The 72,089-nt window shown below is 36.0% G+C and overlaps 1 protein-coding gene across 1 annotated transcript; it reads left to right on the forward strand.

Annotated features, from left to right (window-relative positions):
- The first annotated feature begins 20,350 nt into the window (after positions 1-20,350).
- Positions 20,351-25,756, forward strand: LOC131060130 (U-box domain-containing protein 4). Its single transcript, XM_057993240.2, has 2 exons — positions 20,351-20,756; positions 24,273-25,756. The coding sequence occupies exons 1-2, from the start codon at positions 20,473-20,475 to the stop codon at positions 25,144-25,146; spliced, it is 1,158 nt and encodes a 385-aa protein (XP_057849223.1). The 5' UTR covers positions 20,351-20,472; the 3' UTR covers positions 25,147-25,756.
- Positions 25,757-72,089: the final 46,333 nt, after the last annotated feature.

Raw genomic sequence — 72,089 nt, forward strand, 5'->3', positions numbered from 1 at the left:
ACTTAAAAATGCCGGTGCAACTTATCAACGAGCGATGACCCTTATCTTTCATGATTATATGCATAAGATTTTAGAGGATTATGTTGATGACATTTTAGCCAAATCCTTTCTTCGCATGGATCATATTAAAATCCTTCGTCAAATCTTTGAAAGGATTCGTAAATATCACATGCGCTTGAATCCCCAAAAATGTGTTTTTGGTGTGGATAGTGGAAAACTATTAGGATTCATAGTTTCGCATCGTGGGATTGAGGTGGACACTAAGAAAATAGATGCTATTGTCAACATGCCACCTCCTAGAAATGTGTCTCAACTTAAAAGCTTACAAGGAAAGATTCAAGCTATTCGTAGGTTTGTATCTCAACTTGCGGATCGTACTTTTCCTTTCACTCAACTTCTCAAAAAGAATATCACTTTTCAATGGAATGAGGATTGTCAGCAAGCATTTGAAGATTTAAAAATGTATTTAGCTAATCCTCCTATCCTTCAACCGGCTGAACCTTCTAAACCTTTCCTTCTTTATACAGCTGCATCCTCTCATGCTCTTGCAGCATTATTGGCACAACATGATAAAGATGGTAAAGAATGTCCGGTTTATTACATAAGTCGTACCTTACTCGATTATGAGACCCGATATTCTACGATAGAAAGACAATGCTTGGCCTTGGTGTTTGCGACTCAGAAATTGAGACATTATCTCTTAAACTCAGAAGTCCACGTCATGGTAAAGTTTGATCCGTTGAAGCATCTTTTCTCTAAAACTGATTTATCAGGACGCCTAGCTAAGTGGGTTATGATGTTAACTGAATTTGACCTTAAATTTGTTTCACAAAGAGCAATTAAAGGGCAAGCGTTGACCGATCACCTAGCTAAGGCCCCTTCACCTTTCTCCTTCCCTAACCCTGAGTCTTTTCCTGACGACTTCATTCTTTCTATAGAGAAAGATGAAACTTGGGAGTTATACTTTGATGGCTCTAAGTGTCGTACGGGATCGGGGGCAGGTGTTGTTCTGATTTCTCCTACAAAGAAACCCATTCCCTTATCCTATCGTCTAAATTTCCTGTGTACCAATAACATTGCTGAGTATGAGGCTCTTATAGCGGGAATAAAAGCAGCCTTAGCTCTGAACATAAAACACATACATATCTATGGAGATTCGCAATTGATTATAAGACAAGTAACAGGAATATATCAAGCAAAACAAGACAAATTATCACAATATAAAGACCTTGCCATCTCTTTATTACAAAAATTTGATTCTTATACCATGGAACCTGTTCCTCGAAAAGATAATCGACATGCGGATGCAATGGCATGTGTGGCTTCTCTTGTATCTTTAGAGGACCCTGTGGTTGATCTTAAATTTGTTATTCACAACCTTATTTCTCCAGCTATTGTAGACGATCCTAGTCTGATAACATGTTGTGACTTTATAGACTCAGATGAATGGTACTCACATGTCGTAAGATATTTGACCGATGGTACCTTTCCTGATTCCGCTAATAGAAACACTAGGGCTAGAATCCGCAAGCTATCTGCTAGATATATCATTCTTTCTAATGTCCTTTACCGAAGGGGTTATGATGGTCTTCTCCTTCGCTGTCTTAACAAATCAGAAATCCCCGTTGCTCTTGAAGAGGCGCATTCAGGTGCCTGTGGGGGGCATTTTGGAGGCAAATCCTTGGTTCATAGATTGCTTCGTATGGGATACTATTGGCAAACTATGCAGAAAGATTCTTTTTCATTTGTTAAGAAATGTCATCAATGTCAACAACATAATAATCTGATTCATGCTCCTGCCCAAGAACTCTGTTCTCAAGTAGCTTCTTGGCCTTTTTCCGCATGGGGTTTGGATCTTATTGGTAAAATCTCTCCTCCTTCATCTCAAGGACACACCTTCATTATAACCACAACAGATTACTTTACGAAGTGGGTAGAAGCTATTCCCCTTCGCTCTACCACTGCTGAAGTGATTTGTCAATTTCTTCTAGAAAACATCATTTCTCGATTCGGGATACCTTCTACTATAATCTCAGATAATGGGACATCATTTAAGAACAAGGACATGAAGAAATTCCTCGAGAAGTATCATATCAAACATCGATTTTCTACACCATACTATCCTCAGTCAAATGGTCAAGCCGAATCATCCAATAAAATAATCGAACAAATTCTTCGCAAAACCGTGAATAAGCATGGTAAGGATTGGAGTAACCAGCTAATCTATGCTCTTTGGGCCTACTGAACGAGTGTGCGAATTGCTACGGGAACTTCTCCTTATAATCTTGTTTATGGTGCTGATGCTATTATGCCTTTAGAGCTAGAGATTCCATCACTTAGGGTTTCTCTCAAAGGTATAGTAGATGGTGACTCTTATAGAGAACAACGACTTCAACAGCTGGAGATGCTTGATGAACAGCGTATAAACGCTCTTGAGCATATTCAAGCGTATCACAAAACTCTACAACGAAGCTATAATGATAAGGTTATTCAACGTTCCTTCTCAGTAGGTGACTTAGTCCTTTATGAGAATCAGCGCAATGTGATTGCCTTACCTGCAGAAAAAGGAAAATTTAGTCCTAATTGGCTTGGACCATATATCGTTATTGAGGATTATGGATCAGGTGCTTACAAAATAGCGGATGTAGACGGTACGCCTCTTAAAGAACCTATAAATGCTATGCACTTGCGTAGATATTATGCTTAATTCTTCATTCCTTATTTATCTTCTTTTCAGTTCTTCAACATTGGGTAATATGTTAGTATCTCCTAATTAGAGCAAAATAGAATTAAATGTTATGATGTTTAATCTATATTGCTTCATTCTTGACAAACGTGTTTCCTTACTTCATAGTTTGTCTTGAATTCATTTATGTAAGTTGTAAAAGATTTACATTTCCATTATGCTAGCATATTATACAGTGTCTTTATGTGTTAAGTAGAATCGTATCATGTTGTGTTTAAGTTCAAAATTAAATCACGTTAGTTATATGATTCTTAGACTTAATGCATATTTCTTCCCTATCATCAATGTAGTACTTGATTAAATATTTAATTAAGTCACACATGTATCAATTTAATCATGGTGCATTGAGAAATCAATCATATGGAATTTAAATTCTGAACATACATGTACATTTACCAAATGTATTAGATTTAATCAAAGCAAATATACATTGTTTTAAGCATTAAAGATAACACATTTGAGACAAAAGAGAAGCATGTATATATACATATATATATGTGGATCGTATACAAATATGGGTCACTATACATCCAAAATGTGACCTCTCCTACATCATAAAATCATCTCCTATCCTTAGGACTAGTGGCTGGAGAGTGTCGACTGGACGCTCCCTCCTGATCTGGCCGTGAAGGTGGACCCATGGGTGTGTAGCGTGATACAGACCGTGAGTGACTCCGAGAGGAACTCCTACGATCCCTATCCATAAGGATCGCGCGATAGGTGGTAGCCTCGGCCTGAGCTGCTGCTAGATCTCGCCGCGCCCGCTGAAGGTCCTCTGATAGGACTCTCTCTCTCTCCCTCCATATGTCTACCTGAACTCGGAATGGGGAAAACAAATCATCATGCCGACTCGCGTTCCCCTGAGGCCTATAGGCAATCTGTGAGGAATTGGGGATCTGTGCTATCGTGGAAATGTCTGTCACTGCCTGCTGAATCAGGGAACGCCACTCCTGCACATTAGCTGTGGCAGTAGAATAGATTTTTGTATTAGTACCATTCTATATCATCAAAACATTAATAATCAATTTAAACCTACTATACCTGGGTCTCCCTCACTCTAGTAGGGATCATGATACGGTAGCATCTGTGATTGGGATCTACTAGGCTCCCCTCGCTCGACTAATCTGTGCACGATGGGTGTAGGCTGGATGGTACTAGGAATAGGTCTCCGTATCGCCTCGTGTTCCCCCTGTTGGGGAATAAGAGGAGGATCCAGAGCTATGGTATCATCCCCTGAATGGTGAGGAGCTGCATCTGACTCCTCCTCATCATCTCTATCCTCATCTGCATCCTCATCCTCATCTGCATCCTCGTTCTCCTCATCATCAGTTCTCTCCTCCTCGTCCTCATCCCTATCTGTGTCCTCCTCCTCCTCGGCGCTGGGCTGATCGCCTGTAGGTGGATCAGGATCTCCCACCTCCTCATGACCCTCTCCCTCCTCTGGCTCCTCTGACCAGGATCCCTGGTCCTCATCTCGGTCTCCATGTCTCCATGGGCCTGGATGGCCTGTCGGGTGATCCGGTGGAAAGATAGGACCTGGATATGATCTCATAAACCATGAGACATACCTGCGCTGTGCTCTAGGCTCTGCAGAATAATCAATGACTACATCCTGATCAGATCCCTCTATATCTGTAGTCTCGATGTCATCTATCGTCGGTCTCGCTACTGCTCTAGGTCTGGGAAGGACCCGTGAGTGTCGAGTATAGATGGGCACATCGGCTGGAACACACTGCTCTAGCCCGAACTGCCTCCGTACTCGGTCAAAGTAGAAAGGGACTATGATGTGTGAATATCGTCCCTGCAGTAGGCGGTTCCTCTATAAGCATGCTAACTGTCTCTCCATCCCATCCCATCTGTGCATCCGCAGGTAAGGTCTCCACACTGTCACCTCGGTTGTCAGTCTATCAAAAATCACTCTCCAATATAACAGATCTCCAAATCTCCACTCGCTGGTAAGTGGATAAGCAAACACCCTAGGTCGCTCGCTAGCCGTACTCAGCGGAAAGCCAACAGGCCTGGTGCATGTGAAGTGCTCTAAAATCCATACCTGCAGAAGTGTGCATGTCATCAAACTGCGACCCTGTCCAAATACATACTCCTCAAGGTCGTGATAGAGATGTGCAAGAATACTCCGACCCCAAGCATACACTCTCCTGTGTCTCTCCATCACTCTGATGCACCATGTGAGACCCCCATGCATGTGCGTGCCTCGCCCATTAGGGCAGACGGCTAGTGCTATGATGGCGATCATAAGGCGTCTCAAAAGGGGTACCTCCCCTGTAGGATGTAAGAGCCAGCTGACCATGATGTGACCTCTCGTCTCGCTCGGCATGACTCTCCCTATGCAATATACCTGCTCCCTCTGATGATCCTCTGCTGACTGATCGGTCGCGTATGTAACAGTCACTCCTCTGATAGGAAGACGAAGTATACGGTACACATCCTCGAGTGTAACCGTCAGCTCCCCTACTGGAAGATGAAATGTGCATGTGTCAGGATCCCATCGCTCCATCAATGCCATCAGTATTGCAGGATGGAACCGAATGGCTGGCATAAGGATCACATACCATAATCGCACGATCGATAATGTGTCTCTCTCTGCCTGAGTCAGCCGCGGAATCTGATCTCGCAAACTGCGAAGAATATGTCCCGATGTATGCTCTCTCATGTACGGAAGGCCCTGCAACACAAAAACATAATCGTAATCAGTACTCGATCATCAAAATCGCTCATGCAAACTGTCGAACATTGTATGCCAAGCCCTGATTGGGACCATGGCGCCCTATCAGGGACCATGGCGCCCTGTCAGGGACCATGGCGCCCTGAGGGGACCATGGCGCCCTGGGAGGACCAGGGCGCCCCACAGGGACCATGGCGCCCTGGGTGGGGCCCGGGTCAGCCTTCAAGGCCCGCAAACGATCACAGAAAAGTCAAAATGCAGAAAATCAAAAGTCAAAGTTTAGTCAACTCACCTCGTCCAGTGGCTCGTCGTCGATCACGACCTGTCGCATGATCTCAATCCTTGTGGGACGCTCCGGTCATCGTGAAGGCATGATGATGGCTATGTGGGCTCCGCTGCAATGAACAGTATTCAGAAAACAACAAAGTGACAAATGCAAATGTCTCTTTCAAGGTATATACTTTCATTTCTTTATCCTTACCTTTCAAACCCTAATTTTCCTCTGTCACTCATTTCATCATAACTTGAGTTTGGGAGATGCGATTTTCGAACCATTCATTGCATAGGAATCATATTTTCATTCCCCTACTCTCGGGATGTTCCAAAAAGTTCTCTGATGAAGCCTATTTAGTGAACTTCCCTCATCAATGCTCTCTTATACAATTTGTCGCAAGTAAACGTGCTACCCTATTTCACCTCCCTGATAAGCAAGTCGAAACAGGGGGGGGCATACATCTACTCACAAATTTCATCACTTTCTTTAGTAAGCATTAGGTGATTTTGTGATCTAACGTGTGTTTTGTAGGGTGCGGTTCCTAACTGTGTACTGCAGATACCGCTGGGGGCTTCGTCCGACAACTTATGGATATATCCTTTTTCAAATGATGTTTACTTTTCTGTACTTTAGCTTGCATATGCACGTAGTACTCATATGACCGCTAAAGTGGGGGCTAAATGTAACGTCATAAATTGTACGCACTTGCTAAAGCGGTACAATTTAACACCTAGTTTAGCACCCGCCTTGGCGCAGTTGCATTTTGCATTTCATTTCCCCTTTAGCACTTAATTAATCAAATTAATTAGGTCTAAAGGTTCTATTTCATCATCTTCCACATCACAAAGTCGGGCCCTTTCATTAAAGCGTGCCCCTTTCATTTTATTCCTCCAATGCATCATCTAATCGAAAACCCTAATTAAGTCCTATTTCGAACTTGGGGGCTTGATTTCGGGGGTCAAAACATCTCAAAATCACCTGTAACTTCGGGATTCTCTCTAAAATCATCATATCTGACGGCCCTGAAAATTTGGTGAAAAGTTGTCGGGACCGTGGCGCCCGGAGTGCACACGGTCCCGGACATTTTTCCCGAAATTTTAGGAGCGCGATCCAATCATAAAATAAAGCTTAACCCCAAGAAATTGGTGGGATATTCGATCTCTAGGTCGGCCAAAAGACGAAATTGCGACCTAGGGTTTCATACATAAGAGCTCTCTTTCTTCATTTGGAAGGGATCGGATTTTTGTTTCCAGGAACCTCATATGCAGCGAAAGAGCAGATCTTTGAAGACTTCAACATCTTACAACATCCCTCTATCAAGCATTTATCAATTCCATTCATCCATTTAGGGCTTGGAAGACATTGAAGAATAATAGGAGATTACCGACTGAAGATTGGCTTGTACCTCTCCCTTGAGGGTTGGGTATGATTTCATGTTGTTTTCATGTCTTTGCATAAAGCTTCAATATCTCATTTATTCATGCTTTAGATCACTTTGCATCTTGATTTAGAGCATTTACATTATCATTTACAAGCAATTAGGGTTTATTTTCTAGGTTGCTCTAGTTTGCTTTCTTGCATTTTAGGACCTTGCACACACACTAGGTCTACACACACAATACATTTTACAAAACAACTTGGCTATTCGTGGAGGTGGAAATCACCGAAGCGGGGGTTTGACTAAGGTAAAACCCTATATAGCCGCCCATACACCCTTTTTCAGATATAAGTGCAGGTTTCGGGACTCGAACGACGCCGCAGGATACAGATCCAGAGAGAACAGGTCGAGACAACACTTTGCATCAAATTGCAGAGCAAAAGACTGGGATAGGAGCGCTGGGCACCCTGGTCCTGCCAGGACAGGGGCGCTGGGTGCCCTGGTCCCTGGGACAGAGGCGCTGGGCGCCCTGGTCCTCCGGACAGACAACACTTTCGACAGTTTCCGACAGTGTTCCAGAGTGCAAAACAACAGTTTCCGGTGCAGTTTCAGGTGCAGAATCAGGACAGTGGCGCCCGCGCCCCCATCCCGAACATTTTTAGTCCGATTTTGACTCCGGGTACGCATTTTCATTCTTGTTTTATCCTTGTGTTTACAGCTTTCTATTGTCTAAGTTCAATTCTGCAATCTTGTTGTTAGTTCATACTTACATTTTAGGGTTTAGGAATTGGACTTGCATAATCTTACCTTTCAATTACAACAAAGGAATAGAAACCCTAATAGGTAGCCATGGCTCTCTCTTTCACAAAAAGAAGTAGCCAATTGTGTGATACCTCTAGGCTCTTTCGTATTCCGTAATGTGTGATAAGAGGTAGGATTAGGGCATGATAACCTAGTCTTGCTTTTTCCCCCACACAAACCCATTCATCCTTCTTTTCAATTTTTGCAGCTAAAGATTTTTCCTCGATATGTGTTGTTTCAATGACAGATTCCAGAGAATCATCCTCGATAGCAATAAAGACCCAATCTTTGTCGGATTAGGCACAATTACCAGATCCACTCATAGGTTCATCATCATCATCAGAAATACCATCATTATGACCAGCATAATAACATGATTTATCCTTATTTCTTCTGAATCTAGGTTTTCTTTGATATTCAGGATTAGGCTTATAATTCCTCACAAATCTTTCATGATTCCTAGTAGCTCTTTCAGGACATCAAGATGCAAAATGACCAATCTTATTGCATCAAAAACATTTAAAAGGGACTTTTCCTTCATACTTACTTCGAGTTGGTCCTTTATGAATTCTTCTAGCAATCAGGGCTTCCAGCTCTTCAAGCTCTCTTTCTTCTTTCTCAATTTCCTCCATATCTTTAGCATACATCGCTTTCCAATCTATCTTCTGCTTACTGGAGGCAAATGCTCTAAATGCAGTCTCAGTTTTAGCAGCACATTGATCTCCAGGCTCTTCAAGTTCAAAAGAAGCCAATTTCCCAAGTAGTGTATCTCTGGTCACAAGGGTACTTGACATTATCCGGAGTTCATTGATATCAGTAGCTTTCATTTTGTAAGCGAGAGGTAGAACTCTTAGAAAATTTGACATTATCTCATCCTCACTAACATATTCGCCACAACATTTGATACCCATGACAATCTCATTAACTCTATCCATGAAATAACTTATCTTCTCATCTTCTTCCATCTTTAAAGTTTCATATCTTACCCGAAAACCTTCAAGTTTAGCAATCTTCAGAGCCTAGTCACCTTCATAAAGAGTTTCAAGCTTTGTCTAGATCAACTTAGCATTCTCCAACTCTATGACATTCAATAGCTTTTCATCAGATAGGGCGCTCAACAATGCTTCTTTTTCTCTAACATCATTTTTAGCTCTCTTCTGTTCATCAGCAGGTGCCGATGTTCTAGAATTAGGATCATGAGGTATATACCCTTTCTCCACTATCTCTCAATCTTCAGCTCCAAGACATCTGAGATGAATCTTCATTCACTCCTTCCATATTTTGTAATTTGTACCATCAAATCTGGGACTCTCCTTCCAGTAAGGATTGAATGTAGAACTAGATGCAATTTCCATCGGATCTCCTCAAGTGGTTAAGCTTCTGCAGAGATGACCTTGCTCTAATACCAATTGTTGGAATGCACTGATACCGATAGTAAACTAAGAGTGGGGGGGGGATGAATCAGTTTACTAACAATAACAACAATTAATTCAATTATAAACCTTATACCGGATCACAACTCAATGAAGAATATAACATCAAAGCACAACACACATAATACCAATATTTTGACGTGGAAAACCCGGAAAGGGAAAAACCACAGTGGGAAACCCTACCCACAATCAAATGACTACTCTGTAGTAGTATTGTGAATAATTACAATGGGGTCTGCACATGCAGAAAGGCCAATAGCCTAGAGCGCATTGCTCATCACAAAGGGAAGTCTCATTGACTTACAAAATCATCGGACTACAATCCGGAAAGCAATGAACTGTGAAAGTAGCATCTACTAATGTCTGATACAGTTCCAGTCAAGCACTAATGTCTGCTCTGCAATACAAAACCTTTCCAACCTTCTCCTGAATGATATGAATTTATTCGCACATAATCATTTCTCTGATAATGCAGTCTTAACCAGCCATAACCATCGATATATAAATTACATGAACAAGTCACCTATAAATACAGATCATCAACCTTATTGACAAGGTCGGCTAAACCCTAAATGCATAAACCCATAATTACAAAAACTACATCACATGATATCACCATACCAATATTATGATTTACATTACATAGCATGGACCAAATCAAGTATCCAAACAATTATATCTATCGGGGATTCTGCTAAGATCAAAATCCAACATGCTTCACTTGCTGATAGAAACCCTCAGTGAAAGTTTAACCGGATCCAAATAGGACCACCATAAAAGCATGCCATCCAATGCAAAGTCACCAAATGCTCGGGATATGATCAAGAAAAACCTCGGCATGAAAGAAACTGATTCCATAAGCCAAACCCAAAATCCACTAACCAAGTCACCAAAACAACATACCGGGAACGCCAGAAACCGATAAAGCCAAAAGCTAGCCGGGAAAACCAAGAACAAGCCAATAAAGGCAAATAAAAAAAGCGATAACCAAATTATGAAACCACCACAATATAGAAAGAATATAACCACTAGAATAAGCATCCAAAACCGATTCTAGAGATTTGATCATACCGGATCAGAATCACAGCTAAAACCAAAAATGATCACCAAGACTAACCGGGATAGTCTCCAACCGGGATACAGTGTTGAAATCAATGACAACACTTAACCAAATCCAACATATTGCCAACATAAAGAAAATTAAATGTTTGAAGACTGATAATGGCGGTGAATTTTTCTCTAATGATTTTGATAGATTATGTAAAGACTATGGCATTAACAGACACAAGACAACTCTGTATTCTCCACAATAGAATGGAGTTGCAGAAAGAATGAACATGACACTGATGGAGAAGGCTAGGAGTATGGTGAGTAGTGCTGGTCTAGAACAAAAGTTTTGGGATGAAGTTGTTGCCACTTCTTGCTACCTAATTAATAGGTCTCCTACATCAACCCTTGTTGATAAAACGCCTATGGAAGCATGGTCGGGTCACAAGCCTTCATTGAGATATCTTAGAGTTTTTGGTTGCAAGGCATATGTACATGTGCCAAAGGAGAAGCAAACAAAGTTGGAGAACAAGACTATGAAATGTATCTTCATCGGGTATAGTTATGGTGTGAAAGGATACAAGCTTTGGGACCCTGTTGCACAAAAGGTAATTCATAATAGAAGTGTTATTTTTAGAGAAATTAAGTCTCCTTCTATTACATTGCAGCCATAATAGACTAAAAAGGAAGATGTGATTCAATTTCCTTTTACACCTGAAAGAGTTGAATCGAGACCCCTAGATAGGCAAGAAGTTGAGGAGAGCTCCTCTAGCTCTGAATCTTCAGAAGAGGAGGAAGAACCTCCAACTCAACTTGTCTGAAGGTCTACAAGACATAGACAACCGCCTGAAAGGTATTCATCTAATGATTGGAGATGTATTTTTGCTTTGAATACTAATGTGGATGAACCGAAATCTGTAGAAGAGGCATTAGGTATGAATGATGAAGAATCTTGGAAGATTGCTATAGAAGAAGAAATGATATCTTTGAAAAAGAATGATACTTGGGATCTTGTACCATTGCTTGAAGGACGAAAGCATGTTGGTTGCAAATGGGTTTTCAAGAAAAAGATTGGTTCATATGGAAGCATCGAGAAGTATAAAGCAAGGTTGGTTGCAAAAGGCTACTCTCAGGTTGAGGGTGTTGATTATGGTGAGATATTTTCCCTTGTTGCCAAAATGACATCCATTAGATTTTTGCCTTCTATTGCTCCTGCTTATGATTTAGAGGTTGAGAAAATGGATGTGCAAACTACTTCCTTCATGGTGATTTGGAGGAGGATATTTATATGACACAGCCAGAGCACTATGTGATGAAAGGTAAAAGTAATTTGGTAAATGTAAATTAAAGAAATCCCTGTATGGCCTCAAACAAAGTCCTAGGATGTGGTACCAGAAATTTGATACATATGTGTTGAGTTTGGGATTTGAGAGTTCTAAATTAGATCATTGTGTTTATTATAAAACTGATGGTGATCATTTCCTATACATTGCATTATATGTTGATGATATGTTATTCATTGGTAAAGGGAAAGGTATGATTTCAGAACGAAAGTCTCAGCTCGCTGCTAAATTTGAAATGAAAGATCTTGGTGCAGCGAAACACATTCTTGGGATGGAAATTAGAAGAGATAGAGTGAACAGAAAGCTATGGCTAGGCCAGAGTAAGTAGGTGAATTCGGTGTTACAGAGTTTCAACATGCAAGATTGTAGACCATTGTGTGTTCCTTTTATAGTTGGAACAAAATTATCTGCTGCAAATTGTCCTACATCCCCATTGGAGATGGAAGACATGAGCAAAGTTCCTTACCAAAATGCAGTTGGAAGTTTGATGTATGCTATGGTCTGTACTAGACCAGACAATGCCCAAGCAGTGAGAGTTATGTCCAGATATATGTCTAATCTTGGTAGAGTTCATTGGGGTGTAGTCAAAAGAGTCTTCAAATATTTGAAGGGTACCTTAGAGTATTCTTTGTGTTATCATGGTAATTCAGTTGGAGACGTGATTTCCCTTGATATTCATGGTTATGTGGATTCAGACTGGGCAGGTGATATTGATAGCAGAAGATCCACCAGTACTTATATGTTTACTTTATTTGGTGGTGCAATTAGTTGGATGAGTAAGCGACAGACTGTGGTTGCTTTGTCCACTATTGAAGTAGAGTATATGGCAGCTACTCGTGCTTGTAAAGAGGCCATTTGGCTTAAGAGACTGTGTTCATATATTGTAATAAAACAAGGAGCCGTGACAGTTTATTGTGACAGTCAGAGTGCGATCTACCTAGCTAAGAACTCGACATTTTATGCTCGGACCAAGCACACTGATGTTCAATATCATTTTGTCATAGATATGGTCGAAGATGGTAGGGTGAAGTTGGTTAAGGTAGAAAATTTGATGCATTTTGCAGATTCTTTAACTAAGGCTGTGAGCACAGAGAAGTTCAGATGGTGCTCGGAGTCTATGGGCCTCATGGCCCCTAGCAATTGAGTCATTGTGTTGATACTCCCTTTTCTCTTGCAAGGTGTTCAACAAGTAGGAGATTTGTTGGGAAAATGGTGTCTCAACCTTGCATTTACATGAGGTTACTATTTATAGTAGGTTTTTATTTGGGCACGAAATGGTGTGAAATTCTCCCTGAAGCTTCTGATTGGCTAGATAAGCATTCCAATAAAGTTACGTCACAAGATCACAACTAGTTTTGAAGATATCAAATTTTTCATTTTGAAGGGGTCCAATGAAAGGTTTAAATTTGATTTTGAGGACTTTAGAGGCCCCGAACACCCTGAAAAGTGGGTGTAAATGACATAGATATTTACAAGGCAATAGAGAACTTCACGAGCTTTCCGACGCTTCAAATGATTCATCAATAGGATACATGGTTTTGAAGTTATGGCCTTCGAAAGTTTGTACTCCTGAAATAGGAAATATAAAATGCGTCAGACACATAAATGAGCTGTAAAAAGGGAGGGGCATGCCATAGGGCATCTAGAAGGGAGATAAGGTCAGCTACACCTTATTGGGTGGTTTTAGCCCATGGTTTTGTAATACCGCTTGACGGTTTCTTATGTTGAATCTCCTATATATGAGGTGCGTGAGATAGAGGTTGTGTGTAAGAGCCTTATGGCTATTGAGTTACCTCTAAATCTCGGATTAGTGATACTCCCGCGAAGAGATTCCTCTACAATTATATTGTAATCTATTTTTAATTGCGTAATAATATATTGGGCGGCTTTTGGAGTGTGGGGTTTTTCTCTCGAAAGGGTTTTCCCCACGTAAATCACTGTGTTATGGTTTGAATGTTATTATATCTATTTCTATTTTCTATAACTGTTGTGATGATTTGTAAAAGTTTTTTCATTACCCTCCTCTCAAGGTTAGTGTAGGAAGTTGTCTTGCTACTTAACTTCCTTACATTTGGAAGGCAAGTTATAATGTGAGTGTGTTATAACACACTCATGTTATGTAGAAAATTAAAAATAGTCTAAAATCATGAATTTTTTGGCTTCCATGAAAAACTAAATACGAGCTCATTATAACATGCTTGTGGTATATGCATAAGAGAACAAAACATAGTTTTGACCATATTTTGGTACCCCATTTTTGTGCACATGCTCATATGAACATATAACATTAAAATGAAATTGTACTAAAATGTTCCACGAAATCAAACCTAAATTTGAAACATGTGCACAAAGCATAAAATTGAGTCCATAGATAAAATTAATATCTAATGAACTCAAGAGATACTCATTAAATTTAGAGAAAATAAATAAAATTTCATGCTTCTCTAAAAGCTCAAACTTATTCATCTAGACCTAGTTACAACTAACCTTGACATCTAAAGCTCAATACATCCTTTAGTCCACAAGTTTAGTTGGTTAACATGCTCCCTCTACAATTTAACATTTATCAATGTATTTGATCAAATGAGATTCAAGAAATCATAAAGTGTCACTTGACTAATCCAAATAATTAAATAGTAGCCAAGTGCCACTTATTTAATGATAATAGCTTACATTGATTCAAGTAACACTTGACCAGGTGCAACACTCATGCGACCCAGTTGTCACTTTCTTGTCATGAAGATCATCATTGTCTCAAGTAATTTACCTTAGAATTAGTGTGTACACCAATATATGGTTCCATAAATATTTCAAAAGTCTATAGATCATCATCACATTTCCTTAGCCAAATAAAGTATTATTGCTTTTTTTTTTTATATGTAGAATTCTCTTGCTTTACTCATTTCTTACTTTCCCTATTTCCTATATGGTTAAGAAAGCTCCCAATTTTCTTTTGTGAGACATAAGCTACCCATTGCATATTTTTCTCTATTTTGTATGTTCCCCATGGAGAGTGCATGCCAAATGATGATGCTATTGTTTCATTCTTCAGGGTCCATTACTACATATGTGTTGGATTATTGGGGAGACTGTTAGATTTGGTTGATCATTGCTGCTTCTAGGATATGTTGTTGTCATTGATGTCAACATATTCCTGTGAGTTATTCTGGTGGTTTTGGGAAGAGTTTTTGATCTAGTTTTGTAGTTTGGTTTTGCTGATCACTATTTTGCAGAATCTGGTATTTCCTCCGGTATATTCCGGTGTGATCAGATCTTGTGCTGAGACTTTGGATTATTGTTTGGGATGATCTTATGTATCTTCATTTTAGATGGTTTGTGATTTGGTGCTCCACAAGTTATCTTTCTTCGTGACAATTACTAATTGGTTGTGTTCTTGAGCTTTGCGACGTTGACTGATGAAGATTTGAAAAGAGGTGTTGGTGCAACTGTCCTGGATGATTCTAACATGCTTGCTGGTGTTTCCTAGTTGTGTTCTATTTGTTTTGGTGATCTGCATTGATCGTTGTGCGAGTGTGGTGATTTATCAATCGATGATGATTTGCGTGTTATGCAGTATTTCTGGTGGTGTAGCAAGTTGCGGTTGATCTTGGCGGGATTTCTAGTGGATGTAATCATTTGAGAATTTGAATTAGGTCCATGCTATGTAATGTAAATCATAATATTGGTCCAGTGGTTGATCTTTGTATCATGTAATATAATTTTTGTAATTGTGAGTTGAGGGTTAAGGGTTTAGCTGACCTTGTTATCAAGGTTGATGATATATATATATATATAGGTGAGATTCTTATGCAATTTAGGTGTCGATATTGTGTCTGCATTATCAGAGAGAGGTGAATGTGCGAACAAGGATATATCATTCAATGAAGTGTTGAGGTGTGTTTGGTGTTGCAGAGCAGACAACTGTGCTTAACCAGAACTGTCATCAAGAATTTGTAGATGCTATTATTGCAGTTCATTTCTTCTAGATTGTAGTCTGAATCATATTGTAAGTTAGTGAGACTTCCCTGAGGGTTGTAGCCTTCCAGACAAATATATTTTGAGCAGTGAGCTCTAAGCAGTGTGCCTGAATGCATGTGCATTCCCAATTGTAATATTTTCACATACTACTATAGAGTATCATCTTACTGTGGGTAGGTTCCCACCGTGGTTTTTCCCTTAACCGAGTTTTCCACGTCAAAATCTTAGTGTTGTGCGTTGTGTTGTTAATTTGCTTATCTGTTATTGTTGCAGTTTATCAATTTATGTTTTGAAGTTTAATTTGTTGTGATCTGGTGAAGATTGATTCACCCCACCCCCTCCCCCCCTCAGTCTTCCTTCTTGATTGTTGCTAACAATATGAACCCTCTTTTGATATCCTTTTATGTATATATATTTGCATTGCATGCATGCTTGTGAGTGTTATATACTTTGAGATACATTATCATTGTAGGATTCACATTTTCCTCCAAGTGAGCACATCATATAATGCCAAAATTTGATTACCCATGGCATTTCCCATTGAGTTTTGTGTCCATTTTGGGATAATATCTTAATACATGTACACATCAACAAATTTCACAATCTTGTGTGAAGTTGGGTTCATTCTCCTAGCCTTTATCTATCTCCATACACATGACTTCCCACACATTTATCCACCACCTTGCCCATACTCACATATACCTTGATACATTCACCTAGGTAATGCATACATGTTACATTTATTCATACACCAATTTTAATTTATCCATTATCCAATTGGTTCTAACCATTTTTCTACTTTGGTACACTTCATAGACACGAGGTTAACCTTGTAGTTGTGGACTTCAATACTAGGTTTTTAGGATTAAAATTAAAATTAGTCAAATCTCAACTATTCTACTAGTCATTGTGAGCCAATTGAACACACATTTGTGCAATTTGGTGTTAAGTGCTTGTATTTGAATGCATTCTTTTACACTCATTTTCACATCCTATCACTCTTGATCATCTTCTCCCATCTTAGAAAGCATTCAAGGATTAACTAATAGTGAAACAATCCAACGTAATGCATAAAAATGAGTAACAAATCTACATACAACATCGTTAGAAATTTACCTATTGTCTTCAAACTTTTACACATATTTCTATGGTTGATCTAGGTAAACATGTTTTATTGCAACATAATGATAACCTTCTAAGATATTTCTAAATACCATTCATTCCTAAATATTGAAAAAGAGAAGAGAAAGCAAATATCACTTAACCAAGCCATAAAGTAGTATCACATTGAGTGTTGTTAAATGTATACATAGAAGATAAGTCCACAACTAAAAAATAAACCTAGATTTATAGACTCAATTCAAAATATAATTTAAGTTCAACATAATATTTAAAATATTTTAATTTTTTTTTTTTTACCAAACCAATAATAATCAAATTCAAATTCTTAATTAACAATATATATTCTTCAACCATAAATATATTTACTTATCACATTTACTTTTATAACTTAATATTAAATTTAAAAAATATTAATCCACAAAATTACTACTAAGTTTACCAACCTCTATTTACCAGTCTTATTAAATTAGCCTAAATTAAAAATTAAAGTTAGGCTATTTGCAGCTTACTACTATGAAATCATGTGCATTATCCTTAACCACAATGCAAGGATTCGCTTATATTTTAATAACCTTTTATTACCATGATGACTTTAAAGTAAAACAAAATTAGGTTTCAAACACATCTCTCAAAATTTGCTTTGACGTTTTTTTACCGTCACGTGGTTTTCTATATATAATTCCCGTCAAATGCCGCCATGGTTTAATTTCAATCAAAACAACATACTGCGGCGGAGGTCGGCATAATTCTTATGTCCTACTTAACAACAGGGTGACGTAGACATGATATTTCTTAAAGTGCGTGAACATAATTAATTTATAAATACTCTAAACTATATTCTATGAAAAAAGATTCTATTTAAAACAAAATCAATTATGAAATTTAATCATTAATTTATTTTAAATTTAAGTAAATTATTTGGACAACGAGAAAATAAAAATTAAAAAATTTAAAACTTTAATTTAAAATATTCATTGGCAAAAAATTGAAATCGTATGTAATCAAATCTAGAAGCTGTCAAATTCATTAACATAAATTGTGGAAATTTAATGTCTTTAATTGAAATCATTTATTAAAGAAAAATTTGCAATACTATTGGAACGATCATTGTCATTCTAATTGATTCAAATATTTAGGTTTTAAAAAAATGTATGTTCACCTTGTTCTCGTCATATTTAGGACCACTTATTGACATTTTCAGCCATTTACTATTGTCAAATCTCTCTATTCTTAGTTCTTTTGCAAAACTTCACAATAAGTTTAGCATCTACTATCTTTAAATCTCCATTTAGTATTATAATTTGAAGTGAATGAATTGTATTAAAATGTTTTTATGAAAAAAGAATTGTATGATTTTTATATCAACATTTTTATTGTAATATTTAATGAGGTATTTTCACATAATTATTTGGTTATATCTTAATGATGGATCATATAATGTAACTCAAAATGTTGATGCAAAAAGAAAATATGTTTTATACTAAAAATTTGTCGATTAAATTTTATGGATTGTGAAAACATGATATATGTTAGAGTCAAGGACTATTAATCTCTCCGTTCTTAGTTTCACTTAATTTACAATGAAGTATGCATCAAATTTGCCTTAATAATCATCCACTACAATATAATAAAGTTGACAAAAACAACCTTTAAATAAAAGAAACATTATAATTATTTTGCATATAATTGCATGTTCAATATATAAAGAATGAGAAGTGTAATGAGACATTGTTTCCAATTGTTAATTTAGAGAGGGGGTAATCCATATATAATCTAGTTAGAGAGAATTTATGTTTTACATTATAGCATTGATATCTCAATTTGTGCTTCCTATTTTTATGTTTTACATTAAAGCATTGATATCTCAATTTGTGCTTCCTAATGTAAAACATAAATTCTCTCTAACTAGATTATACATGGATTGCCCCCTCTCTAAATTAACAAATGGAAACAATGTCTCATACACTTCTCATTCTTTATATAAAGAAATAATCTTATGTTCATTACTCAACTAGTCATGATGGTGAATATCTTGGGCTTGACTACAAAAATATTATGAACAAAATAGATGAATGGTTAGAGATATAAATGATTTAGAATTCGAAGAAAGGTCTATGATAGAATGATAGACATATCGATAATTCACCTCTTAAAAATCTTAATTAATTATTTATAGAAACTAACAATTTAGATAAAAAGAAAAGTGGCACATGAAGTGTTCAAGATATCTTTAAAATTCATTTTATGATCAATTGTTATGATGATTGTTGCTTTTTGTGAATGACACTATTTTGGTAAATTGATTGTTTCACGAGCAATATGTTGTATTATATATTTTCATTAACAAATCTTTTCTTTAGGACAACAACAATTAAAATATTTTTCCCAATGCCAATATAATTCAAATGCTTAGCAAATATAATGCAAAACTTCTTTGGAAACTTATAAACAAAACCATTTATGGAAAGAGTCCAGAAAGAAAAGGACTATAAAGAAAAGTGAAGACTATATAAGTGTCAAATCATTATCAATGTCAAAACAATATAGATAGATGTCAACTATGTTTAGAAGTTACACTAATATTACACTACAACATGCAACTCCATAAAATTAAAATGAGTTTTGATTTGTCAAACCAAATGTTTATCTTGTTGATGTTGCTTAACTATTGCAATTACTAATATTAAAGCCTTCATTCATACCTACTCACATAGAATTCATAATCAAGCATAATCGTCCCCACATATCTTAGTTGTCACCATTATAATACACCTATAAATTGTGCGTCTCAAAATTATCGACAAGAACCTTTCAGATGAATCATTTTCCTTCTAGTTCTTTTGAACCTTAAATGGATGGTTGTGGTGGTACTTGAGGTAAGATAGAAAAGACTACGTAGTGAATTAGGTAATCCTTGATATTTTAAATTTGAGCCAAAGAAGAAGAGGTAGAAAATAATCTATATTTTATCAAGATTCAACTATAAAATTTATGGTTCAATTCTTAGCTACCCATATTTCATGAATAATGATAAAAAAATTCATTGAACCCGTGAACATGAATAATCCACTTAACCCAAATATGAAATAACTTAGGACACCTAGATGTGTAGGACAAAAGTTACGGGGTTTGGATTGGATGGGTCCCTTGTTTTATTTAGGATGCCGCACGAGGTAAGGCAGTTGTAGAGGAGAGGCCAAAGATCTCCAACCCCACAAAAAGAAACTATTAATTATCACACCCCAAAGTTTAAAAGCCAAATTTAATAGTAATTAATACAAAGGGAAAGCTTGACCTACAACGTCCTCGCCGACAAATGCTTACGTCAGCAAAGAAACTATTTGACTACCTCCACGCCATGCAACTGAGACCGTCGAACTGTTGTCAACGTGGCGCATTTTAAGCCGTCGATGGCATTCTAACTACCTTTCACACGTGGAACTTGATTGGCGCGGAATTTGCAAGTGACGGATATTTTGGTTAACGAGGAATCTTAGCAGAGATGTACGTCAGTTGACATATATATAATTCCCCATACTGTCCCTGTGATCACTCAACGTGGCTTTTATTGTGTGGAGGGATGGATTTATGATCTTTTTCGCCCTCTGTGCTCTCTGCAAACAAAGAGGACTCGTTGAGTTGGTTTGATATTATTATTTTTATAATTATGGGTGAGGAAAAGTGTGAGGAGGAGTTGGATTTGGATTTGTTTAGTGGGAATAAGCATGGCATGCAGGATGTTCTGTGGTCTCTGTTGTATGGAGTTGGGGAGACTCGAACCAGGGCTGCCAGAGAGATCAGGAGGCTTACTAAGACTTCTTCCAAGAGCAGGGCTTATTTGGCTGCTGGTGGGGTGATTGGGCCACTGGTTTCTATGCTCAAATCTGAGGATGCAGAGGCCCAGGAAGCTGCTCTTTTGGCTTTGCTCAATCTTGCTGTCAGAAATGAGAGGTATTCCAAGTTGGCTCTTTTTTATTTCTTGTGTTTAGTGATCAGTGATGGACTTTTTTTTTTGTTTTGTTTTGGCTGGGGGGTACTAGTGGAAGGGGGTGGATGATATCCATATCTATGGGCTGCAAAAAGAATGGGATGTTTATCCTTCCAACTATATTTTTTCCCTGTTTTGAATTTGAGTGGATGGATAGTTTGAATATGTTTTATTAGGATGGAACTTTTGGGTATATGTGTATTATCTTTTTGTCTTGTAAGCATGTGGGCATCTTTGAAAAGCATGAACCAGATACAACCATAGATTAGAATCTCATATGGGTATGCTGGGGTGCTCTGCTACAGAGCTTCTTCAAAGGACCGTTTATTTTTCATGGGGTGTGGATTGCCTTTTAGCATTCCCTGTGAATTTACAGATTGGCTTATCCTAGCTTTGATATGGACTAACTAGTACTTGAACCTATGTTAGCAGGCTAATACCATGTTCAAGATTTGCTGAGGTCCATCAGAGATTTTATTTGTATGCTACCCATAGCAAACTGACCCTCACAGATTCTATTTGCATCATAGCACTGGTTGGCAGCTTCCCATATCCTGCTTTTTCGTAGACCATGGATTGATCTTTCAACATATATTTGCCATTTTTTTAAAGCTCCTCCAAGCTGGATACTTAGCAGGATTGTGTGTGAAGAAAAGGTCCTAAATCTTTAGGTTTTCTGCTTCTTTGGGTTTGGCTAGTTTCTGTCTCGGTGGCGAAATCTTAGTAATTTATCAATTTAGTATTTGTATCGACTCTTGGATATCAAAAAGTAGCTGTATGTCTCATCTTGAAATTCCTGTAACGCTTTTCGATTACCAAGTTATAGATGTCACCAAATGCCCATCTTATGCAGGGTAAAATTCTTGCAGGAGTTTTCTACTATTTGTTCTAAGTCGTAGATATTCCCATGGGGTCATCTTTTGACGGGCGAAATTTTTCTCTAGGATTTTACAATATTTGTGAAGTCTTGGTACTGGTAACGCCCACCTTTCCTCAGTGGCAAGATTTTAGTGGTAAGCCCCAGGATTGGTGTCTTCCTAGTTAGCGGCCTATCTCATATTGGGTTTCGGTTGTTATCTAGATGGGGATTTACACTTGCACCATCTTGATAATATATGTTCATATAGAAAAATAAGATTAGATCTGAGAATTAAGGCGTTACCATGGTTGAGATTCAAGAAGTATTTTGAAATTTCAACTTCTTTTTTTTTCTTAAGGTAAAGACGATTATATAGTCTGATCCAACAAGCCGAAGTGTAATATGTTTGTTTCCCCTTCCTGGTAAGGTCAATGGCTAAATTTATTAAACATTGTGTTAGAAACACGAAGATTTAAGCTTTCTGCGCTTCCATTGGTGGAGTGCTCCCTTCACCTGCTTATTTCTTTATTGCTGCCTATATTTATTACTGCATATTTTTATTTGATTTCTACTGTTGCTGTATACTTGCTTCTAAAAAATACATGTCACTCTCGAATATTTCTTGATAGAAAGTATGGGGCCTGGGAAGCATCCAGACAAGCTGCTCCCTTTTCAACTTCTTATGAAAGGCGCTTATCTGTTGAATAAGTGAGCGGCCGATTATCACAGACAATATCAATATATCCACTGCATGCGGTTTTTTTAAAAATTATTTTCTTAACAAAGATTGCTTTTGGATTCAATTTTGTGTTAGTTTTTCAATAATATTTTGGATCAAACTGTAATCCATCATCCGCATGAAGTAGTGCTAGCAGAACAAAATTTTTATGATGGATCACATAGTGTGATCCGAAACGCTGTGTAAAAACTAACATACAATCGAATTCAGAAACAATCTTCATTAATTCATGAGTTATGAAAAATTGATAAATTTAATTATTTTCTAGTCATGATTGTTGTCTTTTGAACAATATGCTGTCACAGAAAGAGGGTCGGGAGAGGCATGTTGCAGATCCAACTAGATTAGATACCAGTTTTTTGGGGTACTAATAGTCTTCTCAGTAGTCTTATCATGATTGCAACATAGCTAGTCAGAACAGAGGCTTTTCCTTTTTCAAAACTCACCAAGTTTTTATTTACAGTGCGTTGATTCTGATTTTAGTTTGTGTCTCTTAGATTGAAGTAGAATCACAAAGGCTAGCCCTCTTTTTTACTTATCTTTATTTTCAAAGGCAGCTGGTATGGGAAGCTTGTTATCTTGATCTACTCTCAAAATTGAAGAATTTTGTTGGGTACGATGGGTATCTAATGCTTGTTTATTAATATATCTAATGTAATATTTCGTTTTCACAATCTCAAACCAAGTTTCAGAGATCTAGGGTCTTGGCCAAGTTTCAGGGTCTGACTTGCGGGATGTAGGTTCAAAATACAAACAAAATGTTTGCGGATTATAGAAGAAAATGGATTTTTTAAAATAAAAAGGTTTTATAAGACTTACGTTCACAATAAAAGGAAAAGAAGCAGATGTTGACTTTTTTTTTTATTATAAATGGTTTAATTGTCTCTCCCTTATTATCCTGTTTCTAAATTTTTTTGTTAGCTCTGTACTATATTTTTTGTAAGCTCTAATATTTTTCAAATGTTTGGAAATAGTAACATCAGTTGCTATCACAAGCCACATTTTATAAATTCTTAATTTGTATAGTTATTACCCTTGCTAATTGCTTTTTGATCGTTTTCTGATTTATACATACGTCTGGATTATCTCTTAAGTTTCAGAAAATGCTGACTTAATATTGTACCAAGTAGCCTCGTTCATAACATTTTCTGCTATCTATAGTAACTAGGATTTTCTGAACTGGCTTGTGGTACTCTCTATGGTCAGTTCTTGTGGCTTTTTCCATGATATTCACTCCATAATTTCAGTCCCCTCAATCTTGATGTATATTAAGATATTTATTAGAACGGGTTGCATTTACCATCCATACTTGAAATAATATTCTGAAAGCGGTGGTTGCTGATCCTTCTCTTTTCTTTTTCATCGAATATAGTACTTAGAAGCTTGGGTAGCAGTCTTCCCAATGTTTCTGGTGGCATTTCTCTCCATCCATTGTATTGCTAATTGCTATTAACAATACCTTGCAATATATTCAGGTGGTAGGTTGGTTTTCTTAAATACTCTGAATGCTCTATATGATTTGAGTGGTGATCCCTGATGCTGACATGACATTTCTTGTATGTCAGGGGACAACTATAAACATTCTCTCGGGGTTTACTCTTAAGATATATTAATTTCCAAGATAAAAAACATTGCTGGCATATGTAGGAAGCTTCATTTCACTATGGGTATCAATCTTTCCCAGGTCTAAATACTGAGAAACCTTGTGTTCATGTTTCTTACAACCATCCTTATTTACTATAATTTTCAATACTCTTCTCAAAATCGCAGGAAATCTTGATTGTTTGGCAAACAGAGCATTAGTTTTATATGTGTCATCTGAGATCGTAACTTATCTCGATCTGATAAATATCATCTGAGATTATAATTTGCTTTCTGCAGAAACAAGGTTAAAATTGTAAAAGCTGGTGCTATTCCAATCCTTGTGGACTTCATGCAATCAGAGAATGCCAACTTGAGGGAGTCAGCTGCTGCAGCCATTCTAACACTCTCAGCCTCATCTGTCAACAAAGTAATTATTGGTGCATCAGGGGCTACACCTCTTTTAGTGGAGATGCTCACATCGGGAAGTCCTCAAGGTAAGGTGGATGCAGTGATGGCACTTTACAACTTGTCAACTTGCCAGGAAAATCTATTACCTATTCTTGCCTCTGGGGCTATTCCACCACTGATAATGTTGCTGAAGAGCTGTAAGAAGTCTTCTAAGCTTGCAGAAAAAAATTGTGCTTTGCTAGAGTCCTTTTCAGCATTTGATGAGGGTAGGACTGCAATAGCAAAGGAGGATGGTGGGATTCTTGCACTGGTAGAAGCCATAGAAGAGGGATCTCTCCAGAGTAGGGAGCATTCAGTTGGAGCTCTCCTAACTATGTGCCAAAGCAGCAGATGCAAGTACAGGGAGGCCATTCTTAAAGAAGGTGTCATTCCAGGGCTTCTTGAGCTCACTGTGCAGGGAACACCCAAGGCCCAGCAAAAAGCTCGCACCCTTTTGCAGTTACTAAGAGAATCTCCTCCTCCTACAAGGACTAATTCAGCATCTGCGGTAATTGAGAGCATTGTATATGACATTGCTGCTCATGTGGATGGCGCAGAGAAAGGGACTGAAACTGCCAGAAAGATGCTTACAGAGATGGTTCAGCGGAGCATGGAACAAAGCATGAGACATTTGCAGCAAAGGGCACTAGTCTGTATGCCAACAGATATATCTAGATCAAAATGCTTGGCTAAGTTGCAATCAAATGACGAGATTTTACGTTAGGCCAATTATTACCCACCAGTAGTTAGCTTTGAAACTTGGATATGGAGAATAAAGTTTTGGTTAGTTACACGAGTTTGCCAGTCCAGGCCATCTGAATGGTACGAGGTGACTGGTTGTGGTCTCTATGATGTCAGCTGCCTTCTTCAAAAACATTTATGGTGTTTTGTTAAATATTCAACACAGCTGAGCAGATTTATTCTCCTGAATGTACATAGTTGATTCCTTCACAGAGAGATAGTTATTCTACCATACAGAACCATTTTGTTACAGCCAATATCAGTGTCCTATTTGTAGGTCTCGTCTTAAGTTTTTAGTATTTTACCTGTATCTTCATGCAGGGAGCATCTTTATGTTATCTGCCACTGGTTTGTAAGAACTGTATGTATAAGATACTTTACAAAGCAGGGCAGCGATTTATAGGTGTTTAGTTGCTTAAGGTGGAACTGCTACACTGCTACAGTTTAGGTTATCAAATAAGCATAGTCCATGTTTGGAAACAAACATTTAAGTTACGAAGACTTCTGTCATCTACCTGAACACTGTAAATAATTTCATTACTTCAAATGCTGTTTTAATAAAAGGTTGGCATGGGTTTTCTCCGTGTATCGTACTTCGGCTTAAAACATACAAATAATGAATACATCAAATTCTGAAGCTGATTTTGTGCATTTTGTTGCTTTATGCTCCAATTACAGTTCTTAAAAGGCTGTTATTTATTAAAGACATGATATTTCCATGGCCCATGAGGATGAGAGTTCTAATCCATGTTAGAAAAAGAATTTGTTGTATATTGGAACACATTCTGTGATCATCAGAAAGATGATAAATATTTGAAACAATCTTTTCAACTATCATACTGGTGGCTACAAATTTTGAAATAATCATCGTTGATAAAATAATTCTGGTTGACACATTCCTTTACGGTGAGATCTTGATAGAGACAAGGCACTGATGTACCTAGCATAAAGGATTTTCCTTACGCTGGCATGATATAATCTCTGGCTCCACGTAAAATGTTTTTGATTCGGAGCTATGAACTGGTAAGGTCACAATCGGGAGACCTCATCTTCATATAACAATGCTAAGACTCAAACCTGCAAGCGAAAGCTTAACTTTGTGATCACAATGGCCTAATGAAAGTTTGAACCTTGGTTGTCACAACACCACCACCACTTAACCAATACACTATGGGAAGAACCCTTCATACCACTCTCCTTAACTGAAACAAGATATTTTCAATCTTTTGCATTTATTATTGCTATTTTCTACTTTTCAAAGCCCTAGGGCAGCCCTTGCCTATCTAAATGATATCAGGCCATGGCAATTCAGCTGTTGATATTAATTTTGTAGGTTTTGAAGCTACTGAGTATGGCTCTGCCAATCTATAGAAATATAGCCCCTTGGCTCCCCATGACATTAAAATTGAAAGCGATTCAAACTATGCCCTCAAGGATTTTTTTTTACTAGATTTGCTGATGCAATTCATGCAGGTGCCATTTTCAAACATGGACCCTGCAACGCTACTTGTTTTTAACCCTTGGATCCATGATTGTGTAGTTTCTGACCGGCAAACTCTTAAAGTCCTTGTTTGGGTTGAGTTTCGAGGTTTTCCCTTGTCTTGTTGGTCGTCTCTTGACTGGTTAGTCTCCACATTAGGTAGAAGGTAGTGGTTGTCTTGAACTTACACGTTTTATTTTATCCATCTGCAGACTCAAATTGGTGGCAATCATGATGTCCAACAATTTTTGTACATCAACCTTCCCAACATTTGCTTTTAGTGTCAATAGTCAAATTGGTGACAATCATCATGTTCAACACATTTTGTACATCAATCTTACCAACACTTGCTTTCAATGTCAATTCTTTGACCGCAAGATTAGAGATTACCTATTTCATCTCTACAGAACTAAAGCCAGCTTCAAAGCCTGTAACTGAATTGCCTTAGGTAATTGGTGAGGGTTGGACTGTGATTGGCAGCCAAAAGGCTGGCTATAATACCCATTTAAAGAGGCATCACCCCTTGCAAATGCTTGTCACTAGCAAAGCTGCAACATCAACCCATGGCTGTTATCCTCGTGATTAAACTATAACAGCAGTTTAGTTTGTTAGGAAAATGCTGTCTTAATTTTGCAATAATAAAAGGTTATTGGTGTATTCTGAATATTGAATAAGGTGTGTTGTGAATGTAGAATACATGTGTGTTTTTTAACTAATATGTTGGCCAGTTTTTAGAATCTGAAGTTTTTTACTTCTCAGATAAATCTTTATGTTATGGTATGCATGTTATTTATATTTCTTTCTGTTAAATTTTTGGAATTTTTGTAAAGATTTGAATTTTTTTGCATAACCCTCTTCTCAAAATTAGGAAGTTTTGAAGAATGCCGCTTGCATCTAAGATTCTTTCCTCCCAAGAAATTGGTTCCCATGTTCAACATTCTCTCCAACTCTTTTGTCCTCACAAGACCTCTACTAAGCATTCATTCCACAGCTTGCCTCACACTTTGGAAGGAGGAGAATACAAGCCAGGCAAGTGAAAACTATATCAATTTTTAGATTTCATAGAGCAAAACTGAAGTTCTTGGACTCCCCTGTTTTATGAATTGCTTTTTCATGGAATATCAGGGGTCTTATTGACCCATTTTGCAAGTATGTAGCACCATAATTATTCATAGAGAATCTCAATAAATTCTCTACTATCATAAAATTTAGTAATTAAGCTTGATTACGGTTGGTTTCAACACATTTTTAGATTTCATAGGACAAAACTGAAGTTCTTGGACTTCCCTGTTTTATGAATTGCCTTTTCATGGAATATCAGGGGTCTTATCGATCCATTTTGCAAGTATGTAGCATCATAATTGTTCATAGAGGATCTCAATAAATTCTCTACTATCATAAAATTTAGTAATTAAGCTTGATTACGGTTGGTTTCAACACAAATCATGATGCAATGACAGGTCACCCTTAGAACTTCATTTAACAAGGTGTTGAGCTCATGTTGAATTTCCTAGTCCATGTTTATTGTTAGTTTTGTCACACTAATTTTGTTCAATTAAGTACATATGTTTTAAAGTTCTTTAAAATTATTAAAATAGTTAAAAATTTAAGCACATAGGGATCTAAAAATTATTTAAAGTTTTGGGAATGCATAGCCAACCTTAGAATTCAATTTTGAAAAAAAAATCAAAAGTAGACAAGCTATTAACTTTTTATAAGCTCAAAAGTCTTCGAAAAAATATTAAATTGCAGTTTTGACGGTTCAAACAATAAAAGTAGGCTCTAAAAATTAATTAAATCAACATGGGAGGACAAATGGGCACACATTAAAAGTTAAATTGTGTTATTTCAAATATTTTTGAGGACAAGTTTTAAATATTCATAAAAGTAAAGTGGAAGGTAGTAAATTTCAAAACTAAAAGCTTTTTGGGTAAAATTTGCCTTGATTTAGAAAGTGATTTTATATAATGCAAATGTTTTTCATTTTGTAGTAGTTGGATGATTTTGGAAAGAAATAAGTTTGTAAATAGAAATTATGTAATTTTGTTTTAAAGAAAATTTGTTCTAGTATGTCTATTGTAATGAATTTGCTTTAAATTAATGATATGAATACAAAATTTAGAATTTGGTTGTTTCTTATATAACAATGCATGCTTTTTAAAGGATTAGAAAAAATTGCTCGCACATTTGTTGCAACTTTTATAAGTTTGATTAGCTCGTCTTCAAGGAGAGCCATAGATCTTTTCAGTTAATGATTGGGGTGTGTAATATTTGTAGAGGATTAGTAAGCATAATCATTTTTCTGCAAGTGTAAAATGAGGGTAAGTCATTGTAAGATAGTGATATATTGTTGTTAATCCCCAAATATTGAATTTTGTTATTACACAATATAGGATCAAGTTTTAGATTTAAAAACTCCAAGGAACTAGCATTGATAATTGAAATTTGGTGTTAGGTGTTAGTAGTTTAGATATATTCCCATTATACACAAATTCAGTTTTTATAAACTTTATAAAACTTTTGGAGAAATTGTAGTCATGCAAATAGATAAAGAAATTGTGTATGGTGATGTTATGTTCATGTTCAATTATTAAAGGTAATATGAAAGTTGATATTGTGAAATCGTTTTTGAATCCTTGCATGCATGAACAAATCATTTACTATTTACAATGGCAAACTTATTGTTCATATAAAATCCAACATTGTTTGAGATGTACCCCCATAGATCTTATAGAGTTTGGAGAGTATATATATATACCACATCCAAGGTGTTTTAGGGTTCCCAATTGATGTCGTTTGAAGATACAAGCTAATAAATAAATTTAAAAAAAAAAAAACTCATTGAAAAAAAATTCAGTCATTTTAATTTTGTCTTTACAACACTGCACCTATATTTTAATTGATAAGCATGACATTATATATGCACATTATGCACATATAAACAATAAAAGCATGCACACACAACATTAAAGGTAGATAAATAACATACTAGATAATTTCTTTTTAAAATGAAAGGGAGATAATAAATCCCTTTTCACATATATTTTGAGTACATAAATAAATAGTACCAATATTCAACTATAATAGTAGTAAGAATAATAAATAAATAAATGTATTGTAAAAATAAATATTTTGGAAAATAATGAAATTATTTAGTTGGAAATTCATAGTAGATGTTAGATGATTGTTCGTTAATAGTAAAAAATATTAATGATGCTTAGATAAATACTTTTGAAATAATGAATGTTTTGTTGTTGTTTTGGATCACTTTTGCAATTATGGATTCAATCTTGTAACTATGAATTTTAGCTTCCCAATATGATTTGCACCTATAGATATGATCTCTACTAATATTCAAAACATCACTTAATGTTTTCCTTGATGTCAATCTATTCCTACAAAAAAATGGTTATTATGTTATTTGGTTTGTATCTGACAAAGATAATGAATCCATTTGTGTCAAATAATATAAGGATACCAATTAAACAACTTGATAAATAATTAAGGACAATACTCTCAAATATACAAGACTCCTTAGATGATTATGCAAATACAAATAATAGTAAATGATAACTCTAGTGCACAATATATCTAGATAGTCTTGATGATCTAAAATGAACTAGGTTTATTTTTTCTTCTTAAGTTGGTACACAATGTTCACATTGATGAGAGTAAAACTCACCCAAAATTAAGATATAGATTTTAAAAGAAAATGGATCATTGGAGAAGTGATTGAGATTGCTTTTGTTATTGCACACATAATCTAGGATAGGAAAGGATTAAAATTAAGGATCAAGATTAACTCTTGGAAATGAGTGTAGATAAGAATGCATAAGGATTAGGTTGTATACTCAATCCTAGTTAAAAACATGCCATTTATATGATTATTACTACAAAAAAAGCTACTCTAATAGAATTGGCCCCAAAACATAAATGAAAAGGGCACAAAAGTGTAGTTTTCACCTCCACATTTTGCTCCCACTTTAATGTGCATGTAGACTATTATAAGAATGCATGTCAAAATAGAAAATGCAACCAACAAAAAAAGTAAATAGACAAACACTAATAAAAAAGATACTTATATAGAAGAAGATTTTGCATTGGTACTTGCTCGAGCTTGAAATGAGTGCTCCATCTTGAAAAAATTGCTAAACAAAAAGAAAGAAATGTGTGACATCACATGAACATATAAAAAAAAATATGTTCTTAGCCCACATTGTAGCGGAGTTGGCTTGGGTTGTGGGTTCGTTTCCCATTGGTTTTGGGTTCAACTCTAAGGCCCAAGCTTACCTGATGCACGTGGTTTGTGGGCTATTGCGTGCATCCTTAGAGGACTATTTTCACCTCAGCTCGCCCCTTCTTGAACCACAACTTGACAATATGTAAGACCAAGATAACGCAAATTGGGCATTGGGTTAAGATGCAAGGATACCTTTGAGTTAACAAAACAATAATATGTTCTTCACAATATAAAAGAGATGAAAAGAAAAGAGAGGTAAAGATAGAGATAACACCCATGAAGCACAAAGATGGAAAGTTAATGCCTTGGGGCACCCAAAGAAATGTGATACTTGTTGAAAACTTCCAGATGCTGAGAGGGGGGCTGAATCAACATATATTAAAAATCAACCAATCAATTATCATTCATTCCATTTACCACATGTGCAGAAGTAAACAATTGGAAAACACAATAGCAATCACACATGAACACCAAGATTTTATTGTAGAAAATCCAATGAGGGAAAAACCATGATGAGGACTATCCCAGTATATGAAAATATGTTACAATATTTTAGGCTCACGGCCAAGGAAGCTCACTACTTCTGATATGGACTTGCAAGACTAAGGCACACAACCTTAGGGCAAGATATAGGGGACTTGCATTATTAAGATGCACAATCTCAGGGCAAGATACAATAGAGACTTGTGGAAACTGAAGATCACTTCTTCAAGGAAAGATACAAAGCATTTGAGAATATAGTATCAATATGATTGAACTTCAGAGAACCACATCCTCTGATATGCTGATTATAGTCCACTGTTAATACACATCTAAAACTGCCTTCATTACTACTCAACTACACTTGCGCACCTTTTTACTTACACAATATCACTCACTCACACCACATTCGACTTGTTCACTACCCTAAAAAATGATTTCATCCTTTATATACCATTCATAATCAAATAACATCAATTAGGTTGGCCTAATTGGATGTAACTGTTGGATATTGTCATGCATTACTGCTGCTAGGATATGTTGTTGTCATTGATGTCAACATATTCCTATGTATTGCTCCAGTGATTGCCGATTGGGAAGATTTTCTGATCTAGTTTTTAGTGTTGGTTTGTTGATCATTGTTTTGCATAGTTCGATATATCCTTTAGTATACTTCGGTGTGATGAGATTTGGTGCCGAGCTTTTGGGATATTGCTTATGATGGCCTTGTGTATCTTCATTTCAAATGGATCAATGATTTGGTAGTCCGCAAGTTATCTTTCTTCGTGACAGTTGCTGATTGGTTGTGTTCTTGAGCTTTTAGATGTTGATCGATGAAGATTTGAAAAGTGGTGTTGGTGCAGCTGTTCTTGATGATCCTAACGTGCTTTCTGGTGTTTCCTAAGTCGTTTCCTATTTGTTTTGGTGATCCACATTGATCGTTGTGTGAGTTTTTGGCGGTTTCTATCAACCGATGATGATTTGCATGTTATGCGGTATTTCTGGTGGTGTAGCATGTTGCAGTTGATCTTGGTGTGATTTTCAGTGGAGTTGTGCATTTGGGAATTTGATTTAGGACCAAGCTATGCTATGTAAATCATTATATTGGTCTAGTGGTCAATCTTTGTATCGTGTGATGTAATTTTGTAATTGAGGGTTGAGGGTTTAGCCGACCTTGTTGTCAAGGTTGATGAATTGTATATATAAGTGATATAGTCATGTAGTTTGGGTTTCGTTGTTGTGTTTGCATTATCAGAGAGAGGTTTATGTGCGAACAAGTGATTTATCCTTCTGTGTTGAGTTTGTGGTGAGATTGGTGTTGCAGGGCAGACATCTATGCTTAACCAGAACTGTAATCGGGCATTTGGAGATGCTATTCTTTAAGCTCATTTCTTCCAGATTGTAGTTCGAATTTTATTGTAAGTCAGTGAGACTTCCCTGAGTGTAGCCTTCCAGGAAAACATCTTTTGAGCGGTGAGCTCTAGACAGTGCGCCTGAATGCATGTGCATTCCCCTTTGTAATATTTTCACATACTTTTGTAGAGTATCATCTTACTGTTGGTAGGTTCCCACCGTGGTTTTTCCCTTAACTAGGTTTTCCATGTCAGAATCTCGGTGTTGTGTGTTGTGCTATCAATTTGCTTATCTGTCTTACTACTGCAGTTTATCAAATCTGTGTTTTGTTGTTATTTCGATGAAGACTGATTCACCCCCCTTCCTCTTAGTCTTCCTTCTTCATTGCTGCTAACAATTGGTATCAGAGCTAGATCTTCTGGTAGAAGCTTAATCGCTTGAGGAGATCCAGGATGGCAGCTCAAGGTGTAATCTTTAAGAAGGACAATCCGAGATTTGATGGAAGTAACTATGCTATATGGAAAGACTGGATGGAAGTGCACTTAAAATGTCTTGGTGAATATTTTTGGAAGATTATAGAAGTAACTATGCTATATGGAAAGACTGGATGAAGTGCACTTAAAATGTCTTGGTGAATATTTTTGGAAGATTACAAAGAATGTCTATGTTGTTCCTCAAAATGGACCTTCTACTCCTGATGCAGTTAAGGAAGCAAAACATAATAGTAGAGCGAAGGAAGCATTTCTTATTGCCTTGACTGGTTCTGAGATGACTAATGTGATGGGACTTCAGACTGCACATGAGATCTGGGTGAAGCTTGAGGTGCTGTATGAAGGTGATAAACAAGTGAAGGTTGCTAAGTTGCAAAGTTTGAAAGGAAAGTATGAGCCATTGAAGATGGGGGATGATGAGAACATACACTCTTTATGGCTAAGGTGAATGACCTTGTCCTAGGTATCAGATGTGCCAGTGGAACTATTGAGGAAGATGAAATAGTTGCTAAGGTGTTGATATCTTTGCCTCCCGCCTATAAACATAAGGTTGCTACTATTGATGAGATTTGGAGTGTGCCTACCGTGACAAGATATATGCTAGTTGGAAAGCTTGCTGCATTTGAGCTAAGTGAATTTGGAGAATCTCATGGAAAGTACGAGACAACATTAGAGCATCTACATCTATATCTGGAAAGCATAAATATGATCCCGATGAGTGCAGAATATCTAGATCTGAAAGAGAGAGAAGAGAGATGGAAGAGTAAGAAAGGGAGCTAGATGAACTTGAAGCTCTAATTGCCCGGAGATTGCCAAAAGGTGTCGGTAAGTATGATGAAAAGTTGCCTTTGAAATGTTTCTCTTGCAATAAGATATGACATTTTTCTTCTAGATACATGGAGAGAATGGCTAAGTATGAAAGGCATGATAAGTTTGAAAAGCATGATAGGAATGATAGATATGACAAGGATGAGAAGTATGACAAGTCTTACAAGCCTAGCCGGAAGTTTAGAAATCAGAAGAATTTCTATTATGTTGCTGATGAAGGTATTATAGATGAATAATCTGAAGGAGATGAAGTTGTATTCCTTGCCATTAAGGAAGATGGACCTATACCTGTTGATTCCATTAACTGTACTATTGAGGAGAAAGCTTTAGCTGCTAAAGTTGAAGAGAAAGATGAATGGGTAATTGACAATGGTTGTTCACATCATATGACCGGTGATAAAAGCAAATTTGTGAGTATGGAAATATATGATGGTGGAATGGTTAGATTTGGAGATGACAAAGCCCGTGTAATCCATGGGAGAGGTTCTATTTCTTTTGATGGTAAGCATAACAGTGATGATGTCTTGTATGTTGAAGGTTTGAAGCATAATCTTCTAAGTGTTGGACAGATGGTTGATGAGGGTTATGATCTACAATTCAAGGATGGTAAATGCAAGATCTTGAATGCCTCTGATATAGAGATTGAATCTGGAACTAAGACTGAAGGTAACATTTTTTTATTTGAATGCTAGTGAGAAAAGTTGTTTGATTGCTCAGATTGATGAGAGTTAGTTGTGGCATAGGAGAATGTGTCATGTGAATTTTGATTCAATGATTAAGATCTGTTCTACACATGTTAGAGATCTACCTAAGATTGTTAAGCGTGCTAATCCAGTATGTAAGGAATGTCAGTTGGGTAAGCAAACAAGAATTTCTTTCAAAAACAAACAATATACATCAGAAGGACTGCTAGATCTTGTACATACTGACCTATGTGGACCTACAAATGTTAGAAGTGTGCAGGGTGATAGATATTTTATGCTGCTAATTGATTATTATTCAAGGATGATGTGGGTTGTCTTTTTGGAGGAGAAATCATAAGCATTTGAAAAATTCAAGATATTCAAAGATAAGGTTGAGACCGAGTTTGGATTGAAGGTGAAGTGTCTGAGATCTAATAGAGGTGGATAATTATTTTCCGGTGAGTTCAATTCATTTTGTGAGAAGCATGGGATTAGAAGACAATTATCTGCTCCTAAACCCCTCAACAGAATGGAGTCGTTGAGAGGAAGAGCAAAACTATTTTGGATGTTGCTAGAACTATGCTAATTGAAGGAAATGTTATGAATATTTACTGGAGAGAAGCTATTAGTACTGTTGTGTACACATTCAACATAGTTCACATCAAAGGTGATACTAGTAAGACCCCTTATGTGCTTTGGTTTGGTCATGTTCCTACTTTGAGATACTTCAGAATATTTGGTAGCAAATGTTATATCAAAAGAGATGAGGACATAGGAAAGTTTGATGCTAGAAGTGATGAAGGTATTTTCTTGGGATATTCAACAAAGGGCAAGGTCTACTAGTGCTACAATAAGAGACTGAGAAAGATTGTAGAGAGTGCAAATGTGAAGGTGGATGAGAACCTTGGGAAAGAGATCAGAGAATGTGGTTATGATGATGGTCAACATATTGTTTCAACACTTATTCAGCCTAAAGAGCCTAAGAAGAATGATCCGATAGAGATTGTGAATCTGGATGTTTCTAGTGAAGGAGTGCAGGAACCTGAAAACCAGAACAATCAGAAGACTCCGAGGTATGTAAGATTGAATCATTTTGAAAATCAGATTATTGGTGATAAGAATAAAGGTCTGATAACTAGAAGAAGGTTAGCTATTGAATAAGTGTATTTGATTTCCAAAGTTGAACCTAAAGATGTTGCTGAAGCCTATAAAGATGAGAATTGGATGAGAGATATGGAAGAAGAACTAGATCAGATTGAAAAGAATAATACTGGGGAACTTGTGCCTAGACCTAAGGGTAAGAATGTTATTGGTACTAAATGGGTATTAAAAAAAAAATTAAATGAAGCCGGTGAATTTGTCAGAAATAAAGCTAGACTGGTCTGCAAAGGATACTCACAGCAAGAAGGAATTGATTATGAGGATACTTTTGCCCCGGTTGCCAGACTTGAAGCTGTTAGACTGTTGCTTGCTTATGCTGCTTATAAATATTTTAAGGTATATCAGATGGATGTCAAATCTACCTTTTTGAATGGTGATCTTGAGGAAGAAGTTTACATTGAACAACTTGATGGATTTTCACTGTCGAATGATGTAGACATGGTATGTAAATTGAAGAAATCTCTTTATGGATTGAAACAAGCTTCTAGAGCCTGGTATGCTAGACTAGATAAATACTTGTTAAAATTGGGATTTAGTAAAGGTGCTACTAACAGTAATTTGTACTTCAAGATAGAAAATGATAACATTATGATTGTTGAAGTCTTTGTTGATGATATAATCTTTAGTGGTGATGATAACTTGAGCATGAAATTTGCCAGTGATATGCAAAAAGAATTTGAGATGTCTATCATTGGTGAGATGAAATTCTTCTTAGGTTTGCAAATTGCATAGATTAGAAAAGGAATATTCATATCTCAAGCTAAGTATGTGAAGGAATTGTTGAAGAAGTTTGGATTAACCGGTTGGAACTCTTATGGTGACTGGTTGTAAATTGTCCAAGAATGGTGAATCTTCTAAAGCTAATCAAAGTTTGTACATATCTATGGTTGGTGGTGTTGTATCTTACACAAACTAGACTAGACATTATGCATGCTGTGTGCATGGCTGCTAGATATCAAGCTGATCCAAAAGAGAGTCATGTAATTGCTGTGAAGAGGATATTCAGATACCTGAAGGGAATTGTAGACTATGGATTATGGTATCCTAGGAATGATGATTTCATGCTTTGTGCCTATACTGATGCTGATTGTGTTGGCATATGATGATATGACGATAACATATGTTGTCATTGATGTCAATAAGTACAGGTGAACCGGTGTAAAGATTGGAAGAAGTTGTTATTGATGTTCAAGTTGGAGAACCGGTATGAAGGGATGAAGTGAACCAGTGTCAGGGTTTCACTAAGTGTGACTACCGGTTGGTAGTCTCATCTCTAGGGTTTCCGGTTTGGCAATATAACTTATGCGATGCAACCGGTGACATTCTGTGATGATTTAGCTAAGAAACAAGGATGAGATTGAGATGCCACGCCAGTTTTGTGCACATGAAGGATTTCCTTGAGGATCTTGCATGTGAAGATCGATTGCACTAAATGTGTACCTCGGGAATGAACATTCTTCTTAGTGCTATGAGAAGAAAGCGTGATGGGTTACTGATTTCCATGTGCGGTGAAGAATGGACAACGTAGAATGACTTGTGATTTGTTTGAGATTGTTTTATTCTATGCAAAGTGTTTGAATGGTCAGGATTGGACCACTTGTAATTGTAAACCTAAAATGTTTAGGGTTTATGCTACCAACCTAATTGTTATGTATAAGGTTGATGATGGTTGTTATTGTTTGTATTGGCAAATGTTGTGTTTGTATCCGAGTGATGAGATATTTCCCAGATCAGTGAGTGGAAAACTGCAGAGTGTGATTGCAGAGTAGAGGAACTGAAAAGGATCTGCCTTAGCATGTAGTGCTATTATCAAATCAGAGCTTTACCTGTTGTCTTCTAACCATTTCAACAGTAGGAAAATCCCTTTGCCAGGTAGCTTTAATAGGCTTATTGAAAATCCTCTAACCAGGTGACTCAAGATCATTGAGTTCTTCAAATCCTCTAGCAAGGTAACCTTTAACAGGGTATATAGCCATCCCTTAACCAGGTGATCTTTAACATGATCGGTTCATAACAAAACCTTATTGTAAAGTATTTAACCGGACTAGGCTCCTAACAGAGCGAGCTTCAAAAGAGTTCAAAACAAGCTTGTGGGTATTCATCCCCACCATGGTTTTTCCCATTTGGGTTTCCACGTGAAAAATCTGTGTGTCATGAGTTGCGCATTTTTCATGTGATGATTGAGCAGTCTTTGTTTAGGTGAATATGAATGTAGAGGTAATGGTTATGGTATTACTGATACAACACATACATGAGTATATTGGTGAAGTAGTTATCAAGTGTTGAATGTTATTTGATGTATTCAGTTTTACTGGTTTAGTTGTCTGAAGTCTTACTGTGTTTAACCGATATTGCCATGGTTAAGTTCAGTGATGAAGACAACCGGTTAGCATTGTTTTAACTTGATAAGTTGTTGAGAAGTTTTTGTCTTTACTGATTCACCCCCCCCTCTCAGTACTAGTTAGGGTATTTGTTGTTCATCATTATTCATCAGATTGGGCTGGTGATGTTGATGACCAGAAGAGCACTATTGATGGAGCATTATTTTTGGGTAAGAAATTGGTTTCATGGGCTAGCAAGAAACAAGATTCAGTGTCTTTATCTAGTGCTGAAGCTGAGTACATTGATGTTGTTAGTAATTGCACTCAGGTAGTTTGGATGAAGCAAATGTTGAAGGATATCATATTTTTTTATGATGAGCCTACTGTTATATACTATGATAATTCTAGTTCTATTAACATGTCAAATAATCTGGTGCAACATTCAAAGACTAAACATGTGTCAATCAAATATCATTACTTTAGAGAGCAAGTCAGTGAAGAGAAGGTGAAGCTGGAGTATGTATCTACAAAGGAACAAATTGCGGATATTTTCATACTAAACCTTTTCCTACATATACATTTTTCTATTTGAGAGACAAGTTAGGGGTATACACCCCTCCTGATGAGAACTAGATGCATTGAGTTGCATCAATCCAGTGGATTTCAGAGCTTTATCTAATTTATTCGGATTGGTGTGTTGGTGCTGCTCCTCTATTGGAGTAGTTTGTGTTTTGGGGTGAGAGATTTATGTTTCTATTTGGTTTTTTTTTTGTAATCTTTCGCATTGTTGTCAAAGGGGGAGAGAGATAATGTGAAAAAATTATTTCTAAGTCTTGATCTTAGGGGGAGTTTGCTGGAGATATCTTCTTTTCTTTACATTGATTGTTTTTCACATCCATATGTTACCATCAATACCAAAGGGGGATATTGTTGGATATGTCATGCATTGCTGTTGTTAGGATATGTTGTTGTCATTGATGTCAACATATTTCTATGTATTGCTCCAGTGATTACCGATTGGGAAGATTTTCTGATCCGGTTTGTAGTGTTGGTTTGCTGATCACTGTTTTGTAGAGTTCGGTATATCCTTCGGTATACTCCAGTGTGATCAGATCTGGTGCTGAGCCTTTGGGATATTGCTTATGATGGTCTTGTGTATCTTCATTTTAGATGGATTGTAATTTGGTGCTCCGCAAGTTATCTTTCTTCGTGACAATTGCTGATTGGTTATGTTCTTGAGCTTTCAGACGTTGACCGATGAAGATTTGAAAAGTGGTGTTGGTGTAGCTATTCTTGATTATCCTAACATGCTTGTTGGTGTTTCCTAAGCCATGTCCTATTTATTTTGGTGATTTGTATTGATTTTTGTTTGATTTTTTGGTGGTTTCTATCAACCAGTGATGATTTTCGTGTTATGCGGTATTTCTGTGGTGTAGCGTGTTGCAGTTGATCTTGGCATAATTTCTGATGGATTTGTGTGTTTGGAAATTTGATTTAGGACCAAGCTATGCTATGTAAATCATTATATTGGTCTGGTGGTCGATCTTTGTATTGTGTGATGTAATTTTGTAATTGAGGGTTGAGGGTTTAGCTGACCTTGTTGTCAAGGTTGATGAATTGTATATATAAGTGATATAGTCATGTAGTTTGGGTGTCATTGTTGTATATGCATTGTTAGAGAGAGGTTTATGTGAAAACAAGTGATTTATCCTTTAGTGTTTATTTTGTAGTGAGATTGGTGTTGCAGGGCAGACATCTGTGCTTAATTGAAACTGTAATCGGGCATTTGGAGATGTTATTCTTTCAGTTTATTTCTTCGGGATTGTAGTCCAAATTTTATTGTGTTAGTGAGACTTCCCTGAGGGTAGCCTTCTAGGAAAATATCTTTTGAGCGGTGAGATCTAGGTAGTGTGCTTCAATGCATGTGCATTCCCCATTGTAATATTTTCACATACTACTACAGAGTATCATCTTACCATGGGTAGGTTCCCACCATGGTTTTTCCCTTAACCGGGTTTTGTACGTCAAAATCTTGGTGTTGTGTGTTGTGCTATTAATTTTCTTATCTATCTTATTACTGCAGTTTATTAGATCTGTGTTTTATTTGTTATTCTGTTGAAGACTGATTCACACCCCCCCTCTCAGTCTTCCTTCTTGATTGCTGCTAACAGTAACATGTATATATAATTAGTTAGCCCAAAACAATCTTCAAGGTAATGCGAAAGGTAGCATGAGGCATGTGAAGCATCACATCATGTCGACACACAGGTTCCTCTCCATACCAAATCAATGCCTATATGTCCACAAGCTACCACACGAACCAAAACATCATAGGTTGACTCAAAGAGATAAAAATGTTAATGTCCATTGACCAAATTAACTCAAAAATGATGCAGACCACCAAAAACACTTTCCAATGTACCACATTAATCATCATACACCAACATAGCTAAATCATCGAACTACACCACAAAAATTATTGAAGGCCCAGAGGAATGTAATGCATTCCTACAAATTGTCACTGTATCATTGCACAAAACGATATACAAACAAACATAACTTCAATTGTAGATCAAATGAGAACATAAAAAATTGAGATATATGTATCATTTGCATCCACCAACATCATACTACAATTACAAGAACTAATGAAGCAATGTGCCACAATATAGACCAAAATTTTAAGAATACTCTGATAGACTATTCACCTGAACAATCACACTTAGCCAATACCAACTACAAACCACTGAAATCATCTCCAAAGCTCTGGAAAAGCTGTAATACAACTCGATATACCATCTAAATCATCCACAATAAATTTCCACACATCCACATGAACATTGAACTAATCCTCTGTTGCTGCACTAGTTGAATATGTATTCGAACTAAAGATATCAACAAGTTTGACAACTAAATACACATTCAAACCAAAGATATCACCAAGTTTGATATCAATGACAACACAAACTCATAGTTGCAACAATCTCACCCTTTGTCATTGATGGCAACACTTGTGCCAACACAAAACATATCACTTATCTTATCTCTTCATAATGAATTCTCTCCCCCTTGACATCAAAGACAAAGGGTTTCTCCTCAACACAACACAATCTCAATCTACAAATTTTCAACATTACTCTTCCTATCTACAACAATTCCTCAAAAATGAAATTCAACTGAAAGCCAAAATTGTACTCCAATCACAATCTACTTATCCGCATATATACACGAAAAGAATTGTCTTACTGACAAGATCTTAAGCACCTTGTAGAGCTAGATGCATGATGCCTTTATGAATAAACCTAAGTTGCATCTAGGTAGTCTTCCATACTTCTCCCACAAAAGCCAACAATATACATTGACTCTCAATTTTCAATAGAAGATCCTCTACCTCTTTGCAGCTAATTGGAACCTTTATTAACCTCTCTAATTTATGAGTCTCCAAACAAATTCGGTATACTAGTGAGCTTCGAATCAACCACATCTCTCAAAAGACCACATTGTTTCTTGATCTCCTCCCTTTGATTATTTAGTATATCAAATTTAAGTATGTGTTCTCCAACCGAGCTCTGCCATTGCTATCTACATCCTTCTTCAAATCTACTGACCCAAAAAGTTGTACAATCTATCCTTCCAAAATGTCCATTTGACTTTTAATTTCCTTAGTGGATACTAGCTACTGATGACAAAAATAGTAAATGATCATTACATCATCCACAATATTTTCAACCACACTTATGCTATCTGCGTTGATTTAAGTTTTCACCTCAAAAATTGACCTACAAATTGTTATTCCATTATGAAAAATAAAAGCTACAGGAACTCAAGCTTCAACCAATGAAACAACATGAAATAAAGTAAATAAAACAAATTATACCTTCATGGATTATGTCTCATTGTGTCCTAACCCCATTGCTCTTGGTTGTAGATTGATGTTGCTCTCAGACAAGCACTAGTAGCTTCCAAGATGGCAAGTGTGGAATGGACTAATAGATGATATGCAAAAGCTATGTGATAATATGCTAAAGTGCTATGAAAATGATTTATGCTAATTTTCTAAAAAACTCTAAAATTCTTAGACAAAATGAACTCACAGATGCAAAGATTAAGACTCCTAGTTAGCTGAGACTATTGGACATTGGGCTCAAAATGCACTAGAACTCTTCTATTTATAGATTTTTGAGTGCATAAGCTTAGGTGACAAAGATCAACGGTCATGATTAAATCTTTCTTTTTTGGATGGCTATGAGCAAGAGGCTGAAGGTTGAGAGAAAGGGGGGAGGAGAAGACAAGTGTCACTCATCTCACCTTGACTGAGGGGAAGACTGAGAGAATATAGGATTGGTTGGAGAATATTTAGGGATAGGGGGACAAGTGGAGATGGACTAGGGTTAGGTGGACAAAACCTCCTCCAAGAATATAGGAGTGTTGGAGCAAAAATAGGGAGGTTTCAAAGATTATGTGCACGTACACATTTTATTCATGAATATGGGAGTTGGAGATAAGTGGCTCATAAATGATTTATTTTTATTGATTTAAATTAGCCACATGATGGATGAGTTGGCAAAGGTGGAGATGAAGGGTGAGTTGGAAAGTGGTAATTAAATAATTATGAAATTATTTAATAATGGAACTATAGGATAGTGAATAGTGCACAAATATGATAATTAAATATTAAATATTAAATTATTTGGCTTAGATGAAAGGGGGTAATGAATGAATTAATTAAATGTTTCAACTCAATTAATTAATAGAAGAATATTAAATACTAATGAATTAAATAAATTAATATTTTCAAATTAATTATTTAATAGAAGAATAATCATTAAATAAATATAAAATATTTATTTAATTGCTCATAGCCAATTTTATGTGTATACATTTTGCCCTTCTTTGAAATTATGTTGAAACAACATTGTTTCAAAGATTAAATCAAGTCTCGATGATGCCCTTGACGATGATGAAAATCCTGATTGTGTGCCCCTTTGGGAGATTGATCGTGAAATTATGAAAAATTTGATCGAGCGATTAATCTCACGACAATTGATTGAAAAGATTTGATTAAAAAATAGGCCCTTCAATTAAATTCACTTTTGAAAAATAAATAAAATTTGGTTAGCGCATTCACTCTGTTTTGCGCCTGTGTACATTTGGTTCACACATATGTTAAAATGCACAACCCTTTTGTTGAAAACTGAACTTTTTTTATTGATGCAATGTTTAAGTTCACTCTGATGGATTTGATTGGATGTTTGATGCTCGAATTTGATAGTTTGATAGACAATTGATGACGATTGATAACTATGATCCATGATTTGATTGATTTGATTTGATAGATAGATTGCTGATTGATAAGCAATTTGATTGCTTGATAGATGTTTTGATCGATAGGATAGTTGTTTGTTGTAACCATGATTGATGATTTGATTAATTTGATAGGAACTCGAAGAGACTGATTTATTCTTTGATGAAGAGATTGATATGTTGATCATTTGATTGATAGCATGATTTTCTTGATAGATAAGATTTGCTTGAAATGTTTGATTGATAGGATAGATGATTCATAGACAAACTTGTTTGATTAAACAGGAGAAACTTGATGTTCTCTAGTTTTGGGAGAAATTCCCGATGATGCGCCACTTGGTTCTAGAGTTGTCCTAGGTTGAGGTTAGACACATTGATGCTTGTGGTCTTCGTCATCTCTTGTATATGCTTGATATCATGCATAATAGGGGTATTTTGATAGCATTGGCTGAGAGATGGCATAGTGAGCATAACACGTTTCACCTACCCACTGGTGAGATCAGTGTTACGATTGAGGATGTGTATAGGATCTTACATATCCCTGTTACTAGCGAGATTGTCCAGTATGACTACTAGGATTTAGGAGGCACTGAGGCTTGTAGGGTAGTTTTTGGAGAAGAGAACATTGATGGTGGGGAGATTAGATGGGAGGATATGATTATGCATTATGAGACTCTCCTAGTTATATTCGCATGTTTGATTGGTGGATTCATCTGCCCAGATAGGAGATCACGAGGGTTTGCTATCAGATGGGGTAGGATTCTTAAGAGTATGATGGAGCATCGTATTTGATATGCTTGGGGTATTTGCATGCTCGTGCATCTTTATCATGATTTTCATCAAGTCATTTATGATGGTGGGGCTAGCTTGTCTACTAGGTGCACACTCTTACAAATCTAGTGTTGGGAGCATATAGCTGTCACATAGCCAGTGCATGATAGAGTTTGAGGAGATGGTCAGCCTTTTGTTTACTTGTATAGAGGTATCATTACTCAACATAAGCTGGGTAAGCTAGAGTATTAGAGATGGGTTCTTGATTCTATGGATTCTATTATTTGGCAGCCATACATACACTGTGAGCCTTGGTTAGAGGATACTCGTGTATTACCATTGATCTTGCAGAGCAGATATCTAATCGGCCATACTACTCTCATCATTGAGAGACAATTATTTCATCAGATTTTGAGACAATTCAGGATCATTCAGCATATGCCTTCTGGTGTGGTCATGTATGCATGAGCATACAAGGACAAACAAGATTAGGGTCCTTCCTTGTCTTTTAATATAGCATACATAGAGTTTTTAGCTGTTCCTCATGTTGCTTATGATTTGAGACCTCATATTTTAGATGTGGGTATCATAACTGATTATGCTCATTATCTTCTTACTCATCCATTCCTTCGTATTACTAATCCTGCGGACTCTCCTCCCAGCTCAAAAGGTGAGGAGTCAGATTCCAACAATCCCATTGTGAGGAGACAAAGATGAAGATGAGAGCTTAGAGATACATGGGAGGCGGGAGGAGATGATGGGGATGAGGGTGGTGATGGTCTTAGAGGGAGGCGAGGATAGAGAGGAGGTAGGGCTGGAGTCTATGGAGGACCTCTTGGACAAAGTGGTCAGATTGGAAGGATAGGGGGATCACTTCCTATGGAAGGTAGAGATGTAGGCCAATTTGGTGGGAGGGATACAGGTAGAGACAGTGGTAGGATTGGATTAGCAAGGGGACTACCCTTTCTTGGTTTGGGTAGAGGTGGTAGATTGGATAGAGGTCGGGGGAGAGGGATCGATTTTGGTTAGATCCGTCCAGATCCTGGGGTCATAGAAATGTAGGGAGGCTGGGATGAGGAGGAGGATTCAGAGGACCATGTGCCACTAATTCGTCAGTGGATCATGAGATCCACATAGGGCTAGACTCCAGCTGGTGGAGAGGTAAGAGATGTGGGTGGTGATGAGGCTATGCAGGATGCACCTCAACAGGATGTGCTTCAACATGAGACAATGGATGATCTCAGAGCGCAAATTGATCAACTGAGAGTGCAAGAGATTTGCAGTTATGCGACCACCTAGTTACTAGGCAGGATGGATGCTAGCAGTGGTGGGGTTATGGGGCCTCTTGAGAGGGATATAGACAGGGATCCAAGAGCAGGAATGGTGGATCTTCTCATCCACCTCCACAAAGACAAACATATTCAGGTGATAGTGGCACTGGACACCCTTGATTTATATCATTTGAGACTTGATTTTTATCATGGGATATTGTATTTATTGATTATTTCTTTGTGATATCATTGTATGCTTGAAATTTTTTATGTTCATTATGATATGCAGACATGGAATTTATATGATGCTTTGATTCATGATTTATTATGCATGCCACTATGATGATGATGATGACCTATATGCATTGATTACATGGATGATGCTATGATGATATTTTGTTTCCTTTATGTTTTATGATGTTATAATGATCTATATGCCTTTATGATATGATGATGATCTTTATGAAATGATGTTACCTATGATTATATGATTTATATGATGATGACGTTTCTATGATTTACATGATCTATATGCATACGTGATGCTTAGCTTAAATGATTAAATACAATGATATATATAAAAATGCTTATAATGATGACTTATGCAATGGATGTTTATCTCTATTCCATGATGTACATGCATATGATGATGAAATGATGAAATGATACCAATGAGCTGCATTTGATTTTGATTTGATGATTCAGATGATGTTTATAGATGATAATGTAAATGCCTATGATGATTAGATGATGAGATAATAATGATGTAATAATATGGTTAATGAATCTAAATGCAAAAATGCAATTAAATGAACCTAATGGATAAATGATTGTAAATGAATTAATGATAACTAGATGCGGAAATGATAATGATAAATGAACTGAATGCAACTAATAATAATATGATCAATATAAATTGCATTCTATTCAAACTAATGCAATCCTAATGAAATTAAAATGAATGCAACTAATTAATGATGAATGATGAATGATATGATGATCATGCATACCTAATGATTGAAAGATGAAATGAACCTAATTGAATGCAACCTAATGCAATTTAATATGATTATTGCAAATTGTTTTTGTCTGTCCAAATATACTCAATATTTATTTTGATCGCTGATCTCGAATGAAATGGGATGAAATTCTTATAATGCAACTAATAATGAATTCTTATAATGTAAATGCGAATGACACTAATCTAAAATGATCTAACTTAAATGATACTGCCATTCCTCACATGCTATCTTATAGCTACTTGATTTCATCATTGAGCTTTTAAATTGTTGGAAGAAAATACAAGCAACTTGACATAATGATTCAAGTTGACCTGAGTACTTCTTACATGGATTTTGATATAGCAAGTTAATACAAGCAACTTGATATGATGAACCAAGTTGACCTGAGTACTTCTTGCAGAACAGACAAGGATTATCTCCTTTCATGCATGACTCGGTATGTTCTCCATGGTCTTTTGCCAATCATATCCTTAGACAAGTACATACATTACTAAGAGATAAACCGCAAACAACAAAAAAAGAAAATAATCATGTGCTATCATAGCTCCTCTAGTCATGGACATCATCGAGGTGCATAGGGTACATGATTAGCAAAAATCAAGATATAAACATTGAATCATGTATGTTGCACATATCTTCTCATAGTCATTAACTAATATAATCATTTTGATGAATGATCATTGATAATCCTTCATTACTTGCTGGTTGAAATATTTGTATTCTGAGTTTCATGATTTAGTTGTTACAAATGTCTTGATCTTCATTGCCTTGTTGCTTGTTGTTTGTTTCAAAACCCTAGGTGTTTTTGGTTTTTTTTCTAAGTTTTTGAATGTTTTTGGATTTTTTGAAGCTTTTAAAGATGCAAAGGTTTTAGGATTTCCCTCCAATGGAAATAAAATTTATGATGAATATACAAAGGATAATACAAACCATGGTGGGATGCGATGCAAATATGATTGACTCTAATAAAATCCAAGACAATGACTATGCTAAGTATGTCAAAGATTGATAATTGTTGATAAACTGCAAATTTCTTGCTAATGGTTCAAAGCAATGGATGCGATAGATGAAATGGATATGATAAGATGGATAGATGAGAAAAGCAATCTCATAGATGGAAGAACCCACGTTTAAATAGCGTCTATTTACCAAGTTTTCACCATCTAAATTTATTGCATTTTTCCATATATTTGATTTTTTTTTGAGTGTTTTCCTTGCTTACACTATTTTTGTATTTTTCTCTTTATGCTTTTTAGGGATTTTGCCGCTTTTCTAATTTTTAGAATTTTTCTGCTTTTTCACAGGTTTTTTTTGTTTTTTTTTGGTATATTCTGCTGATACTTTTAAGCATAGAATTTCTTCATATTATTGGCATAACTGATGGAGATGATGGTGTACCAGTAATGGACTATTGGTGATGTTATATTGATGGACTATTGGTGATGATATAATTATGATATGATGCTTGATGATCAATTACTTATGTTGTCATTGATGGCAACCATATGTGTTTATATTTTTAAGTCTATCAATTAAGTCTAACCAGTAATAGATTGAATTGGATTGAGTTGGAAAGAAAAACTGCCAAGTACAGTGAACCAGTAAGCAAGAATAGAGAAGGAGATGGTTGCAATAGAGATATGTGTTGAGTTAGGTGTTGTAGTTTGGAATGTGTGCTTACAACATTATAAGGAGTCTATGACTTGAACCACATCATGTTTGGAGAACCGAAAGTCATGTTTATAATTGACTGTTGTTATTCAGTGTAGGGTTTGTGAACCGGTAACAAGATCTCTGACCAGTGATGTTTTATGGTTTGGCGGCGAATCTTTTCATATTCATAAGGTGATGATGAAATGCCATAATCCATGTGAAGAGATAAGATGCTATTTTAGCATGTACAAGGAGCAAATTTCTTGGGAAGAAGCGAAGTGCTTAGCATAATGTGTTAAGGGTTTGACAACTTATTAGATTGATGTGCGGTGATGAGTTATGGTCATTCAACGACTATAATTGTCTTGTAATTTGTTGTAATGATCTATATGATGATCTATAAAGATTTATAATGATCTGATATGATCTATAATGTAGAATCATTGTAAGTTAGTGGTTATACCTCTACCCAAGGTCAACTAAGAAGATGTGGAAGCATCAATCCAGTGGACTCATTGAATATCTTTCACTGTGGATTGATGAGAAGTGGGCTACTCCTCAGGGGGAGCAACTGAGATGATGACAGAAGATGCCTTTGCAACTTTGACATTTCTATCAAAGGTGGAGAAGAAATATGACAGGGGGAGAAGATCAATAAAGAGAAAAGGAGAAGAACTGAGAAACAAACAATGAATGATGTACATTGGACTTAATAGTTTTAATGATGAACTTTTGGTGTTGCAGTTTTTGGTGTTGCCATCAATGCCAAAGGGGGATATTGTTGGCATAACTAATGGAGATGATGGTGTAATGGTAATAGACTGTTGGTGATGATATAATTATGATATGATTCTTGATGATCAGTTATTTGTGTTGTCATTGATGGAAACCATGTGTGTTTATGTTTTTAAGTCTATCAGTTAAGTCTAACTGGTAATAGATTGAATTGGATTGAGTTGGAAAGCAAAACTGCCAAGTTACAATGAACTGGTAAGAAGGAATAGAGAAGGAGATGGTTGCGGTAGAGATCCGTGTTGAGTTAGGTGTTGTAGTTTGGAATGTGTGCTTATGACATTATAAGGCGTCAATTACTTGAATCACATCATGTTTTGAGAACTAGAAATCATGTTTGTAATTGACTATTGTTATTCATTGTAGGGTTTGTGAACCAGTAACAAGATCTCTGATTGGTGATGTTTTATGGTCTGGCGGTGAATCTTTTCATATTTATAAGTTGATGATGACGTGTTAGAATCTGTATGAAGATATAAGATATTGCTTTAGCGTGTATAAGGAGAGAATTTCTTGGGAAGTAGCGAAGTGCTTAGCAGAATGTGTTAAGGGCTTAACAGCTTATCAGATCGATGTGCGGTGATGAGTTATGATCATACAACGACTGTAATTGTCTTGTAATTTGTTGTAATGATCTATAATGATTTGTAATGATATGATATGATCTATGATTTAGATTCATTGTAGGTTAGGGTTATGTAACCAACCTAATTGTAAAGTCTATTTAGGTCGAGTTTTAGAAGGTTTATTGTGTTGGTGATCAAAGAAGTGTATGTGTGCCGAACCAGATTGAGATGTTTGCATGAGAGGAGCAGATTCGACCTGCCAATGATCTGTAATAGAAATATATGAAGTGCTGAATCTAGATCATTTATCTGTTGTTTCTTAACAGTTGCAGCAGCATTAAAATCCCTTAACCGGGTAGGTCTTAACAGGCCTGATCTTGTAAATCCCTTCACCAGGTGGCTCATTAATTTGGGTTTAAATCCTCCAACGAGGTTACTCCTAATAGGGTAAAGCTCCTAACAGAGCTAAGTTGTAAAATCCCTTGATTGGATGACTAACAGGGTCTGCTCTTAACCGGGCATTGTTGTAAAGCTCCTAAACGGGCTAGGCTCCTAAAAAGGGGGCATTCTTAAAGAGTGAAAATATTTTGTGGGTACCAATTCCCATCGTGGTTTTTCCCATTTGGGTTTCTACGTGAAGAATCCTTGTGTTCATGTTATGGATGCATTTGATGTCTTTACTATATTTGCTTAATGATGAACACTTAAGTTGCTACCAGTAATGTTTTGGTGAATCTGCATTAAGTGATTGTTTGATCAGCTACCAAAACTGGTTATGAACTATTTTGTGAAGTATTTTGTAGATTGGTGAAAAGTTTCAGTTTATTGCTTATTACTAATTCACCCCCCCTCTCAGTAATAACCAAATCCTCACAATAACATATATGCATAGTATTGATAGGCTCATCGAACCAATCACCTTTTGGTGTAGATAATTTGTATTCTCTTGAACCATATGTTGTTACCACGACAAAGGGACCCAACCAGTTTGGCTCAAATTTTGCTTTCTTTTCTCGATCTTGTTTGTTGTGTGGATTTTCTCTTAGGACTAGATCTCCAATTTGAAAAATTCATGGCTTAACTCTGTGATTGTATCTTCTTGCCATCCTTTGTTGGTATGCTTTTAAGTGATCTGAAGCATTTTGGTGACGTTCCTGAATCAGTTCAAGTCATTGAAGCCTAGAGATTTGCTGTTGTTCCTCTGGGATAAGACCTTTCAAGGACACCCGTAGAGAAGGTATCTCTACTTCTACTGGTAATATTGCTTTTGATCCATACATAAGGCAATATGGAGTTGCCCCCGTTGGTGTACGAATGCTAGTTTGGTATGCCTATAGAGAAGGATTTAGTTGAACATGCTAGTCTCTACCAGATTCATTGACTTTTTTCTTCAGAATCTTTAGGATTGTTTCGTTTGGTGCCTCGACTTGACCATTCCCCTATGGGTAATATGGTGTTGAAAACCTATGTTGGATATGGAATTTCTCACATAGTTCCTTCATGTCTTGATTCTTAAATGGCCTCCCATTATCAGTGATGATGGTCATAGGGACACCATAGGGACAAATTATGCAGTTCAATATGAATGATGATATTTGCTTTTCTATTACCATTGTCAAAGGAACTGTTTTAGTCTATTTAGTGAAATACTCAGTAGTAGTCAAAATGAATTTATTTCCATTAGAAGATGAAGGATTTATCTTACCTACTAGGTTAAGTCCCCTTTGAGAGAACGACCATGATCTTGCCATAGGATGCAATTCCTTTGCTGGTGTATGGATGAGATTCCCATGGATTTGACATTGTTTGCATTTCTTGGCATATGTAAATGAATTTCTGTCCATAGTAGGCCAATAATAACCCAATCAAATAAGTTTCTTAGCCAACATTAAGCCACTTGAATGCATGCCATAAATACCTTCATGGACTTCATTGAGAACTTTCTTAGATTCCTCCTATTTGAGATACCTAAGTAGAGTGATATCTAGACCTTGTCTATATAAAGTATCAACAATGATAGTATAGCGAGATGACTAACGGATAAAATTTCTTTTTTGATTGTGGGATAGGCCTAGGGGAAGGATATTCTCCTTTAGGTATCAATAAGTTTGGCTATATAAGGATTGATCGGTTCCAAAAATGTGGCAAATCATGTGGGTGTTTTGGGACTCAACAGTAGGATGCAAGTTATCTTCCACCAAGAATTTGTAATGTTGTTGATTCTCTTGGGTCTGTAAAAGAGATTCTATTGTAGCCATTGCATCTGCTTCTTTATTCTCATTCCTTGGGATCTAAGTGAATGATATTTCTTCAAAGTGCTCTTTAAAATCTTCAACCATCTTTTTATAGAGCATCAACTTGTCATCCTTGGTTTGATAATAATTGTTTATCTGGTTGATTATGAGTTGTGAATCTCCATAAACATGTAATTCCTTGATGTTCCATTCAATGACCATTTTTATCCCAATGACCAATGCCTCATACTCTACAGTGTTGTTTGTGCATGGGAATCATAGTCTATATGATTTTGGAATTATGTGGCCTTGAGGTGTTATGAACAAGATTCCTGCACCTGATCCATGTTGTGTATAGGAGCCATGAAAGTATAACTCCCAAAAATTGTGCTAACTATGAGAATGTCTGCATCAGGAAATTTAATGTGCAATGGTGTGTCATCTTGCCGGGGTACTTTAGCCAATTGATGAACAATTACTTGTCCTTTGATAGCTTTTTGATCAACATATTCTATGTCAAACTCACTTAGTATCATAACCCATTTGGCCGATCTACCTGTCAATGTTCGCTTGCTTAGAAAATACTTTAATGGATCCATTTTTGCTATCAATTTTAGAGGAATGAGTCAGCATATAATGTCACAATTTCTAAGTTGCAAATACAACTTCTAGGCATGCCTTCTCAACTGATGTGTATTTCAATTCATAGCCTACAAGTGTTCCGATGATGGAATATACTACTCTTTATTTTCCTTCTTCATCACGTTGTTCTAAGAGAGCTCCTAGTGATACATTTGTTGCTGAGATGTAAAGCAACAATGGTTTTCCTTTGATCGGTGATACCAGTACCAGAGGACTCACCAAATATTCCTTGATTTGAATGAAAGCTTCCTCACATTTATGATCCCATTTGAATGGAACATTATTGTGTAATAAGTGAGTGAAGGGATGAAATCTATTAGCTAGCTGAGAAATGAATCTTCTGATTGACTGCAATCTCCCTTATAGAGAATGCAACTAGCTTATGTTCTTAGGTGACTCCATCTCCATGATAGATTTAATTTTCTCAGGGTCTACTTCGATTCCACGAGCTGATATAATGTACCCAAGAAGTTTTCCTAAGGTAACTCCGAATGCACATTTCTTTGGGTTCAATCTTAACTGATATTGCTCAATCCTTTCAAAGATCTTACTTAAGATCTTCTAGTGTTCTTTCCTTGTATGAGATTTTGCAAGTATGTCATCCACATAGTCTTCCATTAATGTGTGCATCATGTCATGGAAAATTATTGTCATGGCCCTCTAAGAAGTTGCTCCTGCATTTTTAAGCCCAAATGGCATGACATTCCAATAGTAAGTACCCCATGCACAAGTGAATGTTGTCTTCTCCTGATCTTCAAGGGCAATTTTTATTTGATTGCACCCTGATGATCCATCCATTAAGGAGAACATTTCATGTCCTGCTGATAAATATGCAATTATATCGATGCTTGGAAGTGGGAAATCATCTTTGGGACATGCTTTGTTCAAATCTCTGAAGTCGGTATAGACTCTTATACTTTTATCTAGTTTTGACACTGGTACAATGCTTGAGACCCACTCTAGATAAGCAATAGATCTTATGAAACCTATATCTAATAGTTTCTTTAGCTTTGTTTTGACAAGGAGAGAGATATGTGGATGCATATTCCTTAGCTTTTGCTTAACTAGTTTTTCTTTTGGATCTATATTGAGATGGTACATGATAAGATCTGGATAAGGTCCTGACATGTCTGCATAGGACCAAGCAAAATTTATTTGCCTTTGTTTGAAGAACTCTATGTAGTCTTTCTTTTCTTCATCTGATAATGATGCAACATGATTATGGACATTGGGATCCTTTGGTGTGCCAATGTTTATTTCTTCTATCAGCTCTATCAACATGAGAGATCTCTCCTGAAAATATGCAGGGAGGGTATCAAACCTTCCACCTTCTAGTGCCTCAAGGAGGTTTCACCGTCATATAAGTCCATTATTTTTCCTCTTGACTAATCTAGTGTTGCCATTAAAATGGTTTTCAGCACTAGGTCTTTTTCCTTGTTTTATTTCAATTTTACAACTGGACAGTTTGGCACCCTCCTGACTAAAAGAAGAGTTACTTGATTCACCAATGGAAGATATCTTAGGTGTGATTGGTTTAATGGCATTAAGATAGACATCTATGGCATGATCATTGGAAAAGATATCCAATTCAGGGTTTTCAGTGCTTTCCTAGTCAATCAGTTATGGATGAAGCATAGGTAGGTCATAGTCTTCGTCATTGTTGGGTACTTAAATATTCATAACGTAATAGTCATAATTTGGTGTTGAGTAGGTGATGTCATAGATATAACTCTCTTGAGGATAATCTCTTCCAAGTGCTCTCCAATTAGCTCTAACGAGGTCAGGATGAGTATTATGCAATTTGCTCTCAAGTGACTCATCATCTGATGTTTGTTCCTCGAACGAATGAATTGTATCACCACATACATCTTTGGTACTACAGGTTTCCTCTGGGTCAATTTCATCAGATTCATTTGTGGCATGAATTTGACATACTTGTGCACATGACATAGAGGATTTTGTTACTATTTTATTTGCTAGCTTCTGCCTTCTCTCGAACTCAGCTTCATTCCTTCTTGAATTTCTACCAGTTCTTCTAGAGTTCTTCCATATCTTGGTAGTTCTTGCTCAATGTTTGATATAAGCTTGATATTCTATTGATCTTCTGATGATTGATTAATGACTATTTGTGTTTCCTATGTTGTCACTTCTTGATTCTTCTCATTCTCTTTTCTTTGTTGTCTTGCATATGCCTCTTTTCTCTGAATCCTAATTTCTTCTTGCCTTCTTTCCAGCTCTATTCTCTATTTTATGGAAAGTGTGTCTTCACTTGTAACAACAGTTTGTTCCTCATTATTCTCTTCACTTGATGCATTGGATAATGGGTTTGGACCCCATTCATATTCATTTGAATATGTCTTTGAATCATCCTCTAGAATCATATCACTATATCTGATAGGAACCACTAGTAGAAATATGGCCAATAAATGACCAGGTGACTAAAAATTTTAGTCACGATAAGTAAAAATGATCAAATTTTAGTTACTATAAATGACTAATTTGGTCATCAGGTAAGAAAACACAACTATAAATGACTAAATAAATGACTAATTTGGTCATCGGGTAAGAAAACACAACTATAAATGACTAATTTGGTCATTAGGTAAGAAACACAACGAAATGATTAGTCACATAAGAAAAATGACTAAATAAATGACTACTACTCCTCTATATGATTAGTCATAAGGTATCCCTCATTTGATAACATGTTATACAAAAGTTGCACATTAAATCAACAAGTATGGGGCATTAAATCAACAATTTCTATCACAAGAATTGGAACACACTCAACTACTAGTTACTTTCCCCTATTTAGCTTTTAATTGAAAATGAAACAAGATTGCTTTCAAACTAGGTACTTTATATTCTATGCGCATTTATACATAACTTTTGATATAATAGATATTTAAAAAAAAAGATCGATTGTAATATTTTTGTTTGTAAATTATTAATTATTTTAAATACTAATTTTATTTATAAATAATAAATAATTATATTAGCATACATATTATATATATATATTTTAATATTGCAGGATAATCTATGAGCTTGTTTTAGTGCCTTGAGAACCAAAAATATTGTTGGTTTTGGTCACCTATAGGATCTTTGAAAGTGCTAAGAGGTTTGCTAGGTGTGTAGTTTTGATTGTTTCTTATTTTGAGACTTTTCTTTGTCATTTTTTTGCCTATGCCTCAAAAAATACTCCATCATCAAACCCGTGACATTTAAAAAGAGAATTGAGAATTCAAAATTTAAGTTCTAAGATTATAGCCCAAAGCAATCAGATATCAGTGTAAAAACCAAGCAATCATGAAACATATAAATTTTAGTGTTCCACGGGGATGCATCGCCCCCTTGAGGCACCACATCCCCCATCGTCTCGCCACCATCGCTGGTGCATTGTTGGAGACATCTCGATGTCTCCAAGACTCCTTGGAGACATCTAGGCATCTCCAAGACTCCTTGGAGACATCTAGGCATCTCCAAGACTCTTGTCGTGAATGTCACAAAAAGCAATGTTACTATTTGAAAACTATATTTTATTGAAGGAGTATTTTTAGTTAAGAATGTTTGATGAACAATAAAGTTAGTATTTACTCTTTACACACACACACACTCACACAAACTATATATATGTATGTATGTATTTGATGCTACTACACAAGACAATTTATATTTTTTAATACAAAATTAATACTTTGTCTTGAACAATTAAATTATTCTTTTATTTTATTTTAAATTAAAAATTCAAATTATTTTAATTATCTTAAATTAAAAATTAAGAGAAAAGAAAGAATTATATATTTTTCAATAGGCGGGAAGGAGCTGAGGAATGGCAGGAATGTTTTGATTATTATTTTTTTGTTAACTATCATGCAGGTTTGGTAAATTTGTTCAACAAACTTTGCCCATTCTTTGGTGGTGAAGATCCAGAACTGAAGATCCATACCTTCATGAACTAGGGCCAGTCAAGCAGTTTTCTCATTCAGGGATAGCCATTAGACTAACTAAAATCTCCCTCCTCTTTTCCATACCATTCCAAGAAAACCACACATTCATCTTCTTTTGCACCATTTGAGTTGAAGTGGTCAGATAGGCACTAAGAGATGGTATCAGATTGATAGTCTTCAGGGGGAGAATCATTGAATCACTGGCCTAGCTACCCATTCTTTCCCATCTATAGCCAAAATCTTGGGGTAAGCCACTTGCCATCGTTTTAGTGACTATTTGCTTTATTTTATTCATTTTTTCAATGTGTAAAACTCTAAAAATTTCAAATTGACCTATATAGCTAGGAGATTGGTTTTGGTTCATTCACTCTGTTCTGGTAGGGTTTTCTTTTAATCTACACACTTTACCTCATTTTTATAAATTTATGCTTTGGAAGGGTTAGTAATATAATTTTCTGCAAACTTTTCCCATTTTCCCCAATTGGCATGGTTGATAGCACACTGCAAGATTTGTGTAGAATGACATGCAAGACTATGTATATTAATTATGTTTCATACACCCATATGGATTTAGTAAAATGCTACAAAGGTGTGGATGCATCTATGCATGCATAGATAGATAATTTTAAAAACAAACCTACATATCTTCTAAATTTTTTTAAGGTTATGCTACTACATATAGTTGATATGATGCTATTGTATATATTCCACAATGTCTTTGATCTTGGCCGTCCCATGCTAGTTATTCCTACATATCTTGTGATATATCATTTTTGGCTACATTTTAATGTTAAAATTTCTTTACACAAGTTTCAGTCATTGATTTTTGAATAAATGCTTGTGCAGTCTAGCATTATATGTTACTTTTGGTATAAACATAACATGTTAGTGGTTGATCCTTTCTCTTTATTCAAGCTAGGTTTCTTCTTCTCTCAAGTGAGGATCTACAACAATAATTTGAAACAGAGGCATCTGACTTGAAGCAATCACCGGTGAGGAGGGACCTCAAGGAGATCAGTCCAAACCGATCAACAAGAGTAAACACAATGGAAACACACATATATGATGGAGGCAATGCAGAACATATAGTTTTATTGCATGAAATTCAATTACATCCAACTGGTAACAACCGGGTTACAACATACCGACACACAGGCCTAGTAGAATAGGTCTCACCGGGACCTTGAATCAAAAGATATATCTTCTAGGCACAGTCTATCTATTTGATACTTCTTGATTCTAAATTGATCACATTCTTAAGTATGATTACAAATATATATATTGATCCAAAGGATCTAGTAGGCCCAAAAAGGATTGAAACTTGAAGAACAAGACCTAATGTGCAAAATGAATAAGGTTAGCCTCCGCCAAGAGATTCCTCCGAAAAATACAAAGGATGAAACATAGAAGGTCGGCCACATGCCAAGAAACATTGAGATCAATGCCCAAGGCTCTGCAAGCTTTGTAATGGGTTCCGGTAGATCACTAGAATAGGTCTTAGGCAACCGGTAACAAAGGAACAACCGGGAACAAGAAACTGTCATGGAAACTGGTAGTGATAACTTGCCGGAAAGTGATCCAAATGAGATGCAGTCTGAAAGAAAGAAAGATGATCAAGTCTTCAAGTAGAATCCAACTCCATAGGATCTGGTGAGCCAAAACTGGGACACACAGAAAAGAAACTGAAACTGTAAACAAAACATAAAGGAAATGTTTTTAGTTGATGCAAGATTGCTGTGAACCAGGGATGCTCCTGCATCAGATATTCGTGGTTAATGAAAATATGAGCCTCTCACTTTGTTGGGGTCAGAGGGAAACCAAGGCGATCTACCTTTGCCTGAGAAATCCAAGATGAATCTTCAACTGGTCTGCTTTTCCAATTCACAAGATATCCTTTGTACTGATTGTTCCGGGTACTACCCCCAATCCTACTGTCCAAAATCTCTTCAATTTGATCTAGTTCCCTCCAGGGAGATTGTTTCTCCAAGTTTGCAATACTGTCCTTACTAAATTTTGGTTCATGGTACTCATAGAGATCTGCAATGTTGAATATAGGTGAAATACTTAGGCTATCCGGTAGCTCTACTTCATATACATTTTTAGAACTGAACTTTCTCAAAATCTTACAGGTTCCAAACTTCTTCATCTGCAACTTACTATAAGTTCCAATTGGGAATCTCTCTTTTCTCAATTATACCATCACTTCATCACCAACTTCAAATTCCTTATGTTTACTCTTCTCATCTGCCTTCTCCTTATATTTTATGTTCATGTCTTCCAAATGTTGTTTAACCTGAATATGCAATTCTGCCATGTGATCTGCAAAATATTCGGCTTCTAAAATCTTCCGGTCTTCACTACCAATGTCTCTCAATTATGCTATTTCTCTAGGATGCACTCCAGTAACAATCTCAAAAAGTGTTTTTTCCAGTACTTCTATTCACTGAATTGTTATAGGAAAAATCTTCTCATGCAAGGATCAAATCCCAACTTCCAGCTTTATCTCCCACTAAACATCTCAACACTTTTCCCAAACTATGGTTAACTGCTTTTGTCTGTCCATCAGTCTGTGGATGAAAAGTAGAACTGAACTTCAAATCTATCTTCATCTTCTTCAAAAGTGTTCTCCAAAAATAGCCAACAAACTTAGCATCTTTGTTCAAAACTATGCTCTTAGGCAATCCGTGCAATCTCACCACTTCCTTGAAAAATAGGTCTGCTACATGCAATGCATCTGATGTCTTCTTACAAGGTATGAAATGAGCCATCTTCAAAAATATATCCACTACCACAAATATAGAATCATTCCCTCTCGACATCTTAGGCAATCGCAGTACAAAATCCATGCTTATATCCTCCCAAGGTCTTACTGGTACAGTCAAAGGTTTATACAATCCCACATTCTGACTACTACCTTTTTCAACTTGACAAAATCTACAACTCTGCACATATCTCTTAATATCCTTATGAATCTGGGGCCAAAAGCACTACTCACTCACCAAAGCAACTATTTTATCAATGCCAAAATGTCCAGCTAAACCTCCACTATGCTTCTCTTTGATTAGGTTCTCTCTCATTGAACTCTTAGGTATGCATAACTGAACTCCCTTGAGTAACATCCCATCTTGAATGAAATAATCCAACCATTTTCTCCTATCAACCATAACCAGTTCTCTACATGCTTTCCAAGGTTATGCAAAATCCGGGTCTTCATAATACAAGGTCTTCAAATCTTCAAAACCTAATATTGTCACTCTCATTTCTGTCAGCAAATTCCTTCTCCTACTCAATGCATCAACAACTTTGTTAGATTTCTCACTTCTATGCTTCAACACAAAGGTGTAACTTTGCAATAATTTTTCCCATCTCATATGTCTCTGATTCAACTTACTCCGACTGTTCAAATATTGCAAAGATTGATGATCTGTATACAACACAAAATCCTTAGGCAACAAGTAGTGTCTCCATTTCTTCAAGGCTTGAACTATGACATAAAATTCATAATCATAAACTGAATATCTCTTCTGGGCATCATTCAATTTCTCACTAAAATATGCTACTGCTCTCCCTTCTTGACTCAAAAATGCTCTTATTGTTGTTCCACTTGCATCACAATCCACTTGGAATACCTTATTGAAATCCGATAAAGCTAACACAAGCTGCTCAGTCACTTTCTACTTCAACAATTCAAAATGTTTTTTTTCTCTGTTGGTCCACTTGAATTCCTTTCAATCTCCCCTCATGGTCTCAGTCATAGGGTTACAAATTGAACTGAAATTCCTGATAAACTTCTAGTAAAAACTAGCCAATCCATGAAATGATCTTACCTCTCCAATGCTTTCCGGTGTAGGCCACTCAACAATGGCTTTCACTTTCTCAGGGTTCATCTTCAAACCATCCTTAGATATCACAAAGCCCAAATAGACTAACTCATCATTCATGAAAGTGCACTTCATGATATTGATCAACAACTTTTCTTCTCTCAACCTTTGTAAAACTTGTCTTAACTGAAACAAATGCTCCTCTTTTGTTCTACTAAAAATCAGGATGTCATCCAAATACACAATAACAAACTTACCCAAGAATTTCTTTAATACCTCATTCATCAGCCTCATGAAAGTATTCGGTGCATTAGTCAACCCAAAAGGCATCACCAACCATTCATAGAGTCCTTAATTTGTCTTAAATGTTGTTGTCCACTCATCACCTTCTCTGATCCTGATATGATGATATCCACTCTTCAAATCTATCTTTGTAAATTATTTTTCTCCACTCAAACAATCCATTATGTCATCCATCCTAGGCAAATGAAATTGATATTTCACTGAGATCTTGTTTATTTCTCTTGAATCGGTAAACATCCTCCATTCTCCATTCTTCTTAGGTGCTAATACAACTAAAACTGCACAAGGGCTTAGACTCTCCCTGATCAAAGCTTTTCTTGATAGCTTCTGCACTTGTGTATTCAGTTCTTCATTCTCTTCTGGTGTCAACTGATGTGCAAATTTGTTAGGCAAACTAGCTCCGGGAACCAAGTCCATGCAATGAATAATACTTCTAACAAGTGGCAATTCATCAGGTACATTATGTAAAATGATGTCCTCATATTCTATCAACAAATCTCTTATCTCTGTCAGGTGTCCTCCTTCTAGTTCTGGTCTCTCAGTCTTCTTAGGAATTAAGGAAAAACACACATTCTCATGTCTCAGTCCATCCATGAATTTCCTCCCATCCACTAAATAGATTCTGGTATTTGTATAGACTTCACCCTTCAAAGGCTCCTCCAAAGGTAACAAGGTTTTCTTCATCCCATTTTCCACAATAGTGTATGTGTTCTTCCTTCCATCATGTGCTTGCTATCTATAAAATTGCCAAGGTCTTCCCAACAAAAGATGACAAATATCCATAGGCATAATATCACACAAAACTTCATCATGATAATTCCCAATTTTAAATTTTACCAAACATTGTTCACTTACTAACAACTTATGTTCATCCTGAATCCATGCTATTTGATAAGGCTTAGGGTGTTTAAATCTCTCCAATTTCAACTTATTCACTATCTCTTCTGAAATAAGATTATCTGAACTACCACTATCAATAACAACTTTACAACACTTACCGAATACCTTACATTTGGTCTTGAACAGGTTCTTCCTCTACAAGGGTTCTTCATCTCCTCTGGTATGACACAAAGCTCTCCTCATCACCAATAGTTCTCCATCTTCTGGTTTATTGTTTGATTTGGTGGGGTTTTCTTCCACCACTGTTTCCCTTCCGGTAGCCTGTGTCTTCCTACATTCAAATGCATAGTGTCCTTCTCCTCCACACTTAAAGCAAGTTCATCTAAATGTCATCTTGTCTTGTCTTCCAAAGTTCTCATTCTGGTAACCATCTGGTTCTCTCCTCTGGTAGAAGCTTCTATCATCCTTCCATTATGAATTACCTTCTTTGCTCACTTCCTTGTCCTTATTCTGATCTATGCTAGTTCCTCTTCCTCTAGTGTATCCTCTTCCTCCTTGAAATATTCCTTCAGTAAACCTTCCATCTCTATCTCTCTGTCATTGCTCATGTCTTTTGCTCAATTTTTCTTCAGCCTTTAGTGCATACTGGGAAGCCTCTTTAATACTCTCTAATTTGATCATACTAAGTTCATCTTGTATAGACATCCACAACCCGTTCACATATCTTGCAATTTTTTCAACTTCATCATCAACATGTCGAGATCTGATGTTCAACTTGTAAAATGCTTTGGTGTATTCCTTCACATTAGATTCCTTCTGTCTTAGGTTCTGTAGTTTCTGGAACAAATCCTTTTGATAATTCACCAGGACAAACTTTGATTTTAACTTAGCAATCATCCGATCCCATGTCTTAATCTTCTCTTTACCTCTTCTTTGTCTATCAACTTGTAAATGCTCCCACCAAAGAGATGCATATTTCACCTTCCTCTCTTTTTTAGTGTTTTCAAAATCAAAATACTTCCCCATCTCCAAGATCCAGTCCATCAATTCATCTGAATCTAACTTCCCATCATATTTCGGTGGGGTAAAATGAGGTTTGGTGTTCTCCCTACTCAAAACCCTTAAAAAACTTTCTTCATCCAGATCAACTACTGGTAGGTTTTCTTGTTCTGGCGGGGCTTCTTCTCCTCCATCTTCACTTACATCTTCAATATGTCGGCCTCTTCTCTGAGCTATCTCCATGGTTTCTAATCGAGCTTCCATTCCTCGCAACATCTCCATCACAATAGGATCTGCATTCCCATGTGCTCCACCATTCCTAGTTTTTCGTGCTATTGATTCATGCTAGTCCTCTGCAATTGCAAGTCTGATCTGCAATTAGCCACCCTAAAACAAAATTTAGGACATGCAACCTTTGGAATGAAACTTCACTTTGATACCACTTGAAACAATCACTAGTGAGGAGGGACCTCAAGGAGATCAGTGCAAACCGGCCAGCAAGAGTAAACACAACATAAACAAACATATATGATGGAGGCAATGCAAAACTAATAGTTTTATTGCATGAAATTCAATTACATCCAACCAATAACAACTAGGTTACAACATACCGACACACATTCTTGGTAGAATAGGTCTCACTGGACCTTGAATTGAAAGATCTATCTTCTAGGCACAGTCTATCTATCTGATACTTCCTAATTTTGAATTGATTACATTCTTAAGCATGATTAGAAATATATATATCGATCCAAATAATCCAGTCAGCCCAAAAAGGTTCAAAACCTAAAGAACAAGACCTAATGTGCAAAATGAATAAGGTCAGCCTTCGCCAAGAGATTCCTCTAGAAAATCCAAAGGATGAAACATAGAAGGTCGGCCACATGCCAAGCAACATCGAGATCAACACTGAGGGCTCCACAAGATTTAGAATGGGTTCTAGTAGATCACTAGAATAAGTCTCAGGCAACCGGTAACAAAGGAACAACTGGGAACAAGAAACTCTCATGGAAATCGGTAGCAATAACTTGCGAGAAAGTGATCCAAATGAGATGTGGTCTGAAAACAAGAAAGGTGATCAAGTCTTCAAGTAGAATCCAACTCCACAGGATCTAGTGAGCCAAAACTGGGACACACAGAATGGAAACTGAAACTACAAACAAAACATAAAGAAAATGTTTTTGGTTGATGCAAGATTGCTATGAAACGGGGATGCTCCTGCATCATGACTTCATTAAACATCCCTCACGATATGCATGGAATTTTCTGGAGTATTTTTGTTTTAAAGCACTTGTTGTGACAACTCTCCTCACTAATCAGGTTAGTGATAAAGTATTTCACCACCTAATATTTGATATGATGCTTGCTTGGGAGGCCCCTACCATGACAAGTAAGCCCTTGCTGAAGGTAAGACCAGCTCTTAAATTTCTTGTTGTATGCTTATGTGCTGCTCCTAGTCCTATGGGCTATTTTGGATTCTCAACATTATTAAAATCTATCATTCATTCATTCATGTTATGGAAAATAATTAACAAAATATTTTTGGAAAAGTTCTTTTAAGAGAGCCAATGCAGACTCACCTTTTTGTATTTTATAGTTGGTGCCATTTTCTTTTAAGTAGTTGCCAAATTTCTTATTTAAATTGGTTGTGTGTAACATGGTAATGATCTGATCTAGCAAGATTTGTGGCATGTGATAGGTTGATATTGAGAACTATGTTGGTCTAGAGGCTTTTGAATGATTAGCTCCCACAATTCCAATTGTTGTAGATGTAATCACTGGTCACAATCTTTTTGATGTGCTTACATCTTCAACTCAAGGTTGTCTTCCTTTCCCCATCTATGATAAGTACCATACATGGGTTGAAAAGTGAGCTCTTGTTCTTTTATCATCTTTCTTTCCCCATCTACGATAAGTACCATACATGGGTTGAAAAGTGAGCTCTTGTGCTTTTATCATCTTTCTTTCTTTTTTGTATGAAAGGAGAAATATTGATTGCATTTATGATATGGAAAAAGCACATTTACAGTGTTGGTAGATTATACAATCTTACATATTTGATGCTTACAGATGTGTATTTGGTATTCACAAATAGTATTTTTGATTGATTTGATTATAAGAAGTGATTATTGATTCCTGTGTTGAGAGTTTAAAAAAAACGTGAACTATACAAATTCAACTTAAGGTTATCTTCTCTTCTTATACAAGTAATAATAATTTCATGAGTTAAGATAAGCATAATGAAATTTTTATTGTCAAAAAGAAAGGGCGGCAACTAGTTATGCCAACAATTGAGTGAATATATATGTATAGGAAACTTACAAACTTCAACAGGTCACCGATTTGGATAATGGGAGTAGAACCATCATGAAGTAGTGTTACCTTGGCAAGCATTGCTAGTCTCTATTAATATTTCCATCAACCTAGGAGTATATTTCTGAATGAAGTTTTATTCTGCCACTATACCATTTTAGGCATTTTCTTTAGCATTTGGTGGACTATTATGTCTCCACCTTGGCGTAAAAATTGGACAAGAGCTAACCATATTTAGTAGAGAAAAAGATAAGAATTGCAAATGGTCTATTGCATGTGGTTATGTTTCTAATTGACAAATTTGGAAATTTAAGATAAAGATGGAAAAGATTGGAGGCATGGATTAAGTTGATAGAGTGAGGGGAATCATAAGCTGACCACAATATATGAAAACTTTATTGATGGAGTTTATGATACAACTTTAAAATAAGATAATCCAAGGTTGAGCATCCCCAATTAATCTTTTGAAAGATTGATGAACACTCAACTTCTTGCCAAAGTCCCATGATGCATTTTAGAGCGCATTCTCATCTTGAAGTTTCTGTGTTAGATGTTTTCTTTTAGCTTAATTGATTGTTTTTATATATAATTGTGGTAGAATTTGAACAAAAAATTAATCCCATTGGGCCACTTTTTAATCAACTGAAATTCTTAGTGACCTCAACGACAATCTTCTTGACATAAAATTATTTTTAACTTTTAATTAATGACATAAACAAAAGTAGGAGGTAGAATAAAGTGTGATAGATCCTTATTTAGGTAAAGTAAATTGTTGAAACTTTACTTTGTGTCCTAGAAATACATTACCATATAATAGTTGCATGCTTTATTCCTCTGCATTGAAGAATAAATACCTATGAGCCTGTGGACCAGTGAGGACTAACCTTGTTGAAAGGCTGCATAGGAAATGTTGCACTTCCCTCAATAGGATTCATTCATTCTTAAGCATCAAGTGTTGTCCTTTCACTATGAAAGGCTCTGTAACCTTCTCTACTTTGGCAATGGCTTCTCTCAAACATTGCATTTTCAATGACTTGTCCTTGAATTATTTTGCTAGTTCATACCTATGTATCCTTTGACTGGGACAAACCCATATCAACTCATATTTCTGTCATTGCCTTTAATGGGATTGTCTTTTATTGGTGACAATGATAAAAATACTATGTTCTTTATGCTTGAGAGCCCTTTTACTATATTCAAGGTATGCTATAGTATGACTGAGATGCTGTGAGGCCCTACCCCGACTCATCCTAGCATTTCAGTGATTTTCATGTTGAGACTATTATGGATGCTTTATTTTTATGTATTATGGATTTAGAACTTATAAGATTCCATGATTTGGATAACATTGATGTATATTGATGCTTCATTTCTATGCATTATAGATATATAACTCTCTATGATTCTAGAATAGGATAACTTTGTGATGATGTATGTCATTATTGGATTTGCAGGACTTTACTATGATGATAGAAATAGGATGCATGTCTTATGTATGGATCAAAATTATGAGGATTATGATAATTACTTATGTGGATTTATTTGGATATAAGATAGATTGATTTGTTTAATGTCAATTGTATGCAGAGTGCTTGATGTGTATTCTTATTCATGTGTTTAATATTTTATGAGGTTATTTGGAATTACTAATGTGTAATTGAGTTGCACAAGAAAATTATCCATGTGACCATGGAAATACTATGGAGAACCAAACCTAGACTTATGTACGTTCGTAAAACTAGGGGTTGTCTATTTGGGGAGACAACACCCCGTATGTATCGCATTTTATTTGTGAAAGTAAATGTTGCATGTATGTTAAATTGAATTTATTAATTTGTGTAAATCCAACAAGAGACAAATTCCATGTGTAATCTTGTAATGTATTTTATCGTGTCACTTGACACATGTGCTGATTAGTGTCTTGATTTTGACTTGTCTCTTGGAGGGAGTTTGTTTCAACCAAAGCCCTTTTCGAACATTTGAGTGTGGTCCCAAATTTTCCTTGGGTAGAGAGTCTTTGGAGTGGTCAACTTAGGTTTGACCCGAAGGTTAACTTTAGATGGGTTTCTAAGGGGTCAAATGGACTCGTAGGGGTAGTTTAAAGGTTTTTCTTAAGGCCCATAAGGTATACCTATGGGTTAGGAGTATTTTTAGGCATGTGACTACTCCCATGTGACTGTTTAGTCACCTCAAAAAGTGGGTTTCCTAAGGTGAGAGAAAATTCAATTTAGAAGGTTCCATCTAAGTTAGATAACCTTCCTTTTTGATGTGAGACTCTTTTCCCCACTCTCTCTTACTTTTTCTTTTTTTCAGTTTTTGTAACCTGTGAGAATTCTCACTAAGGCCTTCTTAGGCAAGGATTAGGGACTTAGGGGGTAATCACCCACTCTCCATTTTTTAGAGATCTTGCAATTTTGAAAATAATAGTTTTGGGATAGAAATTTGGCTAAGTGTAGAAGAAAGGATTGTGGAATTGGGCTGCTCATCCTCAAACCAGTTCTTGCAAACCTTTGGGCAGATTGAAGGTTGGTTCATCTTCTCCCTTTCACATTTCATGTTTATGTTGGAAAGATTGTTTGTATGTAAAAGTTGTTTTCTTGTATATTATTTTATGAAATTATTATGTGACCTATCTTTTATTTCTTTTATGCTTTTTCTTGTGATTTGGGAGTAACCAAGGCCTTCTACTCTTGGGAGAGTATGATGGTCTTGGGGGTGGAAGGAGTTTGATAGCCTTAGAGTGAGAGGCTCTCATTATGAGAGTGATCTCAAGGGTTTGTATATGTGACCCTTGCTGAATAACCTTGTTTATGTATTTGGGGGTCATAAGGAGAGAAAGTAAAGCATGAATGCCTTGGGGGGCATAAGGATGTAGGGGTTAATGAACTTATGATATATTCTTGTGTTGCCATGAGATGACTTTGTGATCTACCATTCTTGCAGTCTCCTCAAGGTATTTGGTCCACTTCCACCCTTGTAAAAACATCACATTTTGTGATGAAGTTTAGCCTTGGTTGGCAAAGTGTTTGTTGTGTGTTTTTCCCTTTCTTGTTGTGTTTGCTTGAGTGTAACCTGTTTAGGGCTTGGTTCTCCAAGCTCGGGGGTGGCTTCTAGAAAGCCTAGGCTGGGAGGTGAGCTCTTCATGGTCATAGCCTTATGATTTATATGCAGGTTGCTTGGAAAGAAAAGAAAAAGACAAGCTAGGAGTTGCTGGTTTTACTTGATTTGCAGAAAAAGATTAGGGAATGGGATATTATATTTTAGTTGCAGCAATGTAAAAGAAAAGCTATATGTTGTATTTATTTTGAAAAAGAAAGGTATTCATTTTATCTAAAGTCCTCATTTAATAGAAATGAGAGACTAGTTGGGTATCTCACCCATTAGTAATGTTGACTATATTGTATTCTAAATATGCTTTAAAGAAATGCATTATTCTATTAAGTTATTATTGCAAAAATGAAATGTTTATTTTGGGATTAAGTTCCTATAGCTATTGAAATAATATATGTTGTATTCATGTTATTTTTTAAAAATAAAAGTTCATTTTATCTCTTTATGCATATTGAAATAATGAAAATGAGAGAGGTAGTAAGCTTGCATGTTAGTAAGAGAAAAGTAAGTATTTTTATTTCCATTTACAAATTATGGTTAAATAGATTTAATTTGTCTATCTCTAAGGGTTATTTTAAATGATTTCGAGGCTAATGAAGTTGCTGTTAAAATTTATTAAATCCTGTCATTTTCCTTATTGCAGAAAATAAATCTAGACTTAATAGACTATCTCTAAAGTTAGCAACTAGATTTGTCAAAAGAAAAAAAAAATACCCTATTTAAATCTGTTAGTTTTGAAAACCTGCTTTATGTGATTTTTTTTTTTTAAAAGAGAGAAATATAAATATATTGTTTAAAATAAATAAAAGAAATTTTGCCTCTATTTCCATGCTGTTAATACTTTGTTAATTTTTGCATAATTTTAGAAAGCAAAGAAAATATATTCATATTTAGTTAAATTTGAAACTAAATCTATCCCTAACTTTATCATATATATATATATATATATATATATGATATATATATATCAGATATATATACATGTGAATGTAACCATATATATATAATCTATATATATATATATAGATATATGTATATATATATATATACATATACATATATATATGTATATATATACATATATATATATATATATATGTATAATATACATATATATATGTACACACACACACACACACACACACACACATATATTCTTAAAATAAAAAAAATAAAAAAAATAATTTTTTTAAAAAAAAAATGTTAAACATGGTATTGGGGCCCACGGCCCCTGCGGATTAACTTGCAGGGCGGGCCGACCCACGCTGTGGGCAGCGACCCCTAGCAGCGGCCATAGCCGCACTGTGGGCTGCAACCCACAGCAGGGAAGGCTTCGGCCCTCCCCTGTGGGCGGTGCCCCACAGTGCTGCGGGCCGCATCCCACAGCGGCGGCCAAGGCCGCCTCTGTGGACCGTGACCCGCAGGCACGGCTGCGGCTGTCCCTGCGGGGAGCCCTTGTGGTTTCCCTCACCACCGCACCAGCATTGAAACCCATGCGGCTACTTGCTCTCTCTTAGCTCTACAAACAAATGAATAGCATAGTTAAGCCCTAGCCCGAAATTTGGGTTAGGGCAAGAAAATGAGGTAGGAAGAAATAGGTTAGAGGGTGGGGATATTTTATAATTTTAGTAAGGTTACATGGGGGTATTTTTAAAATAAAGTATGTTTAGAAAATAAATATCCTCATATATAAATATATATGTGTTAAATAAATAAATAAATAAATAAATATATATATATATATATATATATATATATATATATATATATATATATATATATATACGAATGTATAAATCTAACTTTAGTTTAATTATTTTATTTATACATTCATATTTTATATACGATTATATAAACAGTTGACTATGATGTTTTAAATTTTAAATTCTTTTGGAGTTAAATCTTTTAGGACTTTATAACGATTTTTTTTGTAAGTTATTTGGCTATAGGGGGATTATTGTAGTCCACCAAAATTTAGGCTTGTTGAGATTAAACTTTATAGGGCAATTTTCATTATGGGTTTGTTTAGCCCTTTAGTCAAATTTTAGACACATTATAATTATTGTTAAAATAAATCATGGGATTTAAAAATCCAATTGCTAGAGTTAATTTAGAGGTTTTTTCTTAAATGAATTTATTTATTTATTAATTGATGAGATAATAATAATTTCATTGGAGAGTTAATATTCCACATGTAATTTAGATTATCCCGCTTACTTGATTTAGTTGTTTAGATTAACTTTAGTTGTTTAGATTAACTTTATTTGAAAAAGAATTCAAACATAGTTAAGACAAGACTTGTTACTGCGTTATTTTAGCAAACTTAGTTTTATTAGGTTATGTTTTAAATTTTTTTTTTCCTGTTTGTGCCCAAAAGTTTGGGCATGACAGATGTTGTGTTTTGATCTTCACTATGATCTACTGCTCTATGGTGTAGAGCAATTACTGTATTCTAATCTTGTTCTTATATTAGAGGATAAGTGTTGATGACTGACCTGACTCTTGGGACAATGACCTTGATGTGACTACTCCTTTTGAGCTTTATTTTCTTTGTATCCTTAGGACTATTGTAGTTGTTTCTATCTCAGGGTGCTTCAAGACTTTTTAATTTTCTATGATGGCCCTCAGAATGGTATCAATGTTGGTATTTTTAGATTGTTGGCATTTTGTATATAGATTGCATTAATGATATGTTGTCATTGATGTCAATTGAACTGGTGAATGGTATTCATGATTTTGCTTATGTTATTGTTGATATTGCTATTGTCTTGTAACTAGTATGATAAACTTTGTGGAAGATGTTGTAAACCGGTATATGGTAGTTTGTAAGTTAAACTGGTGTAAAGGGTTAAACCTTTCTATGTTTTGTAACTGGTAAACCCTACCAGTTGTTTTTGTTAAACCCTAACCGATCAAATTTTGTTGGTTTAAGATCGGATGTTGAGTGGTAATGGTAATGACATGTGTGGTCATTGTATGAAGATAAGTTCAAGTTATTTTGGCATGTTTGATTATCTTGGAAAGGAGCAAAGTGGATTGCATCAAATGCATAGTGCACCATGAGTTACAAGTCCGATGAAGTGGTGATTATGGAGCGGTTGGAATTTTCTTGTTAAATGTGAAGAGATTGTTATGATTTCTAAAGGTCAAGAATGTACCGACTTGTTTGTAATATTGATGATGAGAATTGATGTTTTTGTTGTGTTACCGACCTATTTGATTTGTATTTAAGGTTGATGATGTTTGTTTTATTTGAGTGTTGGCAAAGTTGGGAGAAATTAGTTGAGTGTGAGGCTGCCTAACCAGGAGAATGGATCTACAGTTTGAGTGAAGGCAGATTTGAAGCTTAAGAAGGATCTAATCAAGAAGATGTAGTGCTGTTCAGACAGATCAAGAAAAAAATATTGTTTTCTAACAATCACAGTAGCAATTGAAATCCCCTAACAGGGTAAGCTCTAACAAGCTTGGTTACTTTCTAAATGCTCTAACAAGGTGGTTAATTAGTTTGGATTATCAAATCCTCTACCGAGGTTACTCCTAACAAGGTACTATTCTTTTTCTCAAGGCATATTTGTAAAATCCCCTAACTAGGTGATTCCTAACAGAATCAATTCTTAACAGGACTTATTGTAAAAGCTTTAATAGGCTTAGCTCCTAATAGGGCGAACTTTAGAAGAGTTCAGATAGCTATCCTTGTGAGTTTCATCTCACCATGGTTTTTACCTATTTGGGTTTTCCACGTATAAATATTTGTGTCAAGTGGTGAATGCTTTTGTGGTTATGATCTTATTTATTGATTTGATTAAGGCATGATAATTGGAAGCATGCAAGTTGAAAATGTTGATATTTGATTAAGCATTGTTGATGTTTAAAAGATTGAAGTTGTTTACTATTAAGTTGGTATAACAGTCAAACCGGTTGGTATTGGTTGATGTTGGTAATCTTTGAGATATTATTTTGACAAATTTATTTGATTGATAAGTTTATTTTGAGTTTGGGAGTTTGTATCAGTTTTTGAGTATATTGATTCACCCTGTCCTCTCAGTATTCTACTCAATACTTATTCTTTCATCATATCATCAATTGGTATTAGAGCGTCTGAGGTACTCTTAGATCTCTAAGCCTAACAACTTGAGGAAAAGATCCTATAGATCATGATGAAGAAATAAGGTCCTAAGTTCAACAAAGAGAACTATAGAATCTGGAGTGATAGAATGAAGATTTACATCAAAAGTCTTGGTAGTCAGTATTGGGAGCATGTAGAAACTCAATATGTTGCACCTACTAGTACTCTAAC

This window comes from Cryptomeria japonica, chromosome 3 (genome assembly GCF_030272615.1).
Source record: "Cryptomeria japonica chromosome 3, Sugi_1.0, whole genome shotgun sequence".
NCBI lineage: Eukaryota > Viridiplantae > Streptophyta > Pinopsida > Cupressales > Cupressaceae > Cryptomeria > Cryptomeria japonica.

Excerpts from the sequence above, each read along its gene's own strand:
- LOC131060130 (XM_057993240.2), top strand. The coding sequence starts at position 20,473 with ATGGGTGAGGAAAAGTGTGAGGAGGAGTTGGATTTGGATTTGTTTAGT. Across the intron at positions 20,757-24,272 it reads CTTGCTGTCAGAAATGAGAG|AAACAAGGTTAAAATTGTAA; the intron begins GTATTCCAAGTT and ends TGCTTTCTGCAG.